The sequence below is a fragment of the Cupressus sempervirens genome, chromosome 2 (genome assembly GCF_028749045.1).
Source record: "Cupressus sempervirens isolate cs-2001-9-10 chromosome 2, ASM2874904v1, whole genome shotgun sequence".
Lineage (NCBI taxonomy): Eukaryota > Viridiplantae > Streptophyta > Pinopsida > Cupressales > Cupressaceae > Cupressus > Cupressus sempervirens.
In genome coordinates this window covers 672004635-672076723 of record NC_143119.1, presented here as the reverse complement: position 1 = coordinate 672076723, position 72089 = coordinate 672004635, and the positions used below count along the sequence as shown (strand labels likewise).

Below are 72089 nucleotides of genomic sequence, written 5' to 3'. Positions count from 1 at the left end.
AGTCTCCTAGGAAGATTTGGTCTGGGATATCGTCGTAGGCTCTCTTTTCAACTTCCTCAGGAATGTCTTCGATTTTGACAAGGTCGCGGTGGATGTTCGAAAAAGCGTGACCATTCTCGTTGGTGCCCCCAGTTGTGGGTATGCCAAAGCCAAGACCTGACTTTATTTCCCAATCATGTGCTTCGATGGGACATTGCATGCCCCTTTCTTCTGGTCCTAGTCCACCTCCTTGATAGTTCCATTTTTCAGTGACGAGCTTATGTTATTGGGGATACTTCTGGCTGAAGTGATCAAGGCGTGCTTGATTTCTTGGAGGTGCATCCTTATGTAGCCAATTGTTGATATCTGGAGTGAGCTCCTCATGAAGAGGGGTTTTTGAGGACACAAAGGTGGTTGGGCCAAACTGTTTGTATCGAGGAGGTGGAATCTCCTTAGCTTTGTGATATGTTGGCCGTCCATGGGTATGTGGATCAAGTGGGATTGCTCCGACAGCAAATGCATCTGATAGACTATATTCTCCACATCGTTTGTTGTTGATCTTTACAGTAGATAGGGTGGAGGCAAGGATGGTTTCTGCGTCATTACAAGTGTGGGATGAGCTGGCGATGGCTGTGCCGATGTCTATTCCAGGGCAATGGTTTGTATATGAAGCTTCAACCGCATTGCAGTAAGCAAAGGGTTCTGGATCGGCATGGATGGTTACCTCAGTGCCTTGATGCGGAAATTTGATGCACTAATGGTAGGTGGATGGAACGGCCTTCATAGCATGAATCCATGGGCGACCGAGGAGGATGTTAAATGGTAGGTTTAGATCAACAACATGGCAAACTGTCTCTTGAATGGCTGGCCCAACCTTGATTGGTAGCAAAATAGTCCCTTCTGTGGTCCTTTCCAAGTTGTCATAAGCTTTGATGGTGATAACCTCACTGATCATATCTGCCTCAGTATACCCAGCTTGTTTTATGAATTTTAGGGTGCAAATGTTCAAGGCTGATCCATTATCTATCATTACTCTTTTCATGGCAAAATTGGATACCATGATGGCTATGCGAAGCGGAAGGGTGTGATCTAGCTCAACCACGAGTATGTCGGTGGGTTTGAATGATAGGGCACATGAGGATGAAAGGTGTCCAACAAGATTACAAAAATCAGTAGCATTGATATCAAAAGGGACACGGGATTCTATGAGAGCACTGTCAAGGATGTCTTTGTACACAGGACTAGTGCGGAGAAGGTCTAAAATGGATATTTGGGCTGGCATGTTCCCAAGGTGTTCCAAGATATTGTACCAGCTTTTTGATGGAGCTGATGGTGTTGATAAAACTGGTGGGCCTGCGATGTTAAATCGTGCTCTTCGAGTGGTGACCGCACACTCATTGTTTGGTCCTCGAATATTGATAACATTGATAGAAGGCTCTTTCTCAGATATACAACCTATAAGGCTACCATAGTCTATATAGGATGAAGTGTGGTCATTGCTCTTCCCATGCTGTTGGTTTGGCTGGCGGTTGTTGGTGTTGTTTTGGATAGGTGCTTTTCCAGGATTTTGGTTGTTGTGTGGAGGAAAAGCATTTTGATAATCTGTAAGCCTGCATTGGGAGAGGTTTTGGCACCAACAGTGATTTCCTTCTGATCAATGAGGTCTTGCACATAGTCTTTCAGTTTCATGCATCTGAGGGTGGTGTGACCGTTTACCCTATGGAACTTGCAATACTCATTGTCCTTGTACCATGCAGCTTTGGATTGGCTTGGATCAATTTGCTGGGTAGGAGGAAATTTGATGAGGTTTTCCTTAGCCAATTTCTCCAAAATAACATCCAATGGCTCACCAAGGGGTGTATAGTTTCTAGGTGCAGGTTGGAATCTGGGCTTTTGCCCTGCAGCTACATTGATGGCATTAGCTTGATTGTTAGACCCTTGAAAGTTGGGTCTTGTATTGTGGTTTTGGTAGCTTTGGTTATTTTGTTGTTGGTAATTTATAGCTTGTTGGTTGTTTGTTTGATATGGTGGGTTAGACTGGTTTTGAGAAGGACCAACGATATTCACATGTCTGGTGTCAGTAACCCCATCTATTGCAACATGCTTGTTTTTGTTCCAATACCTAGACTTGTCATTGGAATGTGATTGAATTTGGTTGGCCTCTTTGTAAATCTTTACCACACCATCTTTGATGAGTCCTTGCTCAAGGATCATTCCTTTCTCTTTGATATCCTTATAGGTCTGCAAATAGTTCATGGTCATGTGGTGAGCCAAGCTGGGATGTGCATTATCAATAAACATTTTCACCACATGGCGTTCTGGCAAGGTGCAGGATATGCGGGTGGTAAGGGTTTGCCATCTTTGTAGGTATTCGGCAAGGCTTTCTCCACCTTTTTGCTTGGTGTGGACAAGATCAACTATTGATAGCTCTGTTTCAACAAGATGGGCATATTGGGCTACAAATGCCTCAGATAATTCAGCAAAGTTTTTAATTGTGCCATAGGGGATCCTATAAAACCATTCAAGAGCTGGTCCAGCCAAGCTTTTAGGAAAAAGGCGCAAGAGGAAGACATCATTGTATGCCACGTCCTGGCAATGCATGTAAAATTCTTTGATATGTGTGACAGGGTCTCCTTTTCCTCTGAATTTGTCAAATTTAGGTACCTCAAAGTGTTTGGGAAATGGTGTCGTGGTAATGGCTCTGTCAAATGGGTAAGGACACACATTCTCAAACTTGAATGTCTTTGGATCATTCCCTTCTTGGATGGCTTTCAGAGCTGTCTTCATTTGCTCCCACTCTGAATTGATAGGTGATGGTTGGGGTGCCCCCAATGTAGGAGTGCCTTGAGGTAGGTATGTGCTGGATGGGGCCATTGAATATGGATGGTTATGAGGGATTTGTTGATAGGGATTGTACATTGTTTGGGCAGCTGCATGGTGGATGACGGGTTGTTGAGGGGGAGGTGGCGCATATTGCTGCATGTGCTGCGAGGCTTGCTGTTGATATGGGATTTGAGGTTGGGATTGAGGAACATAAGCTGGCTGTGGGGTAAATGGATTGCTTTGTGGAGGTAAGGTATAAGATGGTTGTGAGGCTTGGGGAAAGGATCGGAGGGCTTGTGGGGTTTGACCAATATATGTGGGTTGTGCCCCCATTTGGGATGGCATATGCAAATAATTGGTGGTTGGCTGGGGTGGTGGATTACCTCCTAGAAGTGGCATTGAAAAGTAGTTAGTAATTGGAGGTAATGGATTAGTTGGTGGTGGAGGTGGTGGGAATTGAAAGCTTGGGAATGGAACTGATGGGGTTTGATAGCTTTGTGGCTGGATTTGGAAGCTTGGTAGAGTGGTGGCGGGAGCTGGGGTCACTTGGGAGCTTGGTAGAAGATTGGCAGTAGCTTGTGGGATTTGATAGCTTTGTGGAGTGAAGGTAGTAGCTTGTGGATTTGTGGCTGGTGGTATTGAGCTCCCAAGACCTAATGGAAATGATGGGATTGTGCTTTGGGCTGTGGTGAACAAGCTGGGGGTGATGAAAGGTTGATTACTTGGCCCCATGGGTGGTATCCCTGTTGTATATTGCTGAGGTTGGCCAAAGATGCTAGCACTGATTTGGGAGATGGGTGGATTTGGAAGGCTAGGTGTGGGAGCAACAGCAATAGTGAAGGGGGTGAACGGTGAGATATTTTGGGTAAAGGGGGTTTGGAGTGGAGAGGTATGAACCAAGGATGGAGTGGTGGTGGCTGGGTTGGCTTGCGGCATGGAGATTTCAACTTGGGTGGATGATGGTATGTTTGGGTCTGTTGGGTCATATGGATTGGCTGGAGGCTCTTCTTTTGAAATATATTGAGGATAATTTGGATCATAAGAGCCTATGGGTGGTGGTAGCTGCCCAAACAATGGGTGAGATGGATCTGATAATGGAGGGGGTCTTCCAAAGTCAAAGGTTCCTACATTGTCCCTTCGAAAATTAGCCATGATTGTCTCTTTGTTTTTGTCTATAATGGCGTTTACCAATACTGCATTTCCTGGTTGGTTCATGAAAGCTTCAATGTCAGTAGGTGATGGCATAGCTTGCTCTGGGCTGAAGGATGGCTGAGTGCTCAAGGAGGGTGAGGCTGTTCGATCCAAATGATAGGGCTCCATTATTTCTTTCTTCTTGGCTAAGCGAGTGACGGGTGGCATGAAAAATGCTCCTAGGGATGAGATGCAATAATGCTAATGGATGCAAAAGGGGGAAGGCTTTTCTATGCAAATGATTTCCTAGGTTGAGGCAAAGCTATATGAATAAACCTAAGGAGGATTGGGTTGGGGATTCTAACTTCAAAGATATGTTGTCAAAGTACAAAAGGTTTGCTTTCCTATGTGCAAGCTTGGTGGTGATTGTGTCAACTTAAGGATAGACTGATGATCCTTTAGGAAGAACACGAGATTGACCACTTGCAAATCCCAACCTTTAGCTCAAGGTGATGAGGGATAACAAGTGACAAAGCTAGATTACCCTAGACAAAGCTCTGTCAAAGGGATAACCTTGGTGAGATTGGTGGATTTGGAAGATTTTAGGAATGGCAAACTTTTAGCAAGGTGACAACAATTTTGAAAGCTTAGATATGCAAAATTTTGATTACTGGCTAGATGGTATGATTCTAAATGATATGGATGAGCTAATAATGCTTAAGGGGATAACCTAAGATGGTTGGCTTTTCTACAAAGATGACTCTAAAGTGAAGCTTATCCAAGAAGATGTGGAGAAACAAGGGTGTCTAATCATAGAAATCATGCCTAGTTGGTAAGGCATAAGTAGGATTAACTCCTGGATGTTGGCTAAATTTGATGGTGCACTCTAACCAGGCCTCTTGAAGTGCTTCGTCGGTAGCTTTGTCCTCTGCTTTGTGGAGTTTTGAAATTCGTGGGCTTGGTGTTATTTCTTTTCTCTTGGCTGAAAGTTCTTGGTATGCTAGAGATGGCTTGAGTTTGACCTTGTGAAACTTCTGTTTGGGTTTGGGTTGTTCCGACATAAATTCCTGAATTTGCTTGGCTTTGGGAAAAAACTCAGTTGTTTTGCTTCAACTTGTTCAACTTCCAAAATAGGCAGTGACTACGCTAAGTGTACCCTAAGCTAGGATTGACCAAGTTTGGCAAACATTCATTCAACAAGTAAAATAAAAACAAGCAATAGATAGGAACACCCAGATAGAAGTTTGTGGTTCTCAGAATGTGATACTTGCACCAAGGAGTGTGTATGTTCTACAAATGTTTCGATCAGTCACTCCAAACACATTAACATCCTAGATGGTTTTCTGCAAGGCTGACAATTGGTTTATCTAAGGAGTCCTTGATATACGCAAGGTACGTGAGGCCCAAATCCGTAGATGAGACCAAAAGGATGTCACACAGCCGAGAGGAGCGGTAACCCACTTCTCCTCTTTCACTTCTCAAGGGTATAAAGTTCCTTGAGGCTTAGCCCGAATGACAAAATCTTGATCCCAAGAGAGGTGTCTTTCGATTCACCTCCCGATTCTTATACTCCGTCGGAGCGCTGGAGTTGAGGTCGTCCAAGGGGTGATAAAATCCCCAAGCAGGCCTCCTAAAAAGAAACAAGGTTTTGGATCCTAATCTTATGCACCCAAGATGGCCTCAAAAGACGACAAGGGGAGAGAAGACTCGGATGACCTTGGGCTAAAAAACACGCTTGTTCTTTTACCAACTGACTCTTATGTGTGCTAATCTAGACTTTGCAAGCACTCATGTTTAAGAGACAATGTTCAATTCCAACTTGAAGCGCCAACAAAAGTAAATCGATCGAAGAATGCAAACAATAAGAAGAGTTAGGGTCAACAAAAGCAAACTCGCGCGCTCGGAGGCCCTCCATGTCAAGTATCGATTAATTTTCTTTAAGGCATTCAAGATTGAGTGTGAGTTTGTTTTAAGCCCAAAACAAAAGTGTGTGAGATTCGATTTCAAGCGCGCGCCCAGAGGCTCTCCACGTCAGTTGTTGTTCAATTTTAGTGCCCAAACTTGAAGTGTGATCGATTTAATCTAGAGTTTTGGCCATTTAAGAATTTTGATAAAGTTAAAGCAAACGTTCAAAGACCAAGTGAGTGAGTTAGATTGTGGAACATTTAACACCTTTTTCAAGTAGACCCATCCCCATAAATGGCGCTGAGATTGAAACCAATGGTTAATATTTGATGGGTGATTAGAAAAGAGGTGAGTCCAAGGAACTACTCAAATTGATTTTTGTAAATTTGTATTTTAACTTAACAAAGTTTCTTAAATGTCCAAAAATCAAACTTTACCTAGATTGCATGTGAAAAAGAGATTTGTTTTGTTCAATTTTAGAAGCTCCAAATGAAGTGTTTGATATTGTAATGGTTAATTGATCCTTGGCATTCAAGATTGGATTTTTTGTTTTAAGCATGCATTCCAAAGAAAGTTGATTTTAATCCATGACATTCAAGAGTGTGTTTTGAGCAACATTCATTCAATGGAAAATGTGTTTAACCATTCAAGTTTTTTTTTTTTTTTTTAGCAACATGCATTCAAAGACAAATGGTTAAACATTCAAGTTCATTTTTTAGCAACATGAAAACCTGCAAGAAACATGGTTAGTGGTTCCATATGTGCTCCAACCTGCAATGAGACAAAAAAAAAAGTAATTTAGTTAGTTAGCCAAAATCTTCAAAAATATGAAGAGGACAAAACAAATTTGCAGCACAGAACAGAGACGCTGATTTGCGCAGATGCGGATTTTCGCAGACGACGATTTTCGCAGACGCGAATTTTCGCAGATGTCAATTTTCGCAGACGCGGATTTTTGCAGACATCGATTTTCGCAGACGCGGATTTTCGCAGATGTCGATTTGCGCAAACACGGATTTTCGCAAACGTCAATTTTAGCAAACAGAACAGGTTGCAGACACCAAAACTACACCAAAAAAGCTGAAAAATGCGATTTTTATTTTATTTTAGATGGTATTTCTTCTTCCTAAGTGCATTCTTTAACCTGCAAAAACAAGCAAAACACCCTCACAACACACTCAAACAACAACAAACATTAGATGGTTAGAAAAATGACATATAGATCAAAATAGATGATTAAATGACCCATAGTGGGGTCCCACCGGGCGTGCCAAAATGTAGAACCAGAATCAGTATGCAAAGAACATTAACAAATAAAGTAAACATTCACAAACCAAAAACTAAATTCACATATATGCTTAGACAAAGAAAGAGAACAAGAAGTGCAAACCTCACAAGAGAAAACACTCCATGCTTTCTTGATTCTGTAGATGTGTCCTTTTGCTATGGATGTATGCTCAAGATGCTCAAAAGCTGCTTCAATGGAGATGGGTAATGGAAAATTGGTAGCTTTGTGAGCTCTCAATTTGGCATTATAAGGGTATGGTTGATGGCTTTGGTTCTCAAAATAGCATGGTAACTTTAGCTCAAAGATTGTTGATGAAATGGCTTGGGATGGGATTCAATTTATAGGCTAAGGGGTAGAGGGATGGAGGGCTTAGATGCAAGGATGGATGAAGGCTTAAGGAGGGCTAGGATGCACTCAAAGGAGAGCACATGGATTGTGCTTGTTTAGCACCAATGGGAAGGTGACACTTGTCAGAAGGAGGATGAGTGTGAGAGGGTAGGGTAAAGGGTCGGTTAAAGTCATGATGAGTGGGGTTGAGTATGTAAGAGGGATGTAAGAGGAATGAGTGTGGAAGAGGGAAGAGTGTGGAAGATGGGTGTAAGAGTCATGAGTGGGCTTGTAAGAGTCTTTATGTTTTGTAAGAGCACTCATGACTTAGTGGTTGGGTTTTTTTGAGGGGAGACTTTGGTTTGGATTAGGAAAGTCTTAAACTTGTTTAAGGAATGTGACAACATTAGGGGGTGGATTATGCTTGGGTTTAGGATTAGATTAAGGATGTTAGAGATGTGCAAGTGGATGGCATTAATGAGGGTGGGTGAGTTAGTGGCTAAGCTTGGTTAGTATGGGTGGATGGGGTGGATTAGGCTAAATGGAGGATTAGAGATAGGTTAGGGGTTTTTGAATTTGAGGATTTCATTTATCAAGTAGATTTATTTAATAAATGGGGATTTTTGGAATTAGATAGAAGAATAGGATTTAATTGATAAATAATAGATTATTTGATTTATCAATTAGGACTATAGATGATTAATTAAATTAATCAACTAGGGGATGACAAAGGATTAATTAAATAGAAATTTAATTAATAATGCCCTTTTTAGATAACTAAATAGGATTACTAAAATAGTGTAATCAAATTTAGGTGTCTACACCCACAATCAGTAAGCTTTGTCCTTAGTTCATTCACCTTGATGATGAAATCATGTATAGAATCAAATGACTTAGGATCTAAGGAGACAAGCTCATCTTCAATTTTGAAAACATACTCTTCAGACACTACCATATAGGTTTTCGAGGGTATCCCAAGCTTCCTTGGATGTAGAAGACTTCTTAATTTGATACATGATCTTGTCACCAACCCCCAAACATATATCACCTAGGGCTTTCCTATCCATTGCCATCCAAGCTGAAATATCACTTGTTGATACATTATCACGTGCTAGTTTAGAAAGAGTACCATCTACATATTGAGAAACTTCATTGTGCATTAAATGATACCACAATTTGATGGACCATGTAGCATAGTTATATGGAGTTAATTTTAGAAACTTAAAATTTCCCATGATGTAGAAAATGAAAGAAAATTGCAAAAAAGAAGGAACACAACACCAAGAACACCCCCCCCCCCCCCCCCCCCGCTTTTCACTAAATCAAGAAACCCCCCAAAAGATATGCTTTTTGCACTTTACAAGTAGTGCAATTACAATGGCCACTTGCCAATTTTGGTCTTCGTGGACTTTTGATTTTTCTTGTTACAACCTCTTGAAAGATTAGAAATCTAGAACTTTATAATGTACAACAATTTGAAGTAATACAAAGCAAAGAAAGGCCTTATTTCTAAAAGTGACACTTTTGTCCACACAACCCTACAATCTAATTGCAGATCTAGAAAGTAGACAAAAAATAATGCACTTTAAACAAAAATGGAACCTATTTTCGTGTCCAGATAAGCTTGTACCGAGCATTTGAAGTTGCAAATTATAGGATTGGACAGACATAGTCGCTAAAAGACACAATTTTTGACAAATCCGTGCACCAAAACTAGAAAAGATCTACACCACTAAAAAGTTTAGGAAATTCTACCCAATTTCAAAAAAAATTGCACCTTATTTGGAGTTGAGATGACTGAGATATGGCCTCCCAAAGTTGGACTACAAAATCAAAAATCAATCTGGAGAGGGGCTGCATCAACAAAAGATGGGGTTAAATTTGATGGTCATATGGCCATCGCAATAGTTCAAATTTGTCCTAAAATGATAGTCAGACAATCGTCAATTTTAAGCTTAAGAACTGGATGACATCAACAAAAACTTAGCTAGTGATGATGTCAGCATCGTACGACATGTGCAGATAGTTGACGAGGCAAGGTATGATCTGTTGACTATATTGTACAGATCTCCACATGTACGACTGACATGGAAGCTGAGTCACTGTATGATCTGCCTACTTGTCTCTAACTATGTAATGATGTGTCAACTATCACAAAGGTTGACGTGTTGTACAACTACCTTGCTGGCAAAATGACATGGGCATGACTAGGATTGTCTACATAGGCCTTGGGCTGACGGGGTTGTTGTCTCGATTTTGCTGACTTAGCTGCAGAGTCAGATCTGACTGGGACGATAGTTGGACACTTATGTGATGTAATGTGCATGATCTCAGTGATGCTGCATGTACTCTACTTATCGCACTGCAAAATGTATGGTGCCAAGTCAGATCATCGTGGCAATGTTGACGTGGACTGCCACGTGTCCAATAGTCTGTGTACAAGTGAGTGGGATGTTCAACATGAGTTTGGCTGGGAAAATAGTGTGCAGTGATCGGAAGCCTTGCTGCCAGTAGCCGAATTTCAATTTTTAGTTGTCAGTTTACTATTGTTAGTCCCACATTTGTGGGTTGTTGAAACAACAAAGTGCATAAAACAAATGGGGTGCTCACCTAAAACAAAGATGGCTGGTTCTTATGGGATCTCATCGAAAATGTTGGGCAGCCAGGGGTTTTGAGAGTTCGGTCATCAGGTGCTAGTGTACTTTCTGAAATATGCCACTAGAGATGTATAGAAATGAAGCCTGCCCATCGAATGATTAGATTCACCCAGATTTAATACAAACTGCCAATTAAATAAATTCTCTAGAGGGTTGGGGTGTGACGACCCAATTTTGGAAAAAAAAATTCTTTGCCTAGGCAAAAAAAATCCAAAAATACTCGAAAATACCCAATTCTAAAAATAAATTGCAGAGAGAAAATTAAAAATTAGATCTGAAATAAAAGTGTAGATCAATTGAAATGACCATACCCAATTGCAAATTGGTGCCTTCAGGTGCCAGTTTGCAAATTTTGTTTCCCTCATGATCAACTTTAGCCCAACATAGGCAAATTTATAGTCGATCTTCATTGAATCGATGTTTCAGACGTAATGGTGAGGTCAGATCTGGCTCTAGACGCTCCCAATTTTTGTAGATACTTTGGATTCAGGTCAAGGTGCTAAAGTATGAACAATCTTGAATGACTATGTGTAGAGAATCTCCCCGAGCTCTAATACCATGTAAGAATTTTCCTTAGGGCAGAATTCACCCAAGACCAAGGAACTCAAACACAAGCACAACAATAGACCAAAGAGAGAGTATGATCAGAATGATGATATATTCATTAAATATGCCACATGAAAGTACACTAGGAGTGCTTGTATATAAAGGCCTTTGGAGAGCTTCTAGAATGCATAGAAGTCAGCAACATGATAAGTCATACAACCAGGCAAATGTACACCAGATATGGGTTATCCTCCATTAAGCACTGAAGTAAGTGTGATGATGAGAGGATAAGCCTACAATGGTGTAGCACGCAAATTTATGTTGTAGAAAACATGTGCTAAAAAGGGAGTGTGAATAATTGTGTTGTCTACATGACAAATGAGTGAATGATGCAAACTCCAATGTTCTAAAAGTTGCATACTTCTATGTTGTCAACATGACAACTCATGAGAGTACACAAACTCCTAAGTGTCTCACCTAATTAAATAATAAAATAATGCATTAACCTAAGTAAACTTAAGTAAAGTGTAAATACTAAATACTTATTTATACCAACAAAGACAAAGCCCCATAATTTACAGAGTATAAGAGAGAATGCATGCGAGGAGGTAATACTAGAAAAGATTTGAAGGAAGTGAAAGGGGTGAATTGATCAGGTTGAAGGTGACTTAGAAGAAGGACAACATTGCAAACTCAGTTAGCAGAATAGAGGATCAAGGTTACAACATTTTCATATCATATCAGATAGGATTGAGATAAACTGAATAGGGATCTAGAATCAATAATATCAAATTGTAAGTGTATCAGGTCAAACATTCTATTGTACTCTTTAGCAATTGTTATAGCAGAATGAAATCCTATGAAATTAGGTTGGTTTAACAACCATTGTATAAAGCCTTTAACAGGGTGACATTCCAAGTGAATGTTCTAAAGTCCTTTAACCAGGCACACTTCTAATAGGGTGTTAAAATCCTTTAACAGGGTAGGATCTAACAATCCTTTGTAAGCCTTTAACAAGGTAGGCCTTTCACAAGGCAGATCATGAGAATGGTCAAAATATGTAACCTTAATAGGTGAACTTTATTGCTGTAGTAGTGAAGAATTGTGGGTGTCATCCCCACCTCAGTTTTACCTTCTCATTGGAGGGTTTCTAGGTAATCATATCTGGTGTCAAGTGTTTATGTGTTTGCATTTGCTTAACATGTTATTTCTATATGTTCATGCATGCAATATTTTAAAGGTTAAAGTTTAGCTCTTATGATTCACCCCTCCCCCCTCCCCCCCCCCCTCCCTCTTTCAGAATTATACTTCATACTTGTTAATTCCAACAAGAATAATGAAAATCACTACATGGAATGCTAGGGGCCTGAATGCCCCTAGCAAGAAACGCTTATTAAAGCATAATCTCACATTGTTTGACTCAGATATTATATTAATTCAAGAAACTAAATTAAGCAAAGAAGAAGGCATAAAATTAAGCCAGAAACTAGGAACATGGAAATCAGAGTTTAAACAATCACAAGGTGCCTCAAGTGGACTCAGAATCATATGGAACACTTGAAAAGTCAATATAGAAGATATATCCACCCAGACTAATTGGATGGGAAGCAGAGTCACCATTACAAAGTCAAATATACAGATGATTGTAATAAACGTCTACGAGCCTACTCAAACAACAAAAAAATTAGCAGTTTGGAATGAAATCAATTCATTCATCAATACAAAACTGAATGAGACCATCATCATAGGAGGAGACTTTAATGTTATATTAAAAAAAGAGGAAAAATATGGTGGGATAAGTACAGTAAGTAAAGCTATGGAAGATTTTAGAGAATGGATTGGGAAGAACACCCTAATAGACATCCCCACCAAAAATGGTTTATATACTTAGAACAATAGAAGGAAAGGCTTCGTTATATTGTAGAAAGACTGGACATATTTTTTCTAAAAGGAGAACTAAGCAACCTTGATAGAGAGATCATTGTAGAAATTCCACCAATGGCAGGATTAGATCACTTCCCCATAAAAATGGAAATTAAAGAGCAGGCTAAACCTAGCAGGAACCTGTTTAAATGTAGAAAGATGTGGTTTATCGACAAAACATTCATGGAACAAATAAAAGGACGGTGGCAAGAAGAACATTTTCAGGGATAAAAAATGTTTTGTTTTATATCAAAGTCAAAAAGCATAAAAGAAAAGATTCTAAAATGGAACAAAACACAATTTTAAAACATTTCTAAAGAAAAACTTGATATAGAAGAGAAATTATATCAATTAAATAAAGAAATTATCAAAACAGGAATGAACAATGAAACTTATCTAGTAGAAAAAAAGTACCTCCTAAAACAAGAAGAAATTCTAGAAAAAGAAGAGATATACTAGAAGCAAAAATCTAGAGAGAAGTGGTTGTCAGAAGGAGATCGTAATGCCAAATTCTTCCACAATAGTACACTATATAATAGAACACATAATAATATATCAAAAATAAAAAATTTGCAAGGTGAGAAAATAGAAAATCCAGATAAAATAGCATAAATCTTCATTGACTATTTCAAAGATATTCTCAATAATTACAATACCTGAAACAAAATGGAACAAGAAGAAATGCTTAAATCTATTCCCAAGCTGATTACAGAAGAAGACAATAAAATCTTAAACAAGCCCTTTTCTCCTCTAGAAGTCAAAATGACACTATTTAATATAAACCCAGATAAATCTCCTAGACTTGATGGATTCGAAGCATTCTTCTTCCAAAAATGTTGGGACATCTTAGGAGAAGACTTATGGAAAGCATTGGAAGCATCTAGGAAGGGAGGATCCCTATTATTAGAAATCAATCATACCTTCCTAATGCTTATCCGTAAAAAAAGTAAAAGTGAAGAACTAGGTGATTATAGACCCATAGCTCTATATAATACTATATATAAAGTGTTTTGAAAAGTTTTAACCAACCGCCTCAAAAAACTTCTACCTAAACTTATATCAGAAGAACAAATAGGGTTTGTACCAGGCAGATCCATCCTTAATGGTATCTCTATCATCTAAGAAACAATCCATTCTACAAACAAAAATAATGAAGCATGCATGTTATTAAAATTAGACACCCGAAAAGATTATGACAAAGTAGACTAGAGATTTCTATGCAAAACACTCAAAGCTTTTGGATTCTCAAAACAATGGATTAACATCATCTTTCAATACATATCTACCCCAAAAATCTCCCTAATCATCAATGGTACTCTAGAAGGCTTCTTTAATATATCTAGGGGGATCCGACAAGGAGATCCTATCTCCCCATTCCTCTTTATCATCATGGCAGAATCCTTTGGAAGAGTAATCAAAATAGTGCAACTTCACAACAAAATTAAAGAAGTAAAAGTAACCAACAATGTGGAAAACATGATGCATCAACAATTTTTTGACGACACAATTTTAGCTGGAGTCAGTACTAAGAATGAGGCAGATCACATACAATTTTTTTAGTAACATATACAAAAGCCTCTAGTCAAGGAATTAATGCAAAAAAATCACAAATCTTCTTCTTAAATACACAAACAAAAAGAGAAGATTACACATGCAACAAATTAGGGAAAAGGGCACCTTTCCATTTAAATATCTAGGAATATTCCTAGATAAAGGTAACAAGATCAGTCTAGGATGGGATCAAACCTTAGGGAAAATTGACAATCAGACAGAGGCTTGGAAAGGAAGATGGTTGACTAAGGCTGGGAGAACAACAAAAATTAAAGTCGTATTATCAGCTATACCCACCTAACAACTTTCTTGCTCACAACTACCTAAGTACATAAACCAAAAAATTGAAAAGAAATTATAAGATTTCTTTTGGAATGGAATAGAAGAAAAGAAGAAGGCAACTTTAATCAATTGGGACAAAATTTGTAAGCCTAAAGAAGTAAGGGATCTAGGAATAAAAAATTGGCAAAATGAAGCTTTAGGAGCTAAACAAGTTTGGAGAATGTATCAAGAATGAGCCAACAAATGGGTCAGAATCTTATATAATAAATACCTCGATACATCTGATAGTACCTCTTTATTCAAAACCAGAATACCCCCAAGGGCTCAACAACTTAGAATTTCCTAGTAAAATGTCAGCCTCTGATAACCAAACTTCTAACTTGAAGAGGTGATGAAGCATTGTTCTAGGAAGACTCATGGAATGGGCACCCTCCTATAGATCACTCTAAGGCTACCCTCAATGCTAAAACACACCTAAAAACAATTTGGGGTTCTACAGTGAAAGACTATATACAAGTAACTCATTCCAAGACAGAAACTTCTTGGGAATGGAATCTCTTGCCAACTGTGGGCTTAATTAGGTGGATCAAGAGATTTTAGAAAATATCCTTAAAAATCGTCTAATCTCAGTTAAAAATAGAGACGATAGACTCATTTGGGCAGCCTCAAAGGATGGGATTTATAAAGTCAAAGAAGGTTATAAAAAAATTACCAATTCTCAAGGTGGGAAGTAAGCACCCTCCCAATAAATCTATGTTTGGATCCAATAGGGCTTCCTAATGTAGGCATATTTCTATGGGTAGCCATCGAAAAGAGAATCCTAACAGCAGATAGAATCCAAAAAATGGTATTTGAAGGTCCATCAAGATGCATACTCTGTAAAGAAAGTTCATAAACAACAGAACATCTTCTTTACTGTTGGAAATATTCAAGGCTAAGCTAAGTTACTAAGAGGGGAGGGGTGAATTAGTAACTTCTAAAACTTTAACAATTTCAACCTTTAATCCAACCATTCAATTAGCATTTATCCATAATATAGATTCTGATCTAATTGCATGCATAAGAAATTGAAAGCATTCATAACACTAAAACACAAAGATTTGGTGACCCAGAAACCTTCCAAATAGAAAGTAAAACTAGGGTGGGGATGATACCCATAACTTTAGTACTGTAGTATAAAGTTAGCTTGTTAAAGCTTACATTGACCACTTTTGATGATCTACCCTATTAGGAGCAATAAGGACTACTAGGTCCACCTTGTGAAAGGATTTGATTGATCCACATGTTAGGATGAAATAGTAGATGATCTTTGATTTGCAACTTGGCTTGTTGAATGAGATTCCTTTGTGTATTGTTCACCTTTCTGTGATAGATATGTCTGTGTTGCTCCTTATGTTTTTATGGCCTTTACAATTCACTCCTTCTGCTTTTCCTTGATGTAATTTGCATTCACATCTTCATATTTTTTTACTCATTATATTACATACTTCAATTCATTGGATATGATACAATGCATTACATATATCAATCCAATTATACAAATTACAAAGTCGGCCATCATACAAGTTACCACAAATGTTACAAAGTCAGCCCATATGAAGACATTTAGGTTTTGAAGACTGACTTGGTGAGGTTCTGATACTCAGGATCCACTATCAATACTTGGCATTATCATACACTCGGTAGACATAGAAGCTCGATCCATAGTGATCACTTCTAAGTAGTCTTGAACTCAGTCTACACTAGTGACTTAGTGGACATTGTGAAACTCATCATATAAATTGAGTCCCTTGATTTACATTGTATGACTTAGTAAAACTTGGTATAAATTGAGTCTCTTGGTTAACACTAGAAAGCTTGGTTAACACTGGACTCTCATTACATACACTGCAAACTCAGTGACCACTACACTGCTCGGTAACCACTCGGCATCAACTAAAATGCACAGTTTACACTATTGGTCTTCACATTAACTGAATCTACTTGGTAACCACTGGGATGTGTCCAAAGGACTCAGTAGCAATTGGAGAACTTGGTGACAATTAAAATACATGGCAAACACTAAGAACTGTACAATGAGCTCGGTAGCTATATACAATCTGAATAAGTGTGTGTCACTAATAACAAACTTGATTGATATGTCAACAATCTCCCCCTTTGGCATTAGTGACAAAAACACTTATCAGCCAAAACTGAATACCTTATATCCATCACCATGTGATGCTAGCTCGGTAGAGTATAGTGTTTTTGGGATTTTTCAAAATTGATTTTGTAAGGTATATACAGTATACTATACATATTCTTGCTATATATACAACAAGTCTTACTTATTGCAAGTTCTCCCCCATAGCATACTTCTCCTCATACTATGTGTCTCTCTATGTACATGTCTTACTCCCCCATAACATATGGCTTTCTCCAATATAACTTTTCTCCCCCTTTTTGATAGTAATGCTAAAGCTTTATTCTATTTTATTTACATAGAAACACCAAAATGAGACAAAAATTTAGAATGTACCTTGAATGATTGCCAAAGTTGTATCCCAATTTTCCTACATGACCTTACATGTATGAAGTGCAATTTGTACTTCTACTAACAGTTCTATCACGTGGTCTGCAATAGAGAAGTTATTGTCATGGATTAGAGTTTTTGAATATGCAATATGTTTTTGCAGTGCATCCATGTTGGGAAGGATCATGTTTTGTATGTCAATCAATGTAGATCTGATCCTTGCTTCTTCCCTTAGCAATTTTGCTTCATTTCTGACAAGAAATTTATTTTCTTGAAGTGTGCAGAGCTTGAACTGGGGTCAAGTTGTAGTTGCTGAGCACTAGCCTTTAGATCTTCATCTATTTTGGACAATTTGTTCTTTATTTCCTTTGTAAAACTAGAAACATCACATAACTTCCCAAAAAGTGATGACACATTTGAACATGATGTTTCTAAATTGCCCAAAATTGTAGACAGCTCTACTTGATGAATGGCAATATGTTGAGCAATGTGCTCTAGCACTTGATTGCTAAACTTCTTTTCTACCTTCTCCACTAGCTTATCTTGTCCATCAGTGTCTTCATTGAATTTTTGGACTACCTCTGCTAGCTGATACAAAATAGGTTGAGAAGAATTAATCTCAATTCCTATAGCCTCTGTCAAAATATTTTTAGCATCTTCAATTATGTTATACTCTTTATCTCTCTCCTCTCTTAGCCTTTGTTGTTTAACCTTCTTTTGGAGGAGTTTAGCAAATGTCTACATTTGGTTTGGAGTAAGCTTGTAAATATCCCAATTGGGGAATACTATTTCCTCATCTAAATCAATGTCTTCCTCTATGTCCTTTCCTTTTCCCAAAAAAATTGTGCTTGGTTGAACCTTAGGCTCAACTGCCCTTGCACTTATTGCTTTTGTATCTGGATAGAAACAATAGTAGAGATGGTAGGGCTTATAAAAATTGATATTGTACTAACTGAAGGAATACTTACAAAAATGCCCAAGGAACCCAAAATTGATGTGCTAAAAAATGTAGAACCCAAAACTAGTGTGCTTACAACTAAAGAAGTCAAAATTGGAGAAGTCAAAACTAAAGTTCTCAACTCGGTAGATGAAGGAAGAATCTACAGCTCGATGAATGAAGTGGAAGTCACTTTTGTTAATGATGTGCTGAACAAAGAGTGATTGGACATTTGATATATCACTAGTGGTCACAATCAAACTTGCTGATGCTATCTCCACACTTGATGTTGACACTAGCTTGCTTGGAGAGTGAGGAAGTGAGGCAATGACTACTACAGCTATCTTGACTGGGTCAATCTCCTCATCATCTTGTTTTTCTTCCTTAGCAGCCTCTTATCCTTGATCCTCTTCATCTTCTTCATTGTCAAAGTGAGTTACTTCTTCAACATTCTCTTCTTCATCTTTCTCCTTATCTTCTTCTTCATCATCATATTTAACATTGAATGGAAAATCACTTGGTTTATGTAACAAATATATATTCTTCCAAGTGTTTGTTGCATTTCTAACAACATTCTCAATGTCCTTGATCAAAACTAGACAATTTTTAAACTTTAGAGTCAATTTTTCTTCATTTTTCTTCAATGAATCTTTTACCTCAACTTCTAATATGCTCAGTAACAACTACCTCTGGGTTTGTCCATATATGTCCTTAACAATTTGCATAGCAAAATCCCATCTTGGCTTTATGTTTTCTAATAATTCACTAGGAACTTGAGAAGTGAGCTGATCTGGTGAGTATTTCCATTTACCCATTTTATTCAACACCAGGTCTTCAACTTGCTTCTGCTCCTCTGTTGTCCTAATCTCATATTTTAATGATTTAAAATTTGTTATGCCTACCCCTTCTTCCAACTACTTTAATCTATCCTGGAAGGTGGGTGGAGGTTTTCTAAATATGATGTCTCCTCCTTCTTTGTCAACTTTCTTTCTTGACCTCTTGGTGAATACTGTAGTGGATGGTTTGGCTGGCTTGGTGATGATCACCTTGCCTTTCTTCTTTAGTGGCTCTTCTTCCTCATCCTCTACTTCTTCACCTTGCTCATTCTCACCTTTTCCCTTGGTTAACAGAAGGGGTGAACTTGATTTGAGTTTTGCAATCCTTCTTTTCCCTTTGTTGACCGCTTGAGGGAGCTTTATTTCAAGTTCACTCCTGGCCTTTGCTTCATCATATGTTATAAAGTATGCAGCCTTAGGATCAACTAGTTCATTGATAAGAGCTTCAATGATATCCTTTGCTTCATCAATGTTGACCTCATAGCCAAGAAGTTTTACCCACACTATTCTAGGCTTAGCTGCCTAAATATTCACCTTGTCACTATCCACCATGAAACATATATCATCTTTGTAGTCCTCAACTAGCTTCTTGGGGATTTTCATTTTCTCCTTAAATATAACAAAATAATTGTCTATGATACTGTTGTAATTTTCACCCATCTCTATAATATACTCATTAATTTGATAGAGCACAGACACATATTTTCTCCATACTATAGTGCCTTTAGAAGGAAAGAATTTATGTACATAAAAGAATAGGCAAGTCAACAAGGAGCCGAACTTACATGGATTGTTCTTTGAAGTTCTTATACTTTCCATGTTCTTGTTGAACTGTCTCAGCAATAGCTCGACAAGGTTGTATGATAAATTGTTCTTGACCACCTTGTAAGCTAAGTCCATGGCTTCACATGACACACTATTTAATCTGCTTGAACTGTATATCTGGTGTGCAATGACGTGAATACTATACTTCAGTTCTACATCAGTTACACTGCTGATTTTCATTCCTCTACCATCCCATTCAGCTAGGGTTTTCTTTTCTAGTTTTGCTTGACCTAGGATTTTTGTCATTTTGGCTTTGGCTAGCATTAGGAGGCCAATGATTTGATGAATCATCTTCTTGGTTATCATAATTGGTTGTTCTAGCTATAGTTGCCCATTATGCACCCTGTTGAGGATAAACCTAATCCATTTGATTTGAAATTCTCAGGGCATGTGAGGGATGTGTGTCAACCCTTTGGTTTCCAGATGTTGATGCTCAGGTTTTAGGACTCCATTCACACATAACTAACCTAGGGCATCATCCATTTCTAGTGTGCCAATTTCTTGAATAACACATTTGAAATGAGTGTGAATATCATTGATAAGAAGTACCTTGGAAGGAATTTGGGATTGTGCATCACTTGGATCTAGGTTTTAGCAACTACATGAGTGAGCTTGAAATCTGGCGCCTTCTACTCAACTCCATGAACCAACATGTTAGATCCTCGCTTAACCTTGCTACTACTGAATGCCATTTTCACTTAGTAGGGTTTGAGAGAATTCAAAAATATTTCACTAGAAATTTCATTAAAATCACTTTGATTGCATTGAAAATTGCTCTTTGCAATAGCACTTGAAATTTTGCAGTAAGAAATATTTTCAATTCCATGCCTTTTGTTTTGGAATTTCATCATTAATGCTTGCTACAAAAGTAAATATGTTGACAAACTGTCATCCACTACTTGGCATTGAACACTCGACGAAGTCTTCATGACTTGGTAACCATATGAATCTTCATTACTCTCGACCTTGCTCGATAGAGTCTATGACCTGACCTCACTCATTAAAGAAGTAACTTGGTAGTAACTATATCAATCTCACTCAGTGATCCCTTTGTATCCTGAATACAAATTTGGATCTTTGCCACCTTTCAATTAGAACTAATTTGGATGTCATCTTTGATAGCCTAGTTCCAATTCTCCTATGAGAACTTAATTAGAAATGGTAGAGTCACCCAATTCTTGAGTGACTTGACCATCATTGCTTGGACTTGTATCCTTGGTAGACTTAGGAACCCATTGTTGTCTCATCTGCTTTCAGATGTTATCAGCTTTTGCCTTCTTTTCATCTTCAATTCTACCAGTATTCAAGCAGTTCTTGGCAAGATGACCAAGTTTTGTACAAATGAAATATCTTTTAGCAGTATCTGTTTTTCTCATATGATGTTTAGAAAAATTCATACCAGTGTGTCCAAATTCTCCACAATAATGACACTGCACCAGTTTTTGTAGTCCCATCCAAATATTGCTTTCACAATTTTCTCTACTGGATTCAATACCTTGGTTTTGCATTATGATGACTTGTGTCCATTTTTCTTGTATTTGTTACATTTTCCTTCAAATCTTGGTTTTTCTTTGCATTCATTAGCTCTATGACCATTCTGATTGCAATTGTAGCATTTTCTAATGAATTTTGCTTTTCCATTACTCTAGCACTTGTTTGATGTATGACCTATCTTACCATAGTGATTGCAAATAGGTCTTGGGTTCTTTTGAGCTCCTTCTTTGGATGATTCTCCTTCTTCTATATATCCAATTCTTTCTTTTCCTTTTTGCTTATAGAGGTTTTTCTCATTCAATTGATTCATGTCTTCTTGAGATTTCATCATTCTTTCATTGATTTGCTTCTCAGAGTTTAGATTATTCCTCAATCTTTCATTGATTTATCTTTCAGATTTCAGATCATTTTTCATTCTTTCATTGATTTGCCTTTCAGAATTTAGATCATTCCTCATTCTTTTATTTTCAAATCTTAGGCTCATGATTTCTTCATTTGCATTGGAGAGCTAATTAATAAGGTCTACTTGTTGAAGGTATTGGTTCTAGATTTCATTGTTCCTTTCATCCTTCTCTTCTTTTATCTTGTTTCTCTATTCCAAGACTTCACATAACCTTATCGATTAACTTTCTTGTTCTCTTCTTAGCTTTCTTACTTCTTCTTGCAGGGAGCCATTCTTTTCTAGGAGTTCTTTGATTGCTTCATTGGCTTCATCTAAATTTCTTGAATGAAGGTCTTCAATTCTTTCTTCAACGTAGAGTTGATCATTCATTTGAATTGCAAGTTCTTTTCTTCTTTTCAAGGATTGAGAGATTTGCTCCTTTGCTTTCTTGAGTTGGGAAATGGCCATTTCTAAATCCAACTTTTCATTTTCAATAGCTTTTTCAAGTCTGAATATCTCCATGGCCTTGATCTTTGCTCAAGCTATTAAGCTTTCTCTTGAAAACCAAAAAGCTTTGATACCAATTATTGGAAATATTCAAGACTAAGCTAAGTTACTAAGAGGGGAGGGGTGAACCAAAAACTTCTAAAACTTTAACAATTTCAACCTTTAATCCAACCATTCAATTAGCATTTATCCATAATATAAATTTTGAACTAATTGCATGCATAAGAAACTGAAAGCATTCATAACACTAAAACACAAAGATCTGGTGACCCAAAAACCTTCCAAATAGAAAGTAAAACTAGGGTGGGGATGATACCCACAACTTTAGTATTGTAGTATAAAGTTAGCCTGTTAAAGCTTACATTGACCACTTCTGATGATCTACCCTATTGGGAGTAATAAGGACTACTAGGTCCACCTTGTGAAAGGATTTACAAACATACAATGAAGTATGCACTCGGTAAAGAGATTTACAAAAGACTGTTAGGTCTACCTTGTGAAAGGATTTGACTGATCCATTTGTTAGGATGAAATAGTAGATGATCTCTGATTTGAAACTTGGCTTGCTGAATGAGATTCCTTTGTGTACTAATCACATTTCTATGATAGATATGTCTCTACTACTACTTATGTTGTTATGGCCTTTACAATTCACTCCTGCTTTTCTCTAATGTAATTCACATTCACATCTTCATATTTTTTCACTCATTACATTACATACTTCAACTCATTGGATATGATACAATGCATTACATATATATCAATCCAATTATACAAATTACAAAGTCAGCCATCATACAAGTTACCATAAATGTTATAAAGACGACCCACATGAAGACATTCAGGTTCTGAAGACTGACTCAGTGAGGTTTTGATACTCGACATCCACTGTCGATACTTGACATCATCATGCACTTGGTAGATGTAGAAGCTCGGTCCATACTGATCACTTCTAAGTAGTCCTAAACTAAGTCTGCACTGGTGACTCGGTAAACATTGTGAAACTCATCATACAAACTGAGTCTCTTGATTTACATTGTATGACTCGGTAAACATTCTCACCTTGGGCTTAGTATAAACTGAGTCTCTTAGTTAACACTGGAAATCTTGGTTAACACTAGACTCTCATCACATACACTATGATTTCAGTGAACATTGCACTGCTCGGTAACCACTCAGCATCAACTAAAATGCACAGTTTACATTGCTAGTCTTCACATTAACTAAATCTGCTTGGTAACCACTAGGATGTGTCCAAAGGACTTGGTAGCAACTTTAGAACTCGGTGACAACTAAAATACATGGAAAACATTGAGAATTGTACAATGAGCTCAGTAGCTATATACAATTTGAATAATTGTGTGCCACTAATAACAAACTTGACTGATATGTCAACACTTTACCTCTGTAAATATGCACAAGAATGTTGGATGTGGCTCAAAGCTAAACTCAACTGGACAACCCCCCTATCAAGTAATTGGAAAGAAAAATTAATAGGATGGCCAAACGATTCAACCAATAAAGTATATGGGAAACTATGGAATATCACTCTAGCTATCTTAACTTGGGAAATTTGGAAAGAAAGAAATAGATGCATTTTTCAAGATCAAGAACTTAACTCTCAAGCCATCTGCGCCAAAATCGAAGCCACCATTATGGAGTAATGAATATTGACCTAAGGAAAATTTTGAAAGAAGAAGGATCATTCACAGAATGGGATGCAAAGATTAAAAAGCAATGGTCACACCTCATTAATCCACCCCTCACATATAAAATGAAAAATCATATAGCCAAAAAAGAATGCAAATGGGAACCCTCGCCGATTGGATGGAAAAAATTGAATTTTGATGAGGCCTCTAGAGGCAACCCAAGTAAGATAGGAATAGGATGTATAATTAGGGAAGAAATAAGAAACTAACTAGTAAAAAGAGCAAAGGTGCTGGACATAACAACAAATAACATGGCAAAACTAGAAGTAATAGAAGAAGGTCTGAAAATTTGTATTAACCTTAGCATCAAACAGATTATAATCGAAGAAGACTCATAGATAATATTAAATGCTCTTAGGAAAGGGGGAACACCAAACTGGATTATAAACTCCAGACTAGAAGCAACCTTAAAACTATTAGAAAAATTTGGAGAAGTAAGATTCTCACATATTTATAGAGAAGGTAACATGGAAGCAGATAGCCTAGAAAACAAAGGTACAGATGGAGAAAATTAGTTATTATTTAATCAAAGCTAGTCAAGATAAATTTTCATTAAATTCATTTTTAGTACTCCCTCCAAACTAGACTTATGGGATCATGAGTTTCCTAACAATCATAAACCCAGGCTCATGTATTAGAATATGATGAATATCTTTTTCCCAACTCATAAGTATCCCTTTAATCATTAGATTGAGTGATGTTGTCAAGCGATTTTAGGGTGATGGTGTCACCATACCCTATTCTAGATTCTCCTCCCAAGCTCTATATTTATGCAAATTCAAGCTTCGACATTCACACCTTGCACTGTAGTTTTTGGGTCTATCATAATACCTCCTCATGGATACTAATATCTGTTTGTATCATGCCCATGGAAATCGTACTACGACATTCTATGGTCTAGTAAAACAAGAAAGATGGAATAGGATTTTCAGGTTGATAGATGATATGAGTTGTATTGCAGTCAGTAGAGCATTAGGGGAAGGGGTCTTTAATTATGATTTTTCGTAGCGAACTAATAGTGACATCTTGGGGCAATGGGTAGGTTGCCTTGCCAGGGCTGGTGTAGAGAAATGGGATATTGTTAGGCTAAGCTACAATTTGTTCGACCCATGCTGGTTGTTAGGGCTAGAGGTAGTTGTGGCCAACATTGACGCAAAGTTGAAAATCCCCCTGCTCAAAGCTTATATGGAACATGAATTGGGAAGCCCTGAACTTGCCAGAATCCTAGATGCATGTGCTTGGTCATTAGAGACAACATTCTCTTCTTTAGAGAATGGCTGAGGATGGAAGCAAGCATTCACTTCCTGCTGAGATGGAGAGGAATAATAGAGGACCCAGGCAGAGATTGGCTTATGAATTACCTTTGGGCCTTTGACACATACATCCATCTAGAGGCAAACCTTTTGAATTTGGAAGAAGTGGAGTTTTTCCTCCCAAACTATGACAAATCCAGCAAAGGAAGGACTGCCTATGAATTTCTGTCGGGTTCAAAGGCTAAAAACCTCCATGAACCCTCAAAAATTATTATGGTTTACAAAAAACAAAATTAAGAATCATAATAGGGATATCAGGTCAATTTTGATGGTTAGTTCAGATCTTGTCCTAGTCATGGGTATGGCTCCTCTGTAATTTAGTTAAGTTTGCTAAATTTAGCTTGGCTACATTTTCCCTAACGCAGTTTCATAGGTTTTATTAAATGAATGATGTAAGACTGCATTTTTAGAAGTAGTCACATAGCCTATATTATTAATATTTTCTCAATCATCGAATAGGTTTTTTAGCTTCCTCTATAAATCTCGCTCTATGCAATATAATACACTTGTTTTACTTATTTAGTATCAATCTCAAGTAGATATGGATTGGATTTATGGCTTTGTTTTCGTTAGGAATGTGGATCTTTGTTACTATTTCACATATCTTTCAAATTTTGTCTCCTTTATCAAATTTCTTTTATTCCTCCATGATGATGGCCTTATTTCATGTGTTTCCCTATTTTCATTCTTCAAGGTTAAAATGTGGCATGGGCAGGTAAGATTCTAAAACGTAACTCAAAGATCTCAGAGTTAAATTGAAATAAGGACAACAATGTAATAAAGCTAGCAATTATAACTATCATTTGTAAGAACTCTCTTAAAAATTTGTATCTAAGAACCTTCATCCTTAATTTATGCATTTAAACCTATCATACTATCTAAACACTAACTTTTAAGAACAAACTTAGTAGAGCGGTTCGTTACCACTAACCTAGTCACTTATTTTCAATTGAGAATCACACATCGAAACAATTCAAATTTTAAATGTTCTTTCCCTCCATGGATTAATATGATGGTTTTGATTTTATTCTAACTTGGATTAACTATTAACTCAATTTGGTGGTTAGCTTGTGGTGTTTCTGATGAAATCAGGGCTATTATTTTAAACCCAAGATTGTGTTACTTGGAGCACAGGTGGATTACCAAGACTAAAATAAAACTCCTAAATTAATTATTATTAAATTTATTTTATTTTATTTTGATTAGTAAGAAGCCAAAGCCAAGATTCATTTTTATTATGTGTGATTAGTTATTATTATTTATTTAGTTTGTATAGAGTTGAACCCAAGACCTCTTCGACAAGAGGCTCACAATTTACCGTTGTGTTGTAGGTTCTTGACTTAAATATAATAAATAATACTATGCCAAAATTTGGTACTTTAATTAAATATTTTAAATTTAATTCTTTTATTTAATTAATTTCTCAATTAATTAAATATAATTAAAATTTGATTTTTCTTTAGAAAATATTCATTAAATTAAATCATTTAATACTCTTTTAATTTGATTTAATTATAACTGAAAATCACAACAGACGCACAAATCTAAATAAGAAAACCCATTTTAAAGACAAAGTACTAAATCTAGCTCAAGGGTCAAAATCTCAAATTCTCATCACTTGACAAATTCAGAGGGGTAAATAACTTAGATACTTGTCTTATTTTCTAGGACAATTGGCTCAGGTTAGGATTTGGACTCAAGAACTATCTCCCCTCTTTACCATTGAGATGCTCGATAGGGCACGCTCGTCTTGGCAATTCAAGGAACTTGATGCCCGATCTTGCAATCTGTATGAAATTTGAGCATGTACATACATACGTATGTACATATGTACATACATACGTACGTACATACGTACATACATACATACATACATACATATATATATATATCTAAACTAAATAGGCGATGGCGGGAGTGGTGCATTGTGTAGATCCTGACTAGCAGGTGACTACGACTCCCTCCCTCAACCACATCAGAAATGTCAAACATAAAGAAAAATATACATTTACACCATACACATGCAAGTATGGAGTAAGTGACCATAGAAAACTACATATAAATCATCCATCTAACTATCATCTTGAAATAACTGAAATCAATATATGAACATACGAACCATCATCATCGAAAGAATAAACATAAACACCTGAAATAAGAAAGTATTAAGTAGCTCATCAAATATATAAACTAAGTATGAAATAACATCCAATAAAAATAGGTAACCAAGTACCACTAAATCATAACACATAACCATAAAGTTGGCCTAAAAGAATTTGACAAAATAACATGAAAAGTAAACTAGGGGTAGACATTATATTTACAATCATGATTCAATCAACTAACATCTATTTTAGGTCATGGTGTTCAATCTTATATTTCACTTAAACATTTAAACCAATCAACCTAGTTTGTTGGCCTCTATAGCCAACAAGATTTTGATTGTGAAATAAAGCACATTTTGAAGTTGTTATTTCTTTAAAAAAATGATTTAAATATTGCAATGAGAGATTAAAAGTTAAGTACCTTGTGTTAGGCATTGATTATTCTTCTTTATATTAATCAAATCATAAATAAACTTCTCTTTAATTAACCAATGTGTACATAACAGTATACAAACACAAATAATTTAACAACACATTTAAGAACAACAACGTTTTCTTTTGTTTCTTCCTGTGCCTTTTTTTGGCTTTTTGTAAGGGCTTTTGCCCTGGTTGTTTCTTGTGGTTTTTGTTCTTGGTCTTTTCTATGGTTTTAATCTGTTGGCTAGGCCTTGTGCTTATTATTAGCCTTTGAACTGGTACTTTTTTGGCTGGGCTTTTCATGCTTATTATCAGCCTTGTTTATGTTTTAACTCTTGGGTTTCAGGGTCTTTGTAAAACCTGTTTATCTAATAAAAAACAATGTTTTCTTACAATTAACTAGGAAACTATCTTTGTTGTGTCAATTGTTTCATGTAAATAGGCTTCCCTTTATTCCTTCTTGCATATAGAATATGCTTATATAGTATCCCTTTCTCTATAAAGACCTTATCAAACTTCATATATAAGAATTAGTCCAATTGTGAAAATGAGGAAGAAAGGCAAATTAGCTTTAAGAATATATGCAAAGAACTATGCTAGTGCAAAATTGATCATTGAACTATTATCACAACACTAAATAATGTGAGTAGTTTTATGAAAGCAGTAACATGTTAGGATGGGTGTTTTATTTAGCTAAGGCCCTATAGACGTGGAATTTTGAGTTTTACTATATATTCTCTTTATATATTAATAAAATATAAATATATCAACAAAAGAAAGGATATTCAAAAGTATAGCAAAGGTAGGGAAATGAGCACCTTGCTTTTGAATTTATTGTTGAATAAGGACATTCATACATTTTGGATGCTTGAATTTATCTAGATTTCTCCTTTGATGATTATTTTAACCCATTATATGAATGATTGATCATTAAACTATAAAAGAAAATGTTATTGCTCACTATTCTTGCATGCCTCTATCTTTAAATAAAAATGTAAAATACATTGAGTCATAATTGAACACCAGTTGAATCATAACTCTAATTAAATGCAAACCACGATGTAGTCTCATTTGAATTCAACCCATAATCCTAAACATATCTGAGCTAAAACATATTTTATTTTGTTTACATATTTTATGGAAGCCAATATGTTAACTCATTTAACTATTGGACTTTGAGTATCTTGTATCTATGCTTTATAATGAGGTTGGGAATTATGAATTTCTAGTTGTCATAAAGATCTTCTAATTTTAGATAAATGTTAATCCACCTACACCTAGAGCATTAAATGTAAACATGAAAATTTTTGACCATTAGAACATTTGAAAAAAGTATGAAGCATAATCCAACACATTAATGCAAAGAAAACATAAACTCCATACTAGAAATGCTAGAACCTAGGATTATTGTTACACCCAAAGATTGGTTGTCAATCTTTGATATAACCACTAGGCTTATAGAACATAGTCCATATGGTTAATCCATGTCAATTAAGAATCCCAAAGGGGAACATTAGGACTTAATCCAACAATCCCTCCCCCCTCAACATTACCTGAAGAGATTCAAACATGTGGCTAAGCTCTAATACCACTTGTTACAAGCTAGGGTTGTCGTTACACCAAAAGCTTGACTTCTTAATGTTTGGTACAACTACTAGACTTATAGAATGTGGGAGATGGTTAAGCCATGACATAAATCTTGAAGAGGAATGTTGGCAATTAGTCCAACAAGAAATGCTTAAATATGAAGTATGATTTAAAAATTGATGTAAGAGAAACATATAATCCATTTTATAATCTCTTATTCTCATGAACTATGAAAGAACTAATATGCACTATACCAATATTTCTCAAATTCTAATTAATTTTTTAAAATTATATACTATCCTTGATCACAATTTCTAATTATATTAATGAGAGTAACTCATGATGTTTAATCCAACATTGTGTAGAATCCTTATTCATTATATTGCTACATCACTAAGCGTTATTTATCCTCTTTTCAAAACCATCATTAGCTAATCAAGTCAATGAAAGCTCAACATTTTTGGGAAGTATATATATATTTATTCATAACCAAATCAACCTCTTTTATAACCAAGTTTTGGTGGACCCCTTTCTTTAGTCATCTCCTTTCATAAAATTCATGAATGATGGGAAACCATTGCATGTAATAATAATAAGCTTTGAAAGATGCATGATAGACTATCAAAGGTTTGAATCAAGAAAATGTACAATACACCATATGAACTTTTCAAGATCTTTTACTAGTTAGTTGTATAGCCTATCTATAGTTTATTGCATGAATATTCTAAGGAGTCCTTCCATATCAAATGACAAAGTAAAGCTAAGAAAATTTGGGTTTTTTTAATAACTATGAAAATAAATCAAAGTTCTAAGAGAGAAATTAATTGAAAACTTACTTGCAATTGATAATGAGACTTATTTTGAGGTTTTGGGGGTGGAGGGGGGCGGGCGGGTGGAGGGGGTGTATAATGTGCATGGGAAATGTTGTATTTAGTTTAGAATTAGTTGTTGTGTTTTTATATACATTGAATAGTTCTTATTCCATATCCATATACAATGGCTATAGAAAAAACATAGACAGTGAATTAAGATTCAATGAAATGTAGTTTTCAACAACAACGTAGAGAATTATCATGCGAGACTTACATGCATAAAAGAGTGTCAGCCATCAATAATTAAGTTCTTCGGTGAATATTGATCTTAAAAACTACTCACATTGATCTCAGTTGTGACAAACAAAAACTACTCATAGTCGAATGATATTTTTGTTTCAGCCCATGCATAATTGTTGTGGATGGCTAGATTGAAGTAGAAAGCTCTACAAGGAGTTTGGTTTTAGTTGTAATATTTCATGTGAAGGGATACAAAAATCTCATTATCTATTTTTTCTTATTTATTATATTTAGAGTTATGGCTAAATTTTCTTTCTAAACAATATTCTTATTTAAAAGGCCAAAAAATTTATCTCCTGGGTTCAAGAATCTAGTTGCTCTAAAATTGTGATACTTAAGAAATACTTTTTGTTTATTTCAAACAAAATGAAGTAACCACTATATGAATATTGGTCAATTGTTTTCTACATAGCACTAGAGTTATGCACACTTCAATATCTTCTTATACAATTAGTTTTATATTCTTGGTTTGTGAGATGATTTTATCATTTTTCATTGATTGTAATGGTATAGATTAGTAAACATGGTTTCCCATATTTATATTAGAATATGTATTGTTTATCAGGGTTCTATACAATCACTCCTATGACATAAATACAAAATATGATTGTTCAATATACAACATGTGATAGTTTGAAGAGCATTAAACTTAAATCAAAATAATTTTAAATTGTTCTTAAAAAAATTGTTAATCTCAACATTATTCTATTTTTTGTGTGCAAAGACTACTTGCTCTTCTACAACAATTACAATTACCTACTTAATATAGATTTAATATATGAAGATTATGTTATCTTTAGTATATGTTAACATATAACTATAACCCACGCTGCTACCACCACCCTCCAACTGTTGGCACAAGAGAAAGAAGAAACAAGAATGGACATGGAGGATCATAAGCACTTTTTAAAATTCCTTGCTAATGACTGGGCTCGGGTTCTGCTAGTTGGGAAGCGAAAGGAAAAAATTGAGAATTAAGTTTGTTAGTTTTAGAGGATCTTTGGATCCAAGTTGTTTTATGTTAATCTGTTGTTACTTGATTTGTTGGTTTTTAGTTGCTGCTCAAACTTGGGTTGCCCTGGTTGTGCCAACAATTTTTTGATGAACTTGAGTAGTATAGAAAACATTATAGACTTTTACTATAGTTTAGTTACTTCTGTTAATAGTAGTATGCTGGTTAGTTACTTGCATAGTATTGTTGTGGTTAAGTTGAACTTTAGTATGTTTATACTGTAGTAGTTTTATTTGTTGTTCTCTTTTGGTGATGTGCTAGTTACCAGCATTTTGGTTGTAAGGGCCGACCCCCTTGTTTTTGGTCGCTTTTTATTTCAAAAACATATAACTATAACTTTTCAGTCCTTTTTTCCTATGTAAAGTGTCATACATTGATCTAATGCAACTATTATGATTTTAGCATGCTAAAATGTAATTATAGGCAGTCTAGGGGGTAATAAAGAGGATAGTAAATGGAGATGATGTAAGAACCCCAAATAGGCTCTACGCTGATCATTGTTTGTTTCCCTGGGTGTAATAATTGTTTTTGGTTTGTTTTTGAATGTTTTAAGCTGTTTTTGGGTTTTTGAGTTGATGAAAAGAAAATACAAATATTGAAAACTAATCTACCTCAAATTATAACTCAAATCTGATTATAATGCTAATCAAATTCATTTATTCAGATGGCTCCTAATGTTTGTACAATACTTATTGCTGGAAGCATACATTAAAAACATCATCATTAATAGTTGAAAAAAACCTAATTTTTGTCTCCGATACGCAACCACGCTGCTGGTTGCTTCCTCCTTGGGCAGCGCCTATCAAAAACCGCAATATTAAATCTTTATTTTTAATTCACTATAGCGCTGTACTGTTCACAGCACTGTAGCTGCTGTTATAACCCCTTCCAACCTGTAACAGATTCATCCAATTCTTTCCTACTAAACACAATATTGACTCCAGAATGAAGTCAACTCACAGGCAAAATTCAAGTGATATTTCACACCCTCAAATTGCATCAACTCTGAAGATACTACGTCCTCCACAGTCTGAATTCTTCTCAAACTTGTAGAAACCCTTGTTGCCACAACTTCAAGAAATTTCACAAGGCAAAGTTTTTAAGCACTTCTCATAACTTGCTCTTGAAGGAAGACAAGGTTTGTTTATAAGGACTCCTTGACTCCAGAATGAGTCTCCACGCTCAATGTGGGATAAAAGATATAATAATAACATAAAAAATGTTATTACATTAAAACTTAGAAAATCCCTTTTAATTTTTCCATAAGCTTGGACCCACAATTAATTGAAACAATGGCCCCTTTTATGATATCATGACCCTCACTTAAGTTATATATTATAACTTAACAATATAGGCTCAAAACCAATAATGTTTATTTTAACTAAATAAACATTAATATCTCCATTATTACTCAACATTTTTTGAATGTCGTTTGGAGTGGGAGCTAACATGATAGAACTGCATATGACCATACCCCTTTTCTAAAAAATAGCAGGGGTCTATCTTTATAACTCCAAAACTGCTAAAAATAGCCTGACCAAGCCAAACTCAAAGGAAAACTCATCATAAACAAACTCTGGCAACCCAGAAGAGTACTCTGCTTTGGTCCTTGGAGGATCTCCACACCAAGGTGACCCTCTATCCAATCTTATTAGCCTACGAGGGTCTCTGATAGGCTAATCACCAGCTAAAGTGATGTCTCTAGCTAGAAGGGGACATCACAGATGATTACACATAACTTATAAATGTTACAATTATTTTAAATCTTTCTAAACTGATTATTATTAAGATAATGAATAAGAGTAGATTAATCTACATTGATTGTGTTCACCATGATTGTATTTTGTGTGTATATCTATAGTATTATGAGACATTCAAATCTTTCTTTAGTATATAGTATTTTTTTTTGATATGGCTCAATTTCCTAAATAGCTTCTCTTTCTTAAGGTTGGTTTCTGTTGTGTAGTCTTTGCACATGTGCTTTAGGTGGAAAATGGTTTCATTGTTCCTCACATTCCTTTGGTTGAATATTTTTTTTATGGTTACTGGTGGATATTTTGGTTATTAGCTTAGTTGTTTTACATTGGATATGGTTTGTTCTCACATAGAATTAAACTTGGATGTGGAAGTGGATTGTTAATAGTATGTGTGAACATCTTTGCAATTCCTGGTTTAATTTTATGATTAGGAACTCTTTTTATATTTCATCATTTAAAGTGTTTAGATTCTCATCACCATTGCCTTAAAGATGGATGATCAAGTGGTATATTCAATATTTTTTTATCTCTTTTAATGTAGTGTTGTTTTATGTGTTCAAATGGTATTTGAAAGTGCTTATTTGCTTATGTTTATTTGAATATTTGGAATAAGCATGCATTCTTTCAATGGAATACTAATATTTCTTTATTCTTATTAATATAAGGACAATTCAAGATGGATTGATAATAGTCAATTTAGGTACAACATGATGTAAGAGATTTATTATTTGAAGTTAAAAAATATATCAAAGAAAGTATTTTTGTTTCAGCTTACAAGTCATTGGAGAGATAAGGAATTTTTGCCTAAACTTTAGTCCATCTTACATCATGATTCAATAGAACCATTTGATGGTGGAATTACTATGAAAGCTATTTATTGGTCTTATTCATATATTGAGGGTGATTGAATAAATGAATGAGAGGTACACATATGTGTGTGTATGTGTAGCCCACAAGGTATGTATATGCATATATAAAATTATACATTCATTTTTATATGACTAGATTATTTTTGGACAGATAGTTTCTTTCAAAATTTTAATATTGATACTAAATAGGATAGCAATAATGGAATGGGAAGGCATGGTTACTTCTCAATTGATATTTATAAGGATGGGATTAGTCTCTAGTAGTTGACTAAATGGTTATAATGTCAAGAAATTGTAGTATTTGTCTTTCACTGGTGGAAAGTTTGAGAAATATATGGTTCATGACTTATGCAAGAATAAGATGGCCTTTTAGTAGGATTTTGTATCATAGAGTTCATGACAAAACCAACATGATGTTTGGTCATAAAGGTAGATGGTGAAGATACTAGGGCTATAGATCTAATTTATAAAATAAGGAATGAGCTTTTTTATATGCTTCTACCTATAAATAGAAAAGGTAAGTTATCATTTGTGACAAATGAAGTATTGCAAAGCTTAGTACAACCCCTTCTATAATGGGATGTGTGAAGCCACACCAATTATTTTGTTTTAAAGGTACTCTTGTCATGCTTTAAGCACTAATTGTAATTAAGGATATATAAATCCTCAATAATACCTCATAGAGTACATACAAGATAATTATAAAATATGTATCTAAATATTCAAATTTTGGGGCAAGGTTGGAGGTTTTCTTAGCTTGGCTCTTTCCTACCAATGCCCTTAGTGAGTCAAGTGTAAATAGGTTAATTATTAATAAAATAAAATTTGGCTAGTGTCTTTTACCTATAAAAAATACACACACACACACACACACACATACAAACATATAGATGATTTTGGTTCAATGAGATGATAAGCATTCTCACCTTCTCATTTGTCTCTGTGTTGAATATATTGTGTCAAATAAATTGTCATTAAGCTTGCATACTTGTTTACAGTGTCCTTGAAAGAGTCACATTCTAAAATATAACTCATCACAAATTAAAAAGAATCAGATTGTTAATAAATCATTTTTATAATGTCTTTGTTTTGAAGGAATGACTAGGTATGTAAATATCAATAACTACAAATCAATTAATCATTAATATTAAACATAATTTATATCGAGAATATTTAGGAATTTATCTTAAAGAAATAACTGAAAGTTCAATAAGGGGAAAACAAAAACCTTCATTGTCATGATTGATGCAAGGCATCCACTTAACTCTTTTTTTTGTTTTGAAAAGTTCAAATCATGTCTCATGTGTGTAGAAACTAGAGGAAGAAGAGACTAAAATTAGTAACTAGCAAGGTTTTGTTTAATAACATAAAAGATAGAATCGAGAGGGATTTTTAATAAACTTAATTGAGGATGTACTTTTTTGGAGAAGTTCCATAATAGTTTGGAGTGGGCTACAATTTTGTTTTTTAAGTCTTGTTTTCAAAGGATTGGTGCATAACATTTTTGGGTACAAGGTTTGATTTAGCATGAAGTTAAGAGTTCTTTTAGTTTTGAGAGAGTTTTCTTTTGGAGTTGATTTTTGTTCTTTTCTTTTTCTAAAATAATTAAGAATTCCATATTTTGGGAAGGAGGATCTACTACATGTTGGTGTGAACAACATTTTTGTAGGTCTATGAGAGACCAAGGAACACATGAGAATATTGTAAAATGAAGCTGATAGGTTTTCTATTATGCAATGAAGATTTTTTTGAATTTCAAAAAAATATTATGAAGTTGGACTCATTATTTTATTGTTTATTTTCATCCATCTTTCTATTTTATATTTCAAAATTTTATGTGAGTTTGCAATGTTTCTTGTGGTAGGTCTATGTGGGTAGTAATTCATTGTGTTGTGGTATATGAGCTAGTGTTCCTAAGTGTGTAGACAAAGTCTTCAATGAGAGTTGATTTTCAACAGGATGTGAGGGTGTTTAAAGTGTGTGAGTTTATTGTAGGAGCCACTCAATTTTATTTTATTTTTTATTTTTTATGTGTGTGTGTGTGTGTGTGTGTGTGAGAGAGAGAGAGAGAGAGAGAGAGAGAGAGAGAGAGAGAGAGAGAGAGAGAGAGAGAGAGAGAGAGAGAGAGAGAGAGAGAGAGAGAGAGAGAGGAGTTGGATGGTGGAGTTAAGAAACTAGTGAAAAAATAGAAGTAGAACTGGAAAGGAGAGGAACCCTTCATTAGAAAAGGGGTAATAGTGGTTTTAAAATTATTTGGATGTTGTTTTTAAATGTAGGAAAGTGTGATGATATAGTAAAGAGTCATGAATGTGACACTAAAGAATAAGAAGGAGATCAATATGAATGAATTGATGAAACTAAAGTTGAGGGTTGTCTACTAGAAGAAATAGAGTATGAGGATAGAAAGATTCAAACACCAAAAGAGTGTTCTTTAGAGGATACAAATGAAGTTGAGAAGGATGATTTTCTAGTTAAAATTGAGTAAGAATAAAATAAACTTATTATAGGTAGATAGTAAAATCCAATTTAATGTTTTCTTTGATAAGGATAATCATGTAGAAGGAAAAAAAGTTGTTGAGGGAAAGCATTATTTTGAGAGGATGAAATTGAGGAATTAGATGCGGAGGTCAAGCTTCCAATTAATTGGTTGAAAGTAGTGAAGACAAAGACTCCCTAGTTAGAGAAATTAATTATTTGTTGGAAAATGTGGATGATGAGTCTCAAGATTATTGTTCTAGCATTATTTTTGAATATGGAAGATAACCCTACAACAATAATATGTCTTTTAGGAAGGCATAAAAAGAATGGCATATCACGTGGAAGGAAAAGTTGAAGTTGCAACATGTTACAAGCTAGAATTGTCATTGCACCAAAAGATTGACCTATTAATGCTCGATACAACCACTAGACTTATACAACATAGGAGGTAGTTAAGCCATGTCATGAATCTTGAAGGGGAAGGCTGGCAGTTAGTCCAACAATTCCCCCCTCAATGTTACCTAAGGAGATTCAAACTCGTGACCAAGCTCTGACACCACTTGTTATAAGCTAGAGTTGTTGTTGCACCAAAAGATTGACCTATTAATGCCCGATACAACCACTAGACTTATACAACACAGGAGGTAGTTAAGCCATGTCATGAATCTCGAAGGGAAGGCTCGTGGTTAGTCCAACACAATATTTAATGGAACTAAGGTAAAGTTCAACTATTCTAAATAGAAGGATGTGAATATGATGAGGTTGTAGAAGAAGAGAACAGTTAAGCACATTTCATTAAATTTGCAAGTGCTAATGATTTGCATCTTATGAGTTAGTTAAAAGGATTTTCTTAGTGATGTGTTGTATGCAGTGAACAAAGGGTTTGTATGGTATTGTAAATTTCCATGTGAGATACATTTAAAGATGAGGGTATATGGCGAGGTTGATTCTATTGCTAGGAGATTGAGTACAAAACAAGTTGTTAAAGAAAGACACTCGTTTCAGGAATATGATAGAAGAGGAGAAAAATTTAGTTATAAGAGATACCAATCATAGTAATGGAGTTCCCTAAGGATTACTTATAATCTAAAAGGGTGGTACTGCCACTCAAATCCATTTTGTGAATCTTTGTCCATAAAATTTCTCCCACCCTGGGTGTCTATTGAAGAAGCATCCTAAGATGTGAGAGCAATCTTGCATCAACAAACAAAAATATTTAAATTTTATAATAGTTTATATTTTAATGTTTTAGTGAATAAATCTAATGTAGTAAGGTTAAAAATAATTTTCCTCAAGTCTTAAGGTTTAATCTAGCATAGATTTTAAAACATGTTGATGCCATCTTGTTGGCATGTTATTGGAACATTATGTGTTACCTATTGTGGTTGTAGTTACGAGATATTAAATATTTAAGCATTACATTTTATATATTTAAGAGAATCTCATCATGCGTGGGTATTGAATGACTAGTGGTAGTGCATATCTTACTACAAATTCTTAAGTAGTTAAGGAGCTGAGATATTAATAGTTTAATTGGTTGTTAGAGGAGGTGGATTATGTCAATATATATAAAGCATCTTGCATTCTATTTATTTTTTTGTGGTGGCCCCTTTATTTGGATGTACTACTTGGAGAAATTTAGTTTTACATTGATAATTTATGTTATTTTTCATTAGTAGAAATTGAGGCGGACTTGTAAAAAATTAGGAAAACATTCAATGAAACTAGAAGAGTTATTCATGCCATTATATTTTATAAATTTAAGAACAAAGTTTGAGGGTTTAATTTTGACAATTGAAGGTCAAAGGACAAGGATTATGTTGTGATTATATTGCAACTATAGTGCAAGCGCGAGATGAATTCCTTGTAGTCTCCTCTTGTTATTTATTGATTTTATATTACATATATTGTGATTTATACTATATTTCAAATGGTTGTGCATTCCTATAAGGCTAAAAGAATTGAAAATATAAAGAAATGTGATTACAATTTTAACTCAAGAATAATAATAGAATATAGGATCTAAGTTTCCTATTGATACTTGTTGTTTCAAAGTTATTTCATATTTAAGTCAAGTAAATTGAGATGGTTGCTATACAAGTGCATGAAGAGGGAGAGTCTATTTACATCATTGGTAGGAAATAAAAGTCCTACGTGCTTTGAGTCAAGGGCATTTTTCTCCCCCAACATCGTCACCACCTCATATTGGACATGTAATTCTAATGCTTTTGTATCTTTCATACATGTTATTTTAGAGGAAATAATTATTAATCTAAGCTGTATGTTTTTCAATGTTGAATAAAGCATGTGGGCCAATCTTTACAGTGAAGGGTATTCTAAACTATTTTTTGTTGACAATATTAAATGACATTCAATTGGGACTTTTGTCCAAGGACGTCAAAAAAAAATGCATACAAAATCTAAATCTAGACCTCTACCAAACCCCTCTATATCACCACTATCTAAGGAGAACTTTCAATAATAATGGAAATGGTTAATTTTATTGGAGATTTAAGTGTTCTTGTATACTATCATACCATCATGGAGAAAGGTATGTCAATGGTGAGAAAATGGATGCATGAGCTGAGAAGGGAGGAAACGAATTATATATCCCTCCACAACACTAATAGAGTGGGAAAAGAAATGTTATATGAGTTAAAAAATCATTGAAATAGTTGATGTGCATTATTTATAACAGGCTATTTTTCTAGAGGCAAAACATGCCTTTTCCTAGATAAAATAAGCTATAATAGAATCTCCTCTCTCGTTCTACGTCTATTCATTCACCTTTGTGCACTCTGTCGTCATTGTACTAACCCAGAAGGTTAAAGGGGAGGAGAGACCTATTACTTTCACGAGTTCCCCCTTTAAGAATGTTGATATGTGACATTTGACCTTAGGAAAATAAGCATTAACCCTTGTTTGCGAAGTCAATAAATTCTAAAATTACATTCACATATTTTTTTATAGATCAAGCCATCAAATCCTTGCTCATGCAAAGCGAATTAGGTGAAAGATGGGGGTAATGGATGACATGTTATACTAATTTTATATTCCTCCAAGTGAAGATTAAAACTCTACAAGAAGAAATCAAAATATGGTTTGCTAAAAGGAGAGCACCTAAAAGTGAAAAATGATGAGACTAAAGAAACTTTAGAAGATTAATAAAATATTAAAGATGAAGTAGAAAGAGTAGTCCTAAATGGTCATCTTGCTAAAGTATTAGCAAGAATTGGTAAAAGACTAAAGGTTGAAGTTCTATTCTTTAATGAGAACATGTATACAAAATAATTAATAGACTAAATATATGATATGAAAGGATACTTCTAATTGAAAAATAGACAATCATGAAAAAGTGAGATTTGTTAAAACTAGACTAAGAGGACATGCTAAATTTCAGTGGAAAGAGATACAAATTGAAAGAGGAAAAAGTAAGATTTGCAAATGGGGAAAAATGGTTGAAATGATGAAGAGGTAGTTTTTTCGTGTTGATTATGAGTTAGATCTATTGAGGAAAATGAAAAGGTTGGAATAAGGAAGTAGGATAGTGAGAGAATGTACTAATAAATTTAACAAAAGTCTAATTAGAACAAGCAATTGTGAAGAAAAAAGGAGAAGATAACTCATTACATCATAGGGCTAAGACTAAACATTTAAGAAGAGTTAGGTGTAAAAATAATTTATAACATGGAGGATGCATTTCAATTTTCTCTAAATTTTGGAGATAGTATACAAATAAATTTGAGAGAAAGAAAATAAGAAGAGGCCAAGATTAAAAGAAAGAGGGGATACAAAGATTGGGACAAGGATTCAAATTAGAAAAAAAAAGAACAATGAAGACCAAGGAAAAAAAAATCAAAGGTATGATGATTCATAGGGTCATTAAGATCAATGGTCAAGAGGTAGGGATACATCAAGTAGATGGTTTGGGGAGGAAATTACAAGATAACTTGTTTTGAATGTGAAGGACATGACATATGAATGTCTTGAACTTATAAACAACAAAAAAATAATTGAAGGTAAATCACAAGTTGTAAATGTGAGTTAGGAATATGTTAATTCATCACAATCAAAAGATATAGAGAATGGATAAACATTTGTTGCCAGAAGAGCCTTGATGAATGCGAGACATAAATTATCGCAAAGGAAAAGTCTATTTCAAACAAGATGTAAGTTTGAGGTTAAAGTATGAAATGTCATTATTGATGGTGATAATAAGTAAGTTGCAATTAGAAAGAAGAATGCATTTGCATTGATATTAGATTCGCTTGGTTGCAAGATGATCAAAATATTTTGGTCAACAATGCTAAGTTAAATTTAAGATAGGAGATTACTAGGATGAGTTCTTATGTGATGGTATGCCAATGAGTGTCTATCATTTTTTATTGGGAAGAACATGGTAGTTTGATATAAAGGCAATGGATGATGACTATGCAAACACTTCACATTGTTGAAGGATGGAGTTTGCACAATTAGTCAAAACCCTTTAATAAGAGTGATGAAAAGGTATATAAGAACAACAATGAATGTTTGATTAGAGAAGTTAAAGAGTTTGTCACAAATGACAAAGATTAAAATTATGAATAGTTCATACAAGTTGTAGCATTGATGTTTGTATTCTAAATGAATGAAATGACAATACCACAATAGAAGCAAAAAGAAGTAAGATCATTTTTATGTGAGAATATTGTTGAACCTCATTTTTTTAAGGGTGTAAGTATTTATATAAGAGAGAATTTAGTATCAAATATATTGAAATATTAAATAAATATAAATATGGATAGGTAAAGTGTGGATTGATGGATGATGATCTGCTTTAAAAAGAGGTTGTTGAAGTTGAAGTTTTTAAAACTAATAGCATGTTGTAGGATGAGAAAGAATAATCCCTTTGTTTTATTTTCTAATATTCACATGGAAGCAAATGAGGAAAATTTTGCAGAAAAATAATGTCTCTTAGAATGCATGAACAAAGAGGGAAACAATATTGTAGAAAAGAAAAGTGAAGGACAAGTTGTTGTAGTAGTCTCAAGAAACGAGGTAATGCAAAAATTTGATGATTTTACTAAAGAGGGTGATATTAGAGCTTGTGATTCTTTGAAAATACAAAGAAAGAGAGGAAAGATGAAGGATGGAAGAAATACCAAATTATAGAGAAAACTAACAAAGCATATTAAGGTAGATAAGACATAGAAGTGAATCTAAAATAAGCACATGACTTATAAATGTTTATGAGTTTCATATAGCAAAAATCCTTATACACTACAATAAAACAATCTTAATATTCCTTTTTATAACTTTTCATGGCTTCCTCATACCCCTAAAGAAGAGGCATGGTCACATGGGTGCTAATAAAATCATTTAATTTATGGCTTAGGTGTATGATATGAGGCTTCCACGTGGCTCAATATTATAATAAATAAAATTCAAATTCCTTCTCACATGTATTATGAATTAAAGGAGGAAATAAGACAAAAAACAGTAACCAAGGAGGTATTATTTAACAACTTATGAGAGAGTGGAGAGGGGCTTTTAATAAATTTATTTCAAGATGCTTTTTTTGAGAGAGGGTGCATAATATTTTAGGGTGGGTTGCAATTTATTTTAGCCTTATTTTCAAAGGAGCATTGTAGAATTTTTGGGTACAGGGTTTTATTTACTAGAAGATACAAGTTATAAGCATGAGTGTTTTTAGTTTGTCAGTTTTTAGGAGTTGATTTATAAAATAAAATTAAGGGAGAAGTTTAGATTTTAGGAAGAAGGCTTTTGAAAAGATGCTACATGCTAGTATAAATACCACTATTGTAGATCTATGAGAGACCAAAAATCAAATGAGAGTATTCTAAAATGAAGTTAATAGGATCTATATTGTGTAATGTAGATTTGCTTGAGTTTTAACAAGAACTTGTGTAGTTGTGCATTTTTATTTTTTATTTTTCATTTTCTTCTATATTGCTATTAAATATATTTTATATTTGTATGCATGTTTGAAGTGCTAGATGTGGCAAATCTATGTGGGTAGCAAATCATTACATCAATGACCATCCTCATGTAATGTACTAAAATATAATGTATTTTTTGGATAGATTGTACATATATATATATGCATGTACATATATGTACATTTATGTACATGCATATATATATATGTACATATATATATATGTATATATGTACATATATACATATATATATGTACATATATACATATATATATATGTACATATATACATATATGTATATATGTACATATATATATATGTATATATGTACATATATATATATATATGTATATATGTACATATATATATGTATATATGTACATATATATATGTATATATATATATATATATATATATATATATATATATATGTACATATATGTACATATATATATATACATATATATGTACATGCATATATATATATATGTACATGCATATATATCTATATATGTACATATATATGTATATGTATACATATACATATACATATACATATGTACATGTATATATGCATACATGTACATATATATATATATATATACATAGATATAATATGTACATGTATATATATACATGAACATATGTATATGTATATATATACATGAACATATGTATATGTATATATAATACATATATATGTATGGATATGTATACATTTACATATGTAATATATACATATATATTATGTATAGATGTACATATGTAATACACACACACACACACACACACACACACACACACACACACACACACACACACACACACACACACACACACCTATGTATACATGTACATGTGTGTGTGTGTGTGTGTGTGTATAATGAGGGTATCTCGTAAAGTAAATATAAGTTAGAAATGTTGGAATTTATTTTTAAAATAATTTTTTTATATATATATGAGTTCACTAAACAATAATGAGGGATTTTAAATAAAAGTGCTTGAGTTTGATGTGTGTGTGTGTGTGTGTGTGTACCTAAAAAGGACACACTATGTAAACACCAAAGAATATCTGGTTGGAAATCTGTCCAATTAAATCTCCAACATCTAGTTGGAAATTTGTCCAAAGCAAGAGATCTAGATAACACTCTCACAAGCAAAATAGAGAAAAAAGATTTGAATCTAAGTTGGCCACATGTGCGAACCTTATTCAAGTAACTAGTAACAAAGACTACTCAAAATTTAGAATGGGAACCCTAAACCACATTAAAGCCATCAAACCTCTAATCCATGAATATGAAAAATATTCAAATAATTTTAGTTTTTACAAGTAGCATTCAAAAGATAAGATCAATAGCTCGAGAAAGCACCTACTTCTAACCTAGTTAGCATAGGGAAAACACACAATCAAAAAAGGGTTTTGTTTAATGATAAACCATTTGCACTAGTTATCTACTAGTTCAAGAAACCCTAATAACTTGGTGGGAAAGTGTCCAAACAATTTACAAAAAGATGGACATGTTCTTGAAGTACTATAACAAAATTGAACAAACTTTTCTAGAAAGATCTCAACGAGTAGTTTTCAAAATTGTGGTCATAATTTTGATATCCTTCTCTTGCATACAATAAAGCTTGGTTTTGTTTTGATTTGATGAAGGGTTGCCTTTGTCAAGCCCTAGTTTGAGAAATCAACCTTGTACTGATAAAGGAAATGCTAGCATGCAATAGGATTAAATATATTAATGAAAAATACAATTACCTTTGTAGATGCAATTAATTTTGATATGTGATCACTTGTATGCATATGCAATAGACTTGACTCAAAGAAACCAAAAGAAAACCATAGAAGTCAAAACCTCGTGAATGGGGAATATATGTGACATTCCTTGAAGAAAAATGAATGAGCTTGAATGATTTGGATGGAAGATATCCTCCTTAGATTCTGAACTCCACTACCACCTTGAAGGAAGAAGCTTATTGCAAGAAGAAAATGCTTGATCTTGATGAATGCTTGAAAATGCTTGTTTGAAGTCTCAAGTAAACTTATATGCTTTCTGCCAGTTTCTTTTAGGATGATGATGGATTTATTATGTGTGAAAATGAAGAGCCCATGTTTCCCTATATACTAGTTTTAGAGATTTTAAAAAAAAACAAATCTAGGAAATTTTGAAATCGCCTAAAGATATGACCCAAAAGTTGATAAAATAGCACCTAAAGGATCATGTAGGAAGATGAGAGATGACCTAAATTTTTTAGTAAGATTAAATGAAGGAGAGAGAGAGAGAGAGAGAGAGAGAGAGAGAGAGAGAGAGAGAGAGAGAGAGAGAGAGAGCAAAACCACACCAAGGAGGGCAAAAAGCTCTCAAAATGAAGTGCTTGCATTTTAAGATGATACAATGAATATGATTATACTAGCGGTTGGGATATTAATTAGAACTAGAGGTAGGGTTAAGGATAGGTAAAAATAGAGTTAAATTTTAATGATGGTTAAGGTTAGGGTAAGGTTTTAATCTGAGTTAGTGTCTGTGTCAATGATAGTTTAGATAATCAAACTCTTTAACCTTATTACTAACCCTGATTATATTCTTAAATGCAACCTTAACTTATCTCCAACTCAAATCCTGATTTTAAATATAATCCTATCTCTAAGTCTAATCCTAACCTCAAACCTATTTTGATCTCTAATCATAACCTGCTGATAACCATAACTTTAATTCTTACCCAACTCAAATTCTAACTCTAATCCTAACCTTAATTATATATACAATCATACTCCAAACTTAACTCTAACCAAACCATTACCATATCACAACCCCAAGTCTATTGCTAACCCTAATCTTAACCATAATTTTAAACTAACTATAATCTTTACCCTAATTCTTTCACTAGTGCTAACCCTATCCCTAACCGTACACCTACCTTTAACCTTAATTTTATATCTATCCATCATAGCCCCAACCCAACCCAAACTCCAACCTTAATCTATTTATGTGTTTTAACTACTACATACATACATACATTGTGTGTGTATACATAAAATGTAAGTTATAAATCTGTTAAAAATATTTTTTTGATTTTACTATGTATACACGTTTCTATAATAATTTTTATTAATATTAAAAATATTATTTGTTAACTGGAAAAACTTAAGAAATCTTGTTTTGTTTTCTGCCCTATTTAATAGAATCCACGCTCTCGCCGGCCACGGAGTACACATCGAGCAATACCGACCTCGTAGAATTCAACACTCTGTTTTTCTTTTCATTCAAACGCTAGAATTTCATTGAAAACTCCATCACTCCTCCGCTTGTGAGGCCAATGTTTTGGGCTGGATGTGGAATATACAGAAAAAAATGCGTTTTGACTTGTAACACAATCTCACGACAATGAAAAGAATAATTTGGAGTATTGTTTTGTCAGTCTGCCGTTCATGGTCCAGCTTTCTACATGTTTCTGTGGGATCCACGTCTATTTCTCTGTGGCTTCGCTTTCATGCATGTGCGATTTAGTTACTTCAGGGTATTCAGAGTCTTCTTTTGACATATTAACCCATGCATGCCAAAATTTGAGTATAAATTGCATGTTTGAAAGCCTAGACGATTGGGGTTGGAACGGAATTCCTATTAAATTGTGTTTCTGGGCGTTTCCTAAGACTGGGGCCTTGAAATTGTTAGGGTGTGTGGAGGACATCTGTTTTTCTTTTCCAACTCCTGCAATTTAGAGCAGTAGAAAGACTGCTGTAGATCTTGAGGGAGTTTGGTAAGTATGGTGGAAGGCAAAGGAGTGGCTGGAAGGAAGAAGCTGAGGGTATTGTGTCTGCATGGTTTCAGGACAAGTGGAAGCATTCTAGAAAAGCAGGTTGGGAAATGGGATAGATCAGTGCTCGAAAGGTTGGATCTCTGCTTTCTTGATGCCCCTTTTCCAGCTGAAGGGAAGTCAGACGTGGAAGATCATTTCCCCCCTCCTTATTATGAATGGTTTCAGTTTAATCGTGTGAGTTTTCTTTCCCTGGAACTCATCTCAAATCAGAAAAGAAATAGATCCATTGCTATCTTATAGAGTGGGTTTACTTGTATTTTGCAGGAATTTACAGAATACCGAAACATGGATGAATGCATGGCTTACATAGAAGAATTTATGATAGAACATGGCCCCTTTGATGGCCTACTTGGATTTTCTCAGGTATTTCATATAATGTCCTCTGCAGGAAAATGCACGGAATTTTGCTCTTCATTTTTATATTTGAGTACACTGATTTTCATTCATTTTGTCGTTGTTCAGGGCGCCATTCTTTCAGCCGGGCTTGCTGGTCTTCAATCAAAGGTGAACCTATGTTATTTAGTATTTGTTTGAGACCTTGATATTTTGTTTGTGAGAAAGATAGCATCTCTTGAACCTCAATTTTGCATTTTCTTTGGCAGGGCTTGGCTTTAACCAAAGTTCCGCCGCTTCAATTTGTGATAATTGTTAGCGGAGGCAAGTTCAAATCAAATAATATTTCACAAGCTGTTTATTCATCGGCTATCAAATGTCCTTCCGTTCATTTTCTGGGTATGCATTTGGACTAAAATTCTTAATGGAGAGTAATGAATTTCGTTTTTTAGTAATTTGTCCCTATATTGTACTCTGGTCTCGAGCATATCTTAATTTTGACAACAATAGATCTATTTCAAGTTTCTAATAATGATGATGATGGAATATATAAGAGGCTAAGCAGTCGAGATACAGGAAAGTAGGAAAGCCTTGTAAGAAATGTTTGATACTCATATATTGTGAATAGTTCATTGTATGATGCGGTCAAGGCAGGGGTTCCAATTAAAGACCATCTAATCCTTGCAACCTAACAGGGCAAATTCAATTGCGCAGAACTCCAGCATATCTAATAAATAAAATATTTACTCATTGCTTTATAATCTGTGGAACATATAGATACAACCTCACAGTTACAGTTCACAGACAATATCATCGTAGTCAATAAATAAGATGAAACAAACAGTCCATTCTCCAATTTTGAACTAGATTATCAAAACAATTACGGTTACATTGGTCAGACCTGCTAACTTTGCACACAATTAACCAAAATCTCGTACGGCGTCTGGAAAATGGCCCCAAATCTTCCTTCAAAAGTCATATAAACTTCTCTTGGCATCGATACTCTCTCTGGCTGCCGAGTGAGCTTCCTTCTAAATCTCCCCCTTTTTTCTGTTTCCCAGCACCCTTTTATAATATTTAGGCATTTCTTTCTTTATGCATTTATGCGTTGATTTCTGCAATGGTGCAGTCCTATCAAATTTCCAGGGAAACTGGATTGTTCTCCCAAAAGATTTATAGGTTCTGGAAACGATTCACATATTTTGTCTGGCACATAAGAAAAGAGCGATCTTATTAGTCGATTGAATGAATTATCCTTTTCACTACTATGGCAATCCAGTCTAACAGGTCCAGTTCGGTTAGAGAGTTAACAAAACCTGCTTCATTATTTGTCTAAATTTTATTTGATTGGGATTGAACAATACGTGATATGCCTGTGCCGCTGAATGATTGTTCTGATTCAACAAATAGAAAGATTACTTTGCTCGTGTTCTTAATTAGAAGACTAGAAAAAGTGAGCGTTATGCAAAATAGTGAAGGGATCATAGAATATGGACAAGCATACACAAGGTTGCAAAGGCAAGCATTATGTAAAATCATAGATTGTAATTTTGCAACAGGGGAAGATTTGAAACGTGTGACTCACATAAAAGAAGCGTAGTAAGGTTATTTTGGTCAGAAGTGCCATACAATAACTATGTTTAAGATATTATAGATAGAGAGGGGAAGAGAAAGAGAGAGATGTCAATAATTGATAACAACAAGACAATATGCAAATAAAGTATGGATTCATGAGTTACAGCAGTAGTATAACAACATAAATGATAGTAGCAGCAGTATAAATCAGTAATATAACAACGCTAAAATAATAGTTTCAGACATCAAAATCATAATCTATCAATATAAATATCCAAATCAAAATGTCTTAAACATGTATGAAGAAATCTCAAACATCAAAATATAACAAGCTGCAGGCACAGCCTATGAAGCTGAGCCTCATTCTAGTTATCAAAATCCAAAGAACCAGAATCATCCAAATGTGTAGGGGACACCTAGCCATTTTGGGAATGGCCACGGGATGCTTCGGTGTAGCCTACACATTTTTGGGACCACTACCCGTCCCTAAATGTCAAGGGACATTCCCTTCCGTTTGCTGTGGTTTCTAGGGATTGTTGATGGCCGAGGGGCATTTCCTTTACCCCCCATCCCCCTGTCCCCAAAAAGTCTCGAGGATGGGGAGGAGGGTTTTGGGAATAGGGGACACGTCCCCATGTAACAAAGAAGGGAGAGCTAACCTCATCAGAATTTATTTTAAGTCAGGAGGGTTATTCTCTCAATTTTGAACAGAACAGTGAATAATAACTTACCCTAAATATTTCAAAAGTTTTTATTCTTGCAATGCTAGAGTGATCCAAGTTGTATCAATTTAGTTAATCAGTTGGGATATCATAGTATCTCAATGTTTCATTTAAAGTAACTCATTCCCAATACAACTCGAAGGCTCTTTTAAAAAAATGGCACATAAGCCGAGTTCTAGAAGTTGTTAGTTGATAACAACAGAGACAGAAGTAACACAAGGACCTATCTGCCCAAAGGGACAAGGCCTAATAGAAGAAAAGTCAGAGGTGACAATTTGACTGCATTTGAACATTGTTTCACTAGTTCAACTGCAATTGAAACTGTCTTCATCAGAACTAGATGACCAGAGCGGGTCTGATCGCAGTAGAAGACATCCTCACTAATTAAACCGCAGTCAAAACTTGCTTTGTCAGAAGCGGACAAACAAAGCAGGTCCGATTGCAGTCAAAACACATCTTAAAAATAACAAGGATAGGACCTGTAAGCTCCAAAAGTTGGCAAAAGATCCTTTCAGTTTCACTGATGCTTGAACTTTCTTCTTAGAATCGTTTGTAACTTAACTTGTTTTAAAAACTTTAACAGAGGGTCATTGTAAAGAATTCCTCTAGTGTTGATAGGAAAGTCAATTGTAAAGGCTTGTTTTTGGAAGCCTATGCGTTTTTGAGAGTTGTATTAGAAGTTTAGTGAGTGTGAGAGCATTGAAAAGTTCTTATGGTGTAAGACATGACCTTGTAGATGAGAGGAAGTACTCATGAACCTTGTTCCTTGTTCTTCCCTGTTTGGTTTCCTCCAGCTCAAGTTGTTGGTATTTTTCATTCTTGGCCCTGTTTTATACTTTTCGCATGTAGATACACATATCACCTTGTTCTATGCTCTAAGATGCAAGCATAGCAACTGTTTCCTGATACTTACGTTTTAGGAACACTGACTTATATAGCTGGGTAGAAGTGAATTATACAATCTGTTGTGAGGAGCAAGGTAGTAGACTACTCACATTAGTTTATGAATCACAGAGATAGGTGTCTTTTCTGCTGGATTTGAATCTTGATTTGACATTTGGAGGTTCCTAAGAGACCAAGACACCATCTAGCGAAATGAAATATTAAAAACCGAAAAATGATGTACAAATGTAAAAACGTTTTGAATTTTAGTTCTGAAGAAAATAACAATTGTGCAAGCTACGAGAAACCTCTGATAGAGAAAACTATGGCAGAAGAATATTGGAATTGAATACTTAAACATAAATTATGATCTAGATATCAGGAATAACTAATAAATTTGAGGATTTTAATGCCACCTTAATGATAGCCGCTCAAGTTATTACAATGTTATGTCACTCAACATGTAAACTATGAATTGGTATGTTTACAGAATTAGGTAACACATATATGATATAAGACATTAGACAAGTATTCAAGAGCTTGATAGAGTGGTGAGTGCTGAACAAGGCATGGATTTAAGACAACTGTTTGTGTGGGCAGATTTCACAAGTTAGATTAATACGGATGGGTCATTTGACATGAGAAATGTTTCTGATAGTAATGTAGGTGGCAGAAATGCAGGAATTCTGCAGGTATTGCTCAAGAAGAAGCTTTCAAGAGTATCTGTAAAGTGCATAGCAAAAACGTGGTTAAAGTCTGAAGATAATTAGACCAATATGGGAAGGTTGTCTTATTATTGCAACAGCAATTGTATGACCAAAGAAGATATCTGGAGATTAATGCACATCAATGGGAGGGTTTAATTGAGAGCCTAGCCTCCAGTTATGGGCTATCCTTGTTGGTGTTTTGGGAGTTTGAGAAGTGGAACCTGCTCTATGTGGCCTAAGATGAATCTGCAGAGTTGTTTTAGCTACTGTTCTAGATTTAAGTTTGATTGGTTTTTAGGAGAACTGGATTTGAAATTTACTGCATTATGATATCAAAATTGCATGTTGATAACGTTTAGTCTGCCAAATGTGGGAAATTAGTGGATCTAGTGTAGAGGCTAGGTTTGATACTTCTTGCTCTGTATTGTCTATAGAGAAGTTAAAGCCAGTTCTGTAAGTTTGAAATCTATTAAATTAATTGAAACGTTTATTGAAATTGACTCTTTTATTCGGAAATGCCTTTGAACAGTTGTTTCCTAGCAAATATAGTTACAACATTTTTTGAAAATGTGAAACATGTGGTAGAAAAACATTCAAGAATCTGAATCATTCAAAATACTATTAAGTCATAGACAATCATTCAATGACTTGATAGACCAGCAAATGCTATGTTAAGGAGAGATCTAAGAATGGTTTGTGGGGCCAGTTGTCACAAGTCAGATCAATAAAGATGGGTCATTTTATACAGAAACTTTTTTTTCACTAATGTGGGTAGCAGAAATGCATTGAAGTCTGTTGTTATTGCTCAAGGGAGAGTCCTTTGAGGATATATAACCATATTGCAATAACCCAAGAAAGTCTAATTTTTGCCAGTTTTGCAAATGAGGCCCAAGGCAAGTTCAATCAAGTAAAGTTTGGTTTTTAGAATAATTCTTGAAGTGCCTTTTGCCACCTGCTTCAAGTTCTTGTAAAAAATTACTAACTGAATTTTCCAGAATATGATCATTCAAACTATTCAAGGCATGTTTTGAATAATAGTTTCAGTTTCACACAAGCTTCAATTAATTCAAGTAAATTTAAAAAGTATCACAACTAGCATCTGTATAAAATGCATTGACGTCCATAGAGGGAAGACTGAACCTTATCAAAATACTGTTTTTTTGATACCAAAATGCTATGGTGCTCAATTGACTCCATTAGACTTGAAATAGATCAGAACACAAATTTGTAATATTGCCTAAAATAATTCTTTAGACTCATGCTCAGCTACATATAGCATTTCACTTCTCAAATTGCCAAAATACCAGTGAAAAAAAACACCGGTACTGAGGTAAGTCAGGACGAGTTTCTGGGATTGGGGACAAAGGGTCTCAATTTCGGGATGGTGGGGGGACGACGGCGAGGGGCAGGGGAGTGTTGTATACTATACATGTAGAACTTGAAATGCTAGTCATGAAATGATGTTTCAGTATGACATTCCAAATTGAAATACTTGAAGATAGCAAAATCGCAACACTAACCAAAACCATTGAACATTTAACATAGTAATATAGTACATACTCAATAGTAACAATCAAAAATCAAAATTCAAATAGAAATTCAAGTACCTGCCTGGCTGCGGAATGGTGGAGGTGGGGGTACTTGGGTACTCCAAGTACCCAGTGTGGGGCATCTCGGGGACAGGTACTTCAAGATTTTGGGAGAGGTGCGAGCCCCCATGTTTCACTGCAAAATACCAAAAAGCATAGTCTAGACTCCATAAAACTCGAGATTAGGGTTTTAATCAAATCCCGCCTTGACCAATATCAATCTCCATAGACTTTCTATAGCAAGACAATTGGTGCAGTATCTCTCTTGAAGGTATCTCCTAGCTTCCACATATGCCATTGCATTGTCAGTATTAATAAGCATCACATTCTTCAAGCCCACCTCTAAGAAAACTTGCCGCAACAACATTAGGCTCAATGTTTTTGCATTTTTTCTTTTTAAATCTTAGAGGTATCAATTGATATCATGGAAACCGTCTTACCATTTGAAGCTGCCAAAAAAATGATTGGGGTGTGACTCTTTCTGTTTGTCTACTTATCTTAAAAAATGTTGCATTCAAAGGTTTTCCATTGCTTCTTTTGTTCTTCCAAAATTAATTTTGCATCATTAATAGTATTTTAGAATAACTTCCTCATTTTTCTTTTTAAATTCTTAGAGGCATCAATTGTTATCTGGAAATCATCTCACCATTTGAAGCTGCCAAAAAAATGATTAGGGTGTGGCTCTTTCTGATTGTCTACTTATCTTAAACAATGTCACATCTAAAGTTTTTCCATTGCTTCTTTTGTTCTTCCAAAATTAATTTTGCATCTTTAATAGCATTTTAGAACAACTTCCTCCGCAAGTCTCTTGGAAAAGGTGCCTTGTACCCTTTTCTTGCGACTGTCGAGATTGTTATCAAATTCTCCTAGTATGAGTTTTCGCTACATTGAAGGGAAGGCTGTTGTTAAACTAGAAACAAACACAACTTATCCACTTCCTAGTGCATCTCCTTGTTCCATCTTGTAGCTTGCAACAAGAATTCTTGGTGTATAAAAAGCCTTGTGTCTGCACTCTACTCAAACTAGATGAGATGGATGTGCTTCATATGCATGGACCACAATCAGAGCTATAATATGCATGTCATATTTTCATCCCTTTCTACTTGTATCCATGGGTTAAGTGCTGCTGCTGGGATTGATTGTATCCTTTCCCTCCCTAATTTCTTTTCATCCGACAATGCAATCCTGCCTCCTGATTACTAGATTGCACTCTCCTAGCTTTCTTGTTCCCGAGTCTGAAATTTTACCTGATTTGTACAGGGACTTGAAATTGGGTGCCATAATTTTATGAAATATGCATATTGCTCCTACTTTCACACTTACTGGAATACTCACAATAATATTCTGTTTTCTTTCTGTGATACCTGTTCTTTTATGACATTCACTCGAAGAACACAATTTTACTTGTATATAATCTCTTTCTTAGCTGTTTACAAATGATAAATACATGTGATAATAACTAGTTTGGCTCTTATTTCAGGTGAAAAGGATTTTCTCAAGCCCTTTGGAGAGGATCTACTAGGATCATTTGTTGATCCGGTTGTCATTAAGCATCCAAGGGCGCATACAGTGCCTAGATTAGGTATGAATACAGATCACAACTTTATTTTTACCATAACTTGTCAAGAACAAATACTGTTTTTCATTATCAGTAGCTATATAGCCACTGAAAGACATTTTGTTAAATTCAATCACATATGCTTGTTGCTTCTGGAACTAGTATGAATGATGGGCACAAGTGACAATCAAATTTGCTGCTATATATTTAAGGTAATTTATGATCATTAATTACTGACAGATGAGGAGGGACTGAGGATGATGTCATCTTTTTTGGATAAAGTAGAAGAGAATGTTTGCATGAATGTTGATTATTCAGTCCAGACTGAAAAGTCAAGGGAGCAAACTGAGACATCACAATTTGAAGAAGTGCTCATTGATGCAAGTTCTTTCTAAACTTGTGTAGACTCAAGTTAAGTGTCAACAGATATCTGGGATATTCACTATAAATCTCCCTTATGCCTCCCATGGACAAAGAGGCACCTTAGTTGGCTTCCTCATTTTTACAGATATATAAAATATAAAATTGTTGTTTATTTGTTTGTTTCTGGGAAGTATCAATGTCTGTTTAAATGCTGAATTCTTTAGCTTCAGTTATGGGGTATGAGATGGAACAGTTTCAATGTTCTGTCTTTCGACAACTTGTTATTGCATTAGTTCTATCATCATATCGACATAATGTGTCCACGCTAGAGTAGAAGTGCATTCAAAGGTCTATCTTGAGGAGTTCATCCATTCGGCTTATTATTTTTACACAATTTTTCTGCTGGAAATGAGTAATGCATGAAACTCTAGAACAAGCATTGAATGTCAAATATTTAGACATTATAAATGCTGTACAACTGTATATCAATTGTTGAAAATGACGTATACTCATTCATGCAAACATGAGAAAAAGTCGTACTCAAACCCATTTTTAGCGATGTTTGTGTAACATGTAGATAAGTTTAGGCTGGGGTCCAATGGAAGGGGGCTTCCTATAAAATAGAGCGGAAGCCGCTTGCTATTTTTTAGGGATTATTTTAAAGCTAGCGGTCCCATGATTTATGCTACTCAAAATTATAGCTCCAAAATTAAAGGAAGATATGCATTTAAAATAAGTTGAAAATTTAAATTCCCTCTAAAATTATATTTTAATTAAAATCTAAAATTTAGATTATTGACAAATGGCAAAAAGCATTCCTAAGCTGGTGGGGCTATTTCCAGCCCCACCCCCTTTTCACCCGGTTCTTAAAAATGTGGGGCTTCTACTTTTCGGAGAAGATTCTAAATAATCCTGTAGCAAAATTATATTTTGCTCATGAGACCACCCACTTCCTAGAAAATAGAGCTTAAGCCCCCCTCATGGGACCGCAACCTTACAAATTGTTTTTCATTGGTTTTGTTTTGGGGTTTTTTCATAAATGCTGCGGCACAATTATATACCTAATAAGATAACCTTATTAATGAAAGTCGGAAAATTTCATTACAAACAAGTTGTGTGTATGCAAAAATGTGTATAATTTTTCCTTTCGATGACGTTGAAATCTGCCAACCTGGCAAGAGAAGCATTATGCCCATGATATCATAACTTCGACTGCTAAGGTGTTTTTAGTTAAAATTCTATTGGTTAAATTAATGAAAGGCGAACAATTTAGGTTGTGAGGAAGTTATGTGTTGGAAATATATGATTTGCTTGTATATCACAAATATAATTGGCACATTTTGTTTTCTCTTTAAATGAAAGGGATTTGACAGTGGGGCTTTAGCCACAGATTTCCATCATACTCGTTCCTTTTAAACTAGATGGAACACTTTTTGTTTCTTTTGTTTATATGTCCACTCACCATGTCCACTGTTCCGTTTAAAGGAAAGGCTATGCTTGAAAGCTGAAGTTCTTAATTGGTCTGGATGTTTAGCTTTACATTGTAAACACATGATGTTACATTGCATCTTTCAGCATGCTTCTGCCTAGACATCTCACATCAGTTATTTCATTTCAAATCAATATGCATGAGACAATCACCCTACAATCAGCTAAGCATTGTAAAACTCTATATTAGTCTTCTAATTTTCTAATGAAAGACTAAAATGATTGGTAGTTAAAAATAAAATGAATTAAATCTTTGATATATTTTCTACAGCAAGACAAATTGTGATATTGCTACCAGAATTTAAATGTGTAGTTTTTGAGTCAAATTCATTGACACGCTTCATAGGTCACTAGTGGTTCACAAGAATCAGTCTCTCATGAGAATGAATTGAACACTCAACACTCAATTCCATCTCGAATGAATGTACCATAAAATGTTGATTAATGCCAAACTTTATCTTAGATTTCATTTTTTTTTGTAATAACTTTAGACACAAACTATCTTTACCCAGCTAAACTCATATATATATATATATATATATATATATATATATATATATATATATATATATATATATATATATATATATATATATATGCATTGAGATGTAATCGTGTAAACATTCTCTAACATCAATGTTTCGGATCGGACTATGTGATCCATCATTTGGATGGAAGAGAGCATAAGGAGAAAAATACACTTCGCAATCCATCACATGGATGCAAGAGAACATAAGGAGAAAAATATATACTATCTTGCATCCAGATGGTGAATCACGAAGTGTGATTTGGAAACATCGATGTCAAAAAATGTTTACACAATCAAACCCCAAAAAATTCAATAGCACTTATATTGATTGTGGAAATCTATCAACTTTGTTTGGATGAGAGTTGTTTTCACAATCCTTAGTAATAAGGTTTTTTTGTATGACAAGGAAAGAGAAACAAAGATGGACACATCAAACTTTTTCTCAAAGATATAAATTAAGAAGGCAAAATGAGATGCTTGTTTTGATAAATAGTCTCAAGCTAATTGGATTTCTTTAAAATTGTTAGAAACGTGTTGGAAGTTACACACAAAATTACACCCATAGAAGAACAAGAACCAGCAAAACAAAGTCACAAATTATTTCTAAGACTAGGATAGTGTGTAGCTTTATATATATATATATAAAGTAATGAATGTTTTTATGCATCAAATTAAGAATCTCTACTAATTCTTTAGAAATTGTTTTAAGTTGAGGGCGTTCATCAAAGAGAGTATCTATCATTGTATTCTTAATTTATAAATAAAATCTAAGTTGGAATAAGTTTGGACTGCTCACTTTTGTTTTCTCTCTCATTGTTATTCTTGCAAAGTTTATTGCTAAGGGATGTGCAAACAACTCTTTAACCTGCTTTAAAAGCTACACACTATCCTAGTCTTAGAAATAACATGTGACTTTGTTTTGTTGGTTCTTGTTCTTCTATGGGTGTAATTTTGTGTGTAACTTCCAACACGTTTCTAACAATTTTAAAGAAATCCCATTAGCTTGAGACCATTTATCAAAGCAAGCATCTCCTTTTGTCTTCTTAATTTATATCTTTGAGAAAAAGTTTGATGTGTCCATCTTTGTTTCTCTTTCCTTGTCATACAAAAAAATCTTATTACTAAGGATTGTGAAAACAACTCAAATGCAAACAAAGTTGATAGATTTCCACAATCAATATAAGTGCTATGCAATTTTCTCGGGTTGATTGTGTAAACATTTTTTGACTTCGATGTTTCTAGATCACACTTCGTGATTCAACATCTGGATGCAAGATAGTATATATTTTTCTGCTCATGTTCTCTTGCATCCATGTGATGGATTGCGAAGTGTATTTTTCTCCTTATGCTCTCTTCCATCCAGATGATGGATCACATAGTCCGATCAGAAACATTGATGTCAGAGAATGTTTACACGATTACATCTCATATAGTTGCATTGCAACTCTCTCATCCACTTTGAAACAATATTCCATACCTAGCCTCTAAAGTATCAATGACTTTATTACTTTTGAGTGTAACTTCCAACATCTTTCAGTTTTTTATGACCTTTACAATTCTGTGTATATTTTTTACTAGACTTGGTAGAAATAATTAGCCAAACTTATTGAATATAATATTTACATTGTCCATTTTAGTAAACTAAATTAGGAAATTTTAAGGTTACTAGTTTAAATAACAATAAGAAACACTTGTTGTTGCTAAGGTATTCTTCTTAGAGTGGAGTTTTGCCTCCTTTTGTTGGTTTGGCCTACTTGAACTCTATAGATTCTACTCCAACTCTTGTAGGTGGTGTAACCCTTATTTGTTGTGAGCACTTTTCTTTTTATGGTGCTCTAGTTTTGCCCCAACCTTTGCTAGATGACATGCATCCTCATCAAATTTACCCCTTGCACAAACAATCTCACGAAAAGTTCCCCACTTGCCCCCCCTTGAGGTGGTGCTCTTGATGATAGTATTGCCTAGACTATTGTCTTTCCATAGAGGAAATATTGTTCTCCATCCTCTTTCCAATCTCTTCCGCACATTGTGGATGAAGTTTCCACCCACTCTTGATGTGGGCTACTTCTTGTACTCCCACTGTGTTGTAAATGTTATATATGTTTTGGCCTCTGTTGTTTGTGGCCCATTATTGACCAAGTTGTATTTGGCCCTTTTGGCTTGTATTTGTAACAACACCCTTGTTCGGCAATTGATGTTATAGAAAATAGTCAACAACACTTGCAAAATCTATTTAACATGTACACAAGTAAATGAATATTATACAACTACATGATTACACATGACAAGTAGATTTACATAAAAAACTATTTTTGGGAGAAAAAGCCTTTTAATAGATTATGTTTAGTCATTTAATTCAAAATAAACATGGTTCACTACATTGAACCTTTTATAATCTCTATCTATAACATAGCCTTCTACAACTTTGTAACATTTAAAGATCGACAATGTACAATCTAATGTTATTCCTTTGGTAGGCTTGTACAAGATTATATAGATAGACATATTTGTGGGAATATTAAGATGTTATAATGTTACACTCGACACATGTAACACCAAGAGTCATATGACCATAATTTGACCATACATCCCCTTAGCACAATTTGTAGAACACCAAGTGTGATGTCTCCACATAGGTTTTCACCTTCTATATTTAGGCTTGCCACAATTGTTGTAATATCATTACTAAAAACAAATGTTGCTATCAATAGGTCGATTTTGAAAATTCCCTTGATCACATTTCCCACCCAAATGACTCATTTATGCATGAATGGGGGTTTCACGACCCTTGCCCTTTACCCTGCTCAAAATTATACATGCTTCCCTATTGTTGATTGTGGATACAAAAATTGTCGATCCTAGTACTGGAGATGGATTTTCCACTTCCATGATTATTAAGGATGGGTCCTCCTCAAAATAATTGCTTCTATTGGTGGATGTAACTATTCCCATGCTGGCAAATTTGTTGCTACTATTCCTCCAAAGATGAAAGATTGATCCATTACCTATGTTAAGATCTCCCCTGTGGTGGTGTGCAGCCAAAATGTGGTGGGTAATGTTGATTTCTGCAAACGATGTGGGTTGATTTGTAGACTTGCTAGTCTTTGGCGTTATTTTTGGTTCTACATTGTTGGGTAACACATTTCTAGCAATCATTAGTCTTTGGGAACATTGTTTTTTTTTTGTTGCTACATTTTATTCTTTTGAAGACCTTGATTTGATGTTGAACAAGTTGAGGGTTTGGAGGACTCACTCTCTTTTGACCAAACCTGGACAACCTCATTCAATTGTCTTACTCAACCTCTTAGTGCACACTTAATGTGGGTTCGTCTCCCCATTCTTTCACTCCATTTTAAGGATATTTGTTACTTTGAGGCCATCAAAAACTCTTGTCCATTTCTTGAAGGTGGATGAAACTATAACTTCTTTGGGTTGCTCTACTTTCACTTACATTTTGGTTGATATGGATCTCTTAATACCACTTTTGAGGGGATCTGCTCATGGTTGGGGAGATGCCTCATACTCAAACACTAGATTATTAGGGCCTCCTATTTGATGTTGGTGATGCTTCTTCTCTACTAGCCACATGGCTACAAACTATTCTCTTTTGTGTCATAAAGGTGTTAGGATTAAATGCAAACAAAAATGACAGTTACTTGCAAATATAACCAATATCAGAAAATAATAGATCACACAAGACACAAAGATTTAACGTGGATCACCCAATCCTTGGGCTATGTCCACCAACAAGAAGTCCAATATTATTATTATCCAGTGATTACAATCCACAATCCCTTACAGCTCAATACAGTTGCAAGAAGCTACAATATCACAATTACATCATGAAAACCCTAACCCTAAGCCATTTTATACAAGCTTTTGTTGCTTACAAAATTAGGGCTAGAATAAGTCGTCCAATAGAAAAAATAGCAATCAATGCTTTTTACAATATAAGGTCATTTTTGGCTTTGAGGGCACTACCCATAAAAACTTCGTAGAAATAATTTGGGGAGAAACTGCCCCGAATAAACATCTGAGTTTGATTAAGCTCCACATCACAACAATCTCCCACTTGGAGACTGATCAGACTCCACAACAATAACCTCCCACTTGGAGACTGATCATAGCATTGTTAAACCTCCAACTCCCACTAGAATATCAAACCACCATGGACTCTGTTGTTCTTTTATTCTGTTGAGTCTAGAAGACCAACTGAAGCTAAAGAGGAGCTCAACTTCTCCCTTGTTACTGCCTTGGCAAACTTATCCCCTGGATTACCATCTATATGTATCTTCTCCAGTTTTAACAATCCATCATCCAAAAAACTGAATGAAATGGTACCACAACTGTATGTGTTTTGTCTTTGAATGAAGAGCAAAATTCTTCACAAGATGAATGAAACTCTGGCTATCAATGAACAAATAATTATCCCTCAGTGGGTGTCCCAATTCTTCCATAAAAAATTGAAGCCATATCATCTCCTTGGATACCTCTACAGTAGCAACATACTCTGCCCTCTGTAGTGGATAAAGCATTAACCTTCTGTAACCAAGAAACCCAACTCATTGCTGCACCACCAACATGTAAATACAACTTGTAGTACTCCTCCTGGTATCAATATCCCTTGCCGAATTTGAGTCAACACAACCCTATAAATCAATAGTAGAGCCACCAAAATGTAAACACTTACTGGATGTTCCTCTCAAATATTTGAGAATCCATTTAACTGCATTCCAATGCTAAATTTTTGGATGACTCATATACCGGCTAACAACTCCCATTACATGTGCAATATCTGGCCTTTTACATACCATAGCATACATCAAATTTTCTACAGCCGAAGCATAAGGTACCTTGGACATCTTAACCACCTCTTCTTGTGACTTTGGACACATCTCCATAGTCAGTTTCAAATGACGAGGTAAATGTGTGTTGACAACTTTAGCGTTCTCCATAGAGAAACGTAGCAACACCTTTACAATATAATCAATATGAGATAATGTCAGTTTTATGTTTTTCCTATCTCTCCAACATTTCATACCAAAGATTTTCTTCGTTACCCCCAAATCTTTCATAGAAAATGAATGTGCTAATTGTTCTTTTAACCCCTTAATGTGATCCATGTTAGACCCAACTACAATCATATCATCAAAATATAAACTTAAAATAATGTAGCTCTCATCATCTAACCTCTTAAACACAATGATTTGGATGATGCCTACTGTATCCATGCTCATGCATAAAACTGTCAAATTTTAGATACCATTGTCGAGGTGCTTGCTTCAAGCCATATAAAATTTTCTTCAATATGCACACTAGAATCTCCTTACTTCAGACCTCGAATCCCTATGGCTGTGCCATATATATCTCTTCATACGAATCACCATGAAGAAAGGTTGTTTTAACATTAAGTTGCCCCAAATGCAAATCTTCAGTAGCCACAATACTTAAAACAATATGAATAGAACTCAGTTTAACAACAAGAAAAAATATATTATCGAAATCATTGCCTTTTTTATGTGCAAATCCTTTTACAACTAACCTTAGTTTAAATTGTTTCTTACCTCCATCCTCTTCTTTCAACCTGTAAACCCATTTATTTTGTAAAGCCCTTTTACCCATAGGCAACTTGCATTAATCCCATGTCTTATTTTTCAGCAAAGAGCCAATTTCTTCTTTCATTGCAGACTCGCACTAAATCTTTGTATCCACCTGCACAACTTCATCATCAAATTCAAGTTCACCAACATTAGCAATTAAAATAGAATACAAAGAAGGAGAAAATCTTTCTGAAGGTCTACTTGGCCTTGTTGATTATCTAATATTCACTGGGGTGTGTGGTATTTGTTGTTGCAGATCACGAGAAACTGTTGGAACATCATCTTTTGGAGTATCATCCAACACTACATAATCATTTTCTTTCTTCTCATGCTGCTGCAATAGATCTTTGTACAACACTTTCTTATTGAATATGACATCCTTGTTTCTTATAATTTTATAATTTTCAAAATCCCAAAGCCTATAACCAAATTCATCAATGCCATATCCAACAAATACACATTTCTTTGACTTAGCTTCCAACTTGGTTCTATTTTTAGAATTTATATGTGCAAATGCTTCACAATCAAAGGTTTTGAGAAAAGAATAACTCACCTTCTTACTAGTCCATGCTTCATCTAGAATACCAAAACCCAAATGATTAGAGGGATCTCTATTAATCAAATATACAACAATATTGATAGCCTCCGCCCACATGTTTAAGGGCAGCTCGACATGAAACCTCATGCTCCTTGCACACTCCATTATTATCGTGTTCATGCGTTCAACCACTCCATTTTTCTATGGAGTCCTTGGAATAGTTTTCTATCTGCGAATACCATTAGTGGAGAAATGATCTTCAAATTCATGATTGCAATACTCACCATCATTATCAGATTTGAGACATTTTAATCTCTTACCAGTCTCATTTTCAACCAAGCATTTTTATTTCATAAAAGTTTGAAATACATCAGGTTTTTGTCTAAGGAAATAAACCCATATTTTTCTAGTTGCATCATCAATAAATGTAACATAATAATGAGAGCCACTAAGGAAAGATACCTGAGCTGGTCCCCATACATCTGTATGCACAAGCTTTAATTTGTCATTCTTCTTTTCCTTCCCACTCTTCACCAAACTCACTCTCTTTTGTTTTTCATACATACAACTTTCATAGAAATCCATATTGACAGATTTCAGACCCAGTAAAACTTTATTTGAATGAACTAATTTCATACCTTTCTCACTCATGCGCCTAAACCTGTGGTGCCATAGCACTATATTAGAATCTACAACATTTGTTTGTTCTTCCTGCCCAACTACAACAATTGTTTCTGAACATTCATTTTTCTCTAAAACAATCAAAGTAGAAGGAACAATATGACCTATACAAAGTTATAAGGTGTGTAATTTCACACCTTTTTCTACTACAAGGGAACCTTTTGAAACCTTCCAATTTTTATCATTAAAAGTAGCTACACAATCCTCATCACTGAGTTGCCCCACTAAAATTAAATTCCTACTCAGTCTTGGAACATGTCTTGCTTCATGTAGTAGCCAATGATTCCCATTTTGCAACTTAATCTTAACTTTTCCCTTTCCAAGAATATGACAGGGTTCATTATCCCCCAAATAAACAAGCTCAAAATCCCCTTGGACATAATCAATAAAATAATCTCTATGACGTGTAGCATGCAATGAAGCCCTAGAATCTAAAACCCACAAATCATCAACACTTTCTTAAGAAAGAAGCAAAGCATCCTCATTGGATTCGTTACTTGCCACACTTTCCTCCTTGTTCCCTTCTAGTTTATCTCCTTCATTGTTCTTTCGAGTCTAGCAATATTTCTTCTTATGCCCTAGCTTCCCATAGTACCAACAATCTCTCGATCCTCTAGATTGAGACCTCTTCCCCTTGATTTTCTACAATTTTCAGAATTACTTCCTCTCTTAGTTGTTCTGCCTTTGCTTTGTGCATTCAAAGCACTTCTCGATGTAGATCCACCTGAGGTTTTCCTACGAGTTTCTTCACTCAGAATAACACCAATCACATCATCAAATTTTAGGGTATTGGACCCAAAAAAAATTTACTCACAACCATTACCAAGTCATTCCATCTTTCTAGCAAAGAACACAGAATCAAGAGAGCTCTAATTTCTTCATCAAAATTGACATTCACAAAAGGTAATTGACTAGTAACAATATTAAACTCATTAAAATTATCTGCAAAAAATCCACCTTTTTCCATCTTCGTATTTAATAAACACTTCATGAGAAATACCTTATTTGAAGTGGAGGGCTTTTCACACAATTTTGCTAGGGTTTGCATCAACTCTTCTATCATCTTTGCTTTTGTAATGTTAAATGTCATCGGAAGTGCCATGCATAATCAAATGCTTCCAACTGCCTTTCTATCTAAAATCTCTCAGTCCTCGTCTGTCATAGTTCCATGTTTCTTTGTTTTTCCTTCCAATGGCTTCCATAAATCCTTTTGATAAAGATAGTCCTCCATTTGCATTTTCCATAACTGAAAGTTCTACCTATTAAACTTCTCAACCTTTAGCTTACCCTTGTCTACCACCGCTCCTACTCAACCATGAAACTCTAGAGTTCAACAAGTCCAATATTATTATTATCCAGTGATTACAATCTACAATCCCTTACAACTCAATACTGCCACAAAAAGCTACAATATCACAATTATATCATGAAATCCCTAACCCTAAGCCATTTTATACAAGCTTTTGTTGCTTACAAAATTAGGGCTAGAATAAGTCATCTAATAGAAAAAATAGTAGTTGACTTCTTTTAAAATATAAGGTCATTTTGGCTTCGGGGGTGTTGCCCTAAAAAACCCATAGAAATAATCTGGGGAGAAACCGTGCCGAATAAACCCCTAAGTCTGATTAGGCTCCACATGACAACAAAAGCTGTTGCTACTTGGTAGAAGGATGCAAATGATGATCATTTAACTGTTTAAACTTTCAATTCCCGCTTTGATTCTACATAGAAAGATTCCTCACGGGTTGGTGGTGACACCCCCAAGGTGATGCTCCTTTTGAACTAGCCTTTTCTAATTTGACACACTTAACTGTAAAGAAACTTGCAACAAAGAATATAACCGTTTCCACATAGCTCATAATAGATCTAAAATAAATATGCAATTAAAATCCACATGTAAGAAAATAGACAACATACCCACACAAATGTGACACAAAATATAACTTGGGAGACCCTCATTGAGGAAAAAACCCAACCTCCAAAAGCATCCATCACTATGTATTATTCAGTAAAAACACCATTGAAATACAACTATGGAAGCCTTTAAAGCCATTGCCACAACCAAGAAATCTATGTGAATAAGCATGAATCCACACAAACCATGCCATGCTTTTAACCTTCACAAATGCTCCCTTTGGTTAACCTGTCAAGCCTTGTCCCGCTCAACTCTTGCCTTTTTGTCTTTTTGTCTTTCTCATATAACAACTACCCTTTTTGTTGCTTATATAGTAGCAAGTTCCAGAAAACCACCAAGTGGTATTACATAAACCATGTGCTACCTGACCCATTGACCCCACATTTAATATTGGGCATTTAATTCTTTTCCATGATATTAAATAATTACATCAAATATTATCACAATGTTACAATACAACTCATCAAGTATATCTCATAGGAATCATTTACATGTTGCACATCTATCTAGTTGCTCCTAGGTGCAATATTACATAATAAAACAAAATAATACAATATAAAAATATTATGCAATGTGTGTAACATAAATAATCTCAACACTAAGTCCACCTCCCACTGCTAGTGTAGTCCCTCCTAGTGACATTGACCCTTCTATGATCATTTCTCCTGATCTGCTCCAACATTTGGTTGTTGATGTACAATGTTTCCAACACTATGTTCCCAGTGCTTAGGTCCCACAATGGGGGTTCCCCTATAGTGTGGTGAGAACCGTAGTGATAATCTCACTTAGATGATTGTCCTCTGATGAAGGAAGAATCACTCTAGCTCTCATTCTCCTCCCCTCTCTATGAGCGAGTTGGCTTCTCACTCTTGATGTAGGTTACTATTTGTACTACTACTACTATGGTGTCAATGGTCTTTTCTTGACATTGTTGTAAATCCTTAAATTGTAATAGCCAACACCTTTGTTATTGTATTATCATTCTCTTGATGCCACTAGTTGTGGTTGTGTAAGGGTTAACCCCTTGTTCGACTGCTGATCTTAATTGAAATAAAAATAAATTTTATACATATATTTTTCCAATGCCCACACCAATATAATGTTACTTATGACTACTTGTGATGCCATGTGTCATCTTCTAGCACATTATCCTAGACTTAGACTGTGCCACACATATACCAATTCTTAATGTGTCCATACATGTATCACCATTCATGCTTTTTAGCTAGCATTTTCTTTCATACATGATTGCGAGTTCTTTAAAGGAAGTAAATTTTACACAAACTTTGCAAATTGTTGTACACTACTTGAGCCAAGTTAAATTGTTGTACAAGTGGAGGATGCCTCTAAATTTTAGAACTCATTATTACCAACATTTTAACATATTGATTTCAATTAAAAGAGAAACTTTGAAAGCTTGAATAATTGAAGTGCTAGTGTGTAATTAAATATTTGACTTGTGCTATTATAAAGTTTGATATTATTGTTCTAGCATATATGTCATTCAAGACATCATTATGTTTGCAGCACTTAATTAACTTCTATACTATCAACCTTGCTAACTTCAGAAGTCATGAACTATGTTCAGTAGTTAGATTGAATTTGTTGGAAGTAGCTAGGTAGATGACCATATTTCATAGCTAATTGCAAATATATAGATCATGAAGTTCTCACAAGTTTTCATACCATATGGTCGAATCTCAAATGTATATTTTCATAAAACTATTTTTGTTATCAAGATCCATGTTAACCTTATTTTTGAATTTCAAATTGAATAATTCCTATGACTAATAACTTTTTTAGATTCTGTTATTCTCACCATGTCATCTTTAGAGGGATAGGCAATCCCGAGTTTAGCAATTTTGTATGAGCACTTGATCTAGAAGTAGATTGTGATATTTTTGCTAGCTAGCTAGATTGATTCTTGACCTTGAAGATGTTGACGATATATTATTCACAACAATAAAGGAGAAACACATTTTTAATTTATTATATACTTCCATCGTAAATGTTTCCAAAAGTAAAAGGTTGTATATGGTGTAGTAATAGGTCATTATTCTGTCTCATAGATAGTATTCTCTAGAATTATTCTATAGTTTTTGAGTGATTGTATATGCAATTTACTTTTGATATAAAAGAATGTTGCTATTTTAAATAATTTTAATATCAAATAAATAAAAATGTTTTAGATGATGGTTTGATTCACATACAATTTTTATTGTCGTGTAAGAGTTGAAATATACATGTTAGAGAAGTAATTGATATTTATACTAAAGTTATATTGCCTTTTATATAGTACATACATAGTTTTTGATTAAGAAAACATGTTTTGAAGGGCCTTGAAACCCTATACAAAGAGATCTTAAAGATAAGACAATAAGCCCAAAAGACAAAATATGACAAAAAAGAACCGAGCCAACAATTGAACAAAAGCCATCTACAAAAGGACAACACACCAACCACTAACGGAAAGCACAAGAAAAAATAGAGAGGAAAGGACTCCAAATGAGAATCAACCCAATTTCTTTATCAACGTTGTTGCATGCTCCTCCAACTGGTCCATCTTTTCTACATCCTCCTTTGTTTGGGTGATGTCTGAAGAGCCCACCGTTGCCATTTTCCTAGTATTTTCTCTTGTCATCCTTCCAATCCCTTCCTTGCTATCACTAGTAGCACCTCGATCCTCAGAAATAGTGACAACAACCTTCTCCCCAGAGCTACCCTCCAACTTGCTAATGAGAATTTTAACATGCTCATTAGAGGCTTTGAGAATATTATAGCTCTGATCAACATTTATCTAGCTCCAACACCTCGGTCTCCAACCTATAGAATGCTGCCATGTCAATCAAAGAGCCCATCATAGGACTCTCCCTCTCAGTAGAATCAAGAGACTTGTGGCTATCAATCCTCCCCTCCAAAGAGCTCATCCTGTCTTTCAAGTCCCTGACTTGATGAAATAACCACTTAATGGATCTAAAGTTATCCAACAAACTGTTCTTGGTATTATTAAGCATGTCTATATTCTCCTCCTTATTGTAATCACTTAGAATAATCATTGAGGGATCTATAAGATCCTAGAGATCCACTTTTCCTGGCTCCACCTCGCCAACCATAAGGTCAATTTTCTCTCTAGCAATCCCAACCTTCACTGTGTTCATGTTCATGTTTTTCTATGCCATTTTCCCACCCTTTGAAGGGGCATAAAATTTTTCAACAGAAACCATGGCCTGTGTAGGGTGGAAACAACATCCTAGTCTAGCCCCTTAACAGGAGAGTCATCTCCATACTAATTCTTAATAAGATTCAATGGGGAATCCAAACCCCTACATCCACCAACATCTCCTTTTTGAACTTTCTACTTCTTCCTTAATGGTTTAATGATCTTACTGGTACCCTCTTCATGAATATCAGTAACCATATCATCACCCTCTTCTTCATACTCATCGAATGAGATAACAACTTTGGCCTATTTTTTGGGCAAAAGGGTCCTACCATGCTTCAAGGCCAGGCTAGTCTTCTTTTGTTTCTTATCCAACTCCTTCCCTTTCTCTCTCCTACTACAACCAACATCTCAATATCAATATTCATATCTTCATCCTCCTCAAAGTAGTTCTCATCAAAATCCACCATCTTCTTAGTCTTCTTACTTGGAGAGGCTCTTATATTTTCCTTAGGGGACTTCAAAGTAGCCTTCAAAGGGGTTTTGAAGGTAGGATCCTTTCCATTACTTTACTTTTATGAACCACCTCCTCCTTCTTTGAGTGCATTCCTTCACTATCCTCAGTTTTAGAAAAACCCTAAGATTCCTCTGAAACTTCCTCCAATCAATAATCTACAAACTTTAGTTGTCAATTGGATATTATTACTTACTTTAAACCATGTATAACAAAGAAATATAGTAATGCTAAATAGTAACAATAGTAATGCACAAAGATAACTCATAACACCATATTTTGTTAACTAGGGAAACCCTGGCCAAGGGAAAACCCCGGTGGGAATGATACCCACTAGATAATATATTGATATATAAGTTCCTCGTTAGAGGATGGAATCTATTAGGAGTCAATGAGAAAATTCAATATAAGCAGTCCCTGTTAGGAGACTTTGAATCCCTATTAGGAGATTCCAACCCTATTACGAGTTGTGCCAACCTTGTTAGGAGTTGTAGTATAATGTATGCAAGATGAGCCCACTGCCCAAACATGCAATATCAACTACAAGAAGAACTCACTGCTCAAACAAGTAATTTACTATTATTTTTCTTCCTTTTCTGGTCTCTGATCTTTAGCTCAATCTCAGATCACCAAATAGCTCATAGAAAACTTTGCATATATCGCTTTCACAAAAGTTCGCTCACTTTGCATAACTTCACAATCACATACAAGCACACTTCTCATTGCAAGAAGTCCTTTGTATAAATACCATGCCTTTACATAAATTATGTTGGGTTGTCTAGGACCACAACTCAGTTTTCCAAGTTAGAGTAAACATCTAGGATGTCGGTCCTAATTGGATAAGTAATTGTTTTGTAAAGTAAACAATTTTGTCCTTCAATTCTGTTGTCCTGCATCATCAAAACATGATTATATCTGTTTTGTATAGTCCATACAAACTTCTAAGTTTATACACATAATCATCAACATGTATACTATCTCCATGTAACTTCACTTGTCATAATATGATGTTTGCAACATGTTATAAACAAAACAATACATTGCTGTAAACAAATTTTGTACTTAGACAATTTTTTGTTTACCAAACGCTAGGTATCATTATTTCTGAGGTTTCCTATCAACATGTGTTGCCATTGATGACAAAAATTACATATAACAATTAGCCAATTGTCAACAATCTCCCCCTTTGGCATTGATGGCAACAAAATAGGGAAAATTGGCTAAGTGACAAAACTTAACTATCAAAATAAAAATTACATCAATTATAATTTGTTCAACTTTATATATATGCTCCCCCTTAAAATATATTTTGTACTTTTACAATCTTCGCATGTATTTCTCCCAAAAATATCTCCTTTTTTCATGTATACAATTTTCACATTTCTTCCCCTTTAACATCAATGACAAAGGTCAAAATGTCAAGATTCTGTCCAAAAACTGTCAAAACTGTTATCCTTCCTTTATGCTGAAATAATCTTCATATAGTCATAAAAATTAGTCTTTAGACTATTCATACCTTTTGTCCATGTTTCTTTGGTAGACTCAACTGATGTGAGAATTGCACATAATGCATATGATGCAATCTCAACTGCATTGATATTTGAATACAAAATTTTTGTATATGTGTCCTTAGCCTTGACACATTCCTCTAGCTGCTTCTCAACAAAAGATAACTTTAGAGCAATATATTCTTTGAAATCATATGTTCTCTTCAAAATTTGCTCTTTCCGAAGTTCCAGTCCTTTGATCTCACTGTGAACATTGGTAACTTGACTCTCAAAATCATCAACTTTGCTAGAGGGATGCTAGATCTAGCTAGATAAAGCCTCTAGCTCACTCATCTTAGTCTCTAACTAACTGTCCAAATCTTTAGTTAGTTTGTATGATAATGTACACTTAATATACAAGGCTTTCCCTTCCTGTTGACATTTCTAAAGTTCTTTTATGCATGTATCAAGATTGACTAAGTTGTTCTTGATATTTTGGTAGATGGTGCTAAATAGGTTAGCATCATGGGGAATTTGAGCCTTTGCCTCTGCAACTTCAACAAATTAGTAAACTCTTCATCAATGGATTTTAGCATTGCCTATGCTCTTTGTTCAGAGTCTAACTCAACATGTTGTACTATCAAAGTGTTGTGCAATCAGTCTGTTACTTCCATTAATGATCTCTACAAAATTTTCACCATTTTATTCTTCTGTATAAGTCTAGATAAGGATGAAATCAGATTAGTCTGATCATTATCGTCAGTAGCTAAACTAGCAAGAGAGAGTGGAGTAGATGAACTAGATGGTTTAGTCTCATCTTCCCTCTATTTCTTTGCTACTTCTTGTGCTCTTTTCTCTTCCTCTTCTTTCTTTTCCCTCTCTTCTCTTTCTCTCTTCTCTTCTAGTCTTTTCATTTCTTCCTTAAGCAATTGCTGCTTGGCTTCCTCTATCTTCTGCTTTTCTTCTTCTAGTAGCCTCTTCTCTTCCTCAATTTGTTTCAACTTTTCCTCAATATCTTTAGTATCAGGTACACTTGGTTTAGATCTACCAAATGGATTGGTATCATCAATGTTAAGAGTAACATTGGTTTGATCAATCTTCATGGTGTCACCACTTACTAATACTCTTGAGGTTCTAGGAGCTAGAGGAGATGCTGTGTGTGATTCTAACATCATCTTATTGATAGCTACTGTAGTCTCCTTTCTCAACTTATCCTTCTCACCAATCATATATAAGAATGGCCTTAAGTTATTCCTCAAATATGGTGCAAGGTTATTCAACAATCTCTCAATTTAATCTTCATCATCAGTCTTGTAGATAGTCCTTAGCATAGATTTTCGAAGTTCAAGGTCTTCTTCTCTTGAAGGAGTCTTCTTATCTATAAGTCTCTCATAGAATTTTTGGTTCACTACTCCTTTGATATCTTTCATACTAAAATCATTTTCTATAATATATCTCGTAGTAGATATATCAATCTAATCCTTCTCAAAATTATTTTATAATTCATAAAACTTGTCCATCTAAACAAAGTTTCCCTCACTGGCAATCACTATGTTAATCTTCTCAATCTTTGGCTTCCAAGGTTGTCGAGCTTTGCCTACTGCTTGCTTAGGTGGAGTCACCTTTTCAGTTTGTTTGGTTTCCTGTTCCTCCTCTTCTTCATCGCTTGACTCAATTGTCAAGAATGTTTTCTGCCTCTTACTAGGTCTTGTGGCCATCTATTTGACTCTCTTTGCCTTTGAAGATATTGCTTCAACTAATCTTTTTGATTTTCCTTTCTGCTCACTAGGTTAAACATCAGATACTATTGCATATGGTATGCTATGCTCCAAAGATGTCTCAACAACTAAAATTGACAAGGGTTGTATGTTTAATACATCTTGCTTCAATGTCTAACTCACAACCTCAGATTCACTCTATGTCATTCTGGCCTCATATAGTGCTTTCTTCATGATTGACTCAACCTTCTTGTGTGATGCCTTCTCTAAGGTTGCTTGATAAACATGCTGAGTAATCTCATCATAGGTACCAAATATATATTCTACTTTTTCTTTCTCTTAATTTAACAACAAATCAATGTAACCAACTGCAACATCATTATTCAACTCATAGCTCAAGGGATCTAAAAATGTCTCCCGAGGTTCCATTGCTTGAATATAAGTATGATCTATATGAAATAGAATACATATATCCTCCTTGAATCTATCCACAATTGCAAGTGAAATCCTAAATCTTTGTTTCATCTCATTCTGAAAAGTCCTCATAATTAGGTTTCCACTGTCCAATATCTTGTTTGCAGGGTGCCTTCTGCATACCTCTGTGATCTTCTCCATAGTGCGTCTATCACTACTCATTATATATGTTACTGATAAGTAGGAAAATCTCTTTAGTACATGGAAGAATATGTGATTTATCAATGATTGGAA

The 72089-nt window shown here is 34.8% G+C and overlaps 1 protein-coding gene across 1 annotated transcript; it reads left to right on the top strand.

The window, feature by feature from the left end:
• The first annotated feature begins 45317 nt into the window (after window positions 1–45317).
• Window positions 45318–53923, top strand: LOC149575140 (uncharacterized). Its single transcript, XM_089815001.1, has 6 exons — window positions 45318–46196; window positions 46287–46385; window positions 46485–46526; window positions 46625–46754; window positions 53311–53412; window positions 53629–53923. The coding sequence occupies exons 1-6, from the start codon at window positions 45969–45971 to the stop codon at window positions 53781–53783; spliced, it is 756 nt and encodes a 251-aa protein (XP_089671127.1). The 5' UTR covers window positions 45318–45968; the 3' UTR covers window positions 53784–53923.
• Window positions 53924–72089: the final 18166 nt, after the last annotated feature.

Coding starts and splice junctions, on each gene's coding strand:
- LOC149575140 (XM_089815001.1), top strand. CDS start 45,969: ATGGTGGAAGGCAAAGGAGTGGCTGGAAGGAAGAAGCTGAGGGTATTG. Junction 46,386..46,484: donor GCCTACTTGGATTTTCTCAG/GTATTTCATATA, acceptor GTCGTTGTTCAG/GGCGCCATTCTTTCAGCCGG. Junction 46,527..46,624: donor TTGCTGGTCTTCAATCAAAG/GTGAACCTATGT, acceptor TTTCTTTGGCAG/GGCTTGGCTTTAACCAAAGT.